Source organism: Lolium perenne, chromosome 5 (assembly GCF_019359855.2).
Source record: "Lolium perenne isolate Kyuss_39 chromosome 5, Kyuss_2.0, whole genome shotgun sequence".
Lineage (NCBI taxonomy): Eukaryota > Viridiplantae > Streptophyta > Magnoliopsida > Poales > Poaceae > Lolium > Lolium perenne.
This window is the reverse complement of record NC_067248.2, coordinates 262510094-262582182: the sequence shown is the minus strand read 5'-3', so window position 1 is coordinate 262582182 and position 72089 is coordinate 262510094. Positions and strand designations below refer to the sequence as shown.

Here is a 72089-nt window from a genome sequence, read left to right as displayed (position 1 = left end):
TCATCTCTCGGGCACGCGAACAGCGTTCCCGATGGGAGTAGCCCCCGAGGCTACAGCCAAGGACTTGTGCTTGGTTGTAGGCTCCCACAATTTCTATATTGCCATACGCGAAATTTTACTTTTGTCGAAATAGCCCCCGAGCATTTGGGTAAAAACTTGTATTTGATCAAAGGCTCCCGAAGTATTTAATAACTTCTCATGTCGCCAATCTTCTTTTATTTTTCTTGTCGACATGCTTCCCTTAGTCAAATTTACTTCCTCTCTGTTAATAGTCGTGATTTTTCTGCCTTGTGGGTCCATTGTTTCCACCACGTTGACACGTCGTGCAAGTGGGGGACACACGTCCTCCGCTTTTCCTGGCGCACGTACGGTAACGCCTGTTTTATTCCATCTCAATAAAAATACCTTTTTGCCCTTTTATCTAGAAGATCTTTTTGCACCACACGATTTCTCTATCCAACGGTGCATTGCTTCGCCCGATCCCTATATAAACCTTTCTTCAACCTCCGTTCAGTCCATCGCTTGCGCCGCCCATCTGTTCCTCTTTGCAAAAACTTCCCCTGCGCCCAACGTTGCTTTTCCAGTGCCATTGATGCCACCGCGCACGCGACTTACTCGCCACAGTACTCCAGAGTCCAAGATGGCCGCTGAAGACCTTGAGTGGGAGAGATCTAAAATCTCCAACCAAGACGTCAACCTGCTGAAGAGGCTAGGCCTGATGAAGAAAGAGGACGCCATCCACTTTCCCAGCGAAGAAAGCTACCCAAACCCTCCAATGGAGTACCGGGTTAGTTTCGTTGATCACCTCATCCGCGGCCTTTCTACCCCAATTCACGATTTCCTCCGCGGCCTTCTTTTTATTTATGGGATTCAGCTGCACCAGTTGACCCCCAATTCCATCCTCCATGTCTCTATTTTTATCACTCTTTGCGAGTGCTTTCTTGGAGTCCCTCCTAACTGGGCTCTGTGGAAACGCATTTTCTGCCTCCGCCGCAATGGCTCTCACAACGCCTCCTATAACATAGGCGGCGTTGTTATCTGTGTTCGATCTGACGTTGATTACTTCGACGTCAAATTTCCTGATTCTGTCCAAGGGTGGCGCAAAAGGTGGCTCTATATACACGAAGAAAGTGCCAATTCTGTTGAGCACAACATAGCCCCTTTTGACGGAAGTGCGAAAATTCAGCGCCGCCGCTCCTGGGATGCTGAAGCTTTCGAAGAAGAGAAAACGTCGACAGAAGCACTTATGTCTCGTATTCATCAGCTTCAAAATACTCGAGGCAAAGAACTGTCTGGTGTTCAAATCACCGCCTACTTCCTTAGGATTAGAGTGCAGCCTCTTCAGGCCCGCAAAAATCCCCTTTGGACATATGCTGGTGCAAATGACGCCAACAGGCTCTCCAATGATCTTTCTGTAAAGGACTTGGAGAAGCTGATTCGAAGAATTTCCTCGCTGAACAAGAAGGATCGTATTCCCTCCTCTTGCCGCATGGAACCATACAGCTCCGCCAATCCTCTCCCCGAGGTATTTTGTCTTCTCGAATTTTTAGCTTGTTCCGTACTTTCCCTGCATCTCATTGTATTGATATTTCTCTAATTTTTCTTTTGTCGCTATTTTCCTGTAGAACCATCCTACTATGGCTTCCCTTCCTCCTCTTCCTGAGGATGGAGAAGTCGAAGAAAGGGCCATTGTCGTGGATGACAATCAGGAAGCTCCATCCTTTGTGAACGAACCCGTGGATTCACGAAGATCTGCGGGTAATTCCGAAGGTACTTCATCGGCACAATCGCCTCCTCCCGCTGTCTCCCCGAAAAGCAAAAGGAAAAGGAATGATGTCGAAGATTCCGGCACTTCCAAAGCCGAAGAAGTTGATCCTTCACATCAGAAGGCAGCTTACGATCCTTATCTTGGATCCCTCGTTAGCTCGTAAATCCTTGTTACTTTTCTTGTTATTTCTATACTCGAAATGTGTATCTTGTCTTGCTTTTTATGCTGTTGATGTTTAACCATCAGTGATGATGAGGAAGAAGTACCGACTGTTGGCGTGGCTCCTCGAACAAGCACGTCACATACTGTACTTGCCTCAGACACGCTAGTTGAAGGAGAAGAAACCTCGCCTCCTCAACTAAACGTCATCACCGCAACTCCGCCAGCAAGCCCCCTTGCTCCTTCACCAAAAAGGTCAAGGATTGAAACAATTCTTGAACCTGCTCCTCAACCGGGCAGCTCGTCGACCCTGCTCTTGGATGATGTAAGTTTGTCGATATCTATATTTCCTCTGTTTTGATTTTTCACGCCTTCACTCGTTTTTCATACCGATATTTCTCTTTCTTTGTTCTTCTTTGACAGCCCATGATCAAAGAGCTTATTCGCATCGGATCCCAATTTATTGGGTACCGTGAGTATGCCAACAGAGCTGAAGGTAATACCTTTTTTGCTGTCTTTGTTTTTGACTTCTTGCTCCTGTCCTTTGTCGCATCCTTTTTTACCTTTCTTTTTTCTTTTTTACTTCGACAGAGAAACTTGCAGAGGCCAACAAACGTGCCGACACACTTGTTCAGCAACTGAAGCAAAGTGAAGCGGCACGCAAGAAAGCCGAACTTGTTGTTAGTGAGGCCAAAGCAGAGGCTGATGAAGCCAAAACGAAGATTGCTCGTGTCGAGGATCTGCAGAAAAGACTTGAGGATGCTGAATCTGCTTTAAACGAGCACAAGGCTGCACAGGCTGATCATGAGCAGGGGATCCTCAAGCGTCTGAAATCACAAAGTCGACGCACTCAAAGTAATATTATTGATTTCTTCTATTTTTGTGCTACTCGCTGTTTCTTGTTTTTGACCAACATTTTGTTTCATGCGGCAGACCAAACAAACCAAGAGTTTGACTTGGAAAATCCTGACAATGATCCTCTTCTTGACGCACTTTCTTATCTGGAGCTTCATGGAGCCGAAATTCTTGAAGGCGTGGTGAATGCTAGTGCGGGACTGTCGGCGCTGTTCCCCTACTTCTTCCCGAAGAAAGAGGAGCCCCCGACTTTCCTTACCCTTGCCAAGAGCTTCAATTCATCGGAGGACCTTGGACTGAAGATGCGCCAGGAAAACATGAAAATTGCTGTCGAGAGTACTGTTGCCTTGGTCGCTGACAGCCAACAATCTGTTGATTGGATGAAAGTTGGCGACACCAATCAGATAGAACAGTCAAGATGGAGGTCGTTGATTAAGGCAGCCAAGCCCAACACGAAGAAAATCCTGGCCTATCTTGGGATCAAACCAGCTTCGACTCCTAGTTCATCGAGGCCGGAGGTCTAGTTGCATGCCTCTTTGTTTTTTCATTCTCTGCTTCTTTTGCCCTTGTCGCCAAATTTAGCTGTGGCGACAATCACCATGGTAGTTCTATAGGAGAAACTTCTTTTGTAATGCCTATGTAAATGTTTCTAAAAAGTAATGAAATTTCCTCTGGCTCTATCATTGATCCTGGCGCTTTCTTTTCCAGTTAATATTTGACAACTATTCGACCAATCCTTGCACTGCCGATGCCTCTCCCGCTTCTTCCTTCTCGAAGAAAATGCCAATCGCTGATAACCCTCTCGAAGGTTCTTCAGACAAACATTCGTCAGAAGAATTGCAAGAACTGCGACAGCAACTTCAATCCATGAAGAAACAAGCGCTTGTGCTGATGGAAAAATCTCGTAAGTCATCTGAAGTCGAAAAAATTGCACTTCAACAAGCTCATGAAGCCGTGGCTGCTAGGGAAATCGCTGCTTCCGAGGCTGAAAAGGCGACTACTCGAGAAAATTTCATGCTCGAGTTAATGAATGAAGCCAGTGCAGATATGTCGGGTATGCTTGTTTCATCCTCTGATATCTTCCGTCTTCATGCTACGTCTCTTAAAGTTTTCTGCTCCGTTGTTTTAATAGGTTCCTTTACTGATGCTGTTGCCGAAGAAGAGAGGGTAAATACTAGGACGAACCTCCTTGTTAACCTTTCCCTTGACCATGGTTCTCTGTTTTGGGCTACCCCCGAGAGGACCCGCCAGGTTGTAAGATTTCAGGATCGCACCTCTCAAACCCGCGACTTCCTTGTCTTCTGTACCAGGACTCTGTCTATGGTTTATAACTCCATGTTTCCTGGTGGCTGGCGCCAGATTTGCTCTTATCATGATTCAGATCTGCCACTCAAATCTTGACTTGACTCAAGTTGTTGCGAAAGTTCATGAGAAAGTAAGGCGCCGAAGAATTGGTGTTGACCGAATTAACACAAAGGTTTCGCCTATAGCCGAAGAAATGATTGAAGACCTTCTTCGGATGGATGCCGACTTTTTTGCAGATGGTCATTATGCTGATTTTCTTGGCGCTGCTCCTGAAGAAAACAGAATTACCCTTGATAACATATTGAATCATGACTGATTATTTTCCTTTGGTAAATAACTTTTCTTTGTAACCCATGATTGTGATTATATTGTGAAGCAATCATCAGATTTCTATATTTGTATAGCCCCCGAGTGTTTCGGTAGCTGTTTTCTGTATTTGTGTGTCGCGAGGTTTTGAACCAAGGCGTTTTGTTGCCGAGACTCAGCCTCCGGGCTTTTTGTTGAGTACTATTTTGTATCTTTATTGACTCGCGAGGTATTTTGATACCAAGGCGAAGTTTTTTCTTTTTTCGAGGAACTATATTGAAATTCGTCGGGTCGGAGACTTTTGAACGTGTCGATGAAGAAAAGTTATATTGACGCTATCTTTATTATATTGCAGCACCACGAGTCCGCCTCATTAAAAACCTTTCCCGGCCCCACTCGGTGCCCCGAAAAAGGAAAAGAGTGCGTCTGAAAACTCGTGGGCGTTTCAGTACATTGAAGTTTTACAAGGACTATATTTCGACTCTAGGCGTAGAACCGCCTGAGTTGCGCCACGTTCCAAGGGTTTTGCTCCTCCACCCCTGTCTTCTTGTCCTTTATCCTGTATGCTCCTCCTCCGATTACTTCCGTGACAATGTAAGGGCCAAGCCATGGTGGCTCGAGTTTTTCATGACTTTTTTGCGTGAGCCGAAGAACTAGGTCTCCCATCTGAAAAGATCTTGGCCGTAAACGTCGACTGTGGTAATTCTTCAAGTCCTGTTGGTATTTGGTTACCCTTGATAGTACTTCGTCTCGAGCTTCATCGAGTGTGTCGACGTCGTCTTCCAATGCTATCTTGGAAGTTTCTTCATTATACTCTGTGACTCTGGGGGAGTCGTGCTCTATTTCTATTGGTAGTACTGCCTCTGCTCCATGGACCAGGAAAAACGGGGTCTCCTATGTCGCCGTATTTGGTGTTGTTCGGATGCTCCACAACACACTTGGTAGTTCTTCTGGCCAGGTATGTCGAGCTTTTTCCAGTGGTCCTAACAGGCGTTTCTTGATGCCATTGCAGATGATGCCATTGGCTTTCTCGACTTGCCCATTGGTTTGAGGATGTGCAACTGACGCAAAGTGCAATTTGATACCCACTTCTTTGCAATAATCTTTGAATTCGTGGGATGTGAAGTTACTGCCATTGTCTGTGACGATGATGTGGGGCACTCCAAATCTAAAAACGAGGCCTTTTATGAATTTTACTGCGGATGCTCCGTCTGGTGAATTTATCGGCTTCGCTTCTATCCACTTTGTAAATTTGTCGACAGCTACTAGCATGTACTCCTTTCCTCCTGGCCAGGATTTGTGTAACTTGCCCACCATATCAAGTCCCCATTGGGCAAAAGGCCACGACAATGGTATTGGTGTTAGTTCTGCTGCTGGAGAGTGAGGTTTTGCGGCGAACCTTTGACACGCGTCGCACGTTCTTACTATTTCCTTGGCGTCCTCGATTGCTGTCAACCAGTAGAATCCTGCCCGAAAAACCTTGGCTGCAATAGCTCGACTACTTGTGTGGTGGCCACATATTCCTTCGTGTACATCCTTCAGAATTATTCTTCCTTCTTCGGGTGTGACACACCTTTGCAGGACGCCTGAAATACTTCGTTTGTACAATTCTCCTTTGACCACCGTGAAAGCTTTGGAGCGTCGAATTACTCGCCTTGCCTCAACTGGATCGTCGGGTATTTCTTTCCTGAGGATGTATGATATGTACGTCTGCATCCATGGTATCTGTATCATCATGACCAGGTCCTGATCTTCTTCTTCTTCTTGCTCTTACTTGGTAGCCCCCGAGGGTTTCTTCTCCTTCTTTTTTGATTTTGTCGATTTAGTAGATCTCTCTGTTATCTCTTCCCAAAATACACCCGGCGGAACTGCAAGGCATTGCGACCCGATGTTTGCAAGAACGTCAGCTTCGTCGTTGCTCAATCTACTAATATGATTTACTTCGCATCCATCGAACAACTTCTCGAGCTCGTTGTACACTTCCTTGTATGCCATCATGCTATCATTGACTGCGTCACATTGGTTCATAACTTGCTGAGCCACCAATTGTGAATCGCCGAAAATTTTTAGTCGAGTTGCACCGCAAGCTTTCGCCATCTTCATCCCGTGTATGAGAGCTTCATATTCTGCTTCGTTATTGGATGCGTTAGGGAACGTCATCCGAAGGACGTATTTTAACTTGTCGCCTTCAGGTGATATAAGTACTACTCCTGCGCCAGCTCCTTCCAGTCTCTTGGACCCATCAAAGTTCATAGTCCATGTTCTCGACAAGTCTGGGTGTCCTGTGTTTTGCAGCTCCATCCACTCTGCGATGAAGTCTGGCAGAACTTGCGACTTGATTGCTTTTCTTTTTTCATACGTGATGTCCCGAGGGGAAAGTTCGATTCCCCAAAGGGAGACACGACCCGTAGCTTCTGGATTGTTTAGTATATTTGACAAGGGAGCTTCATTGACCACTATGATCGGGTGTGCCAAAAAATAGTGGCGCAATTTTCGTGCCGTTGTGAACACTCCATATGCTAGCTTTTGGTACTGAGGGTACCTTTGTTTTGAGGGTGATAAAACTTCGCTAACGAAATATACTGGCCTCTGTACTCCATGGATTTTTCCTTCTTCTTCTCTTTCAACGACTAGCACCGTACTAACCACTTGAGGGGTGGCTGCAATATACAGCAGGAGAGGTTCCTTTTCCTTCGGCGCCACCAAAATTGGTGGTGTCGAAATTGTGCGCTTCAAATCCTCGAAAGCTCTGTCGGCCTCTTTGTTCCACTGGAATTTATCTCCTTGTTTTATCAGAGCGTAAAATGGTAACGCTTTTTCTCCCAGCCTGGCGACGAATCTGCTCAAAGCTGCGACTCGCCCAGTTAGCTGCTGTATCTCTTTCAACTTTGTTGGCTTTCTCATTGTTACTATAGCTTGTATTTTGTCGGGATTTGCTTCAATCCCTCTTGCTGAAACTAAGAACCCCAGAAGTTCTCCTGCTGGGATGCCAAAAGAACACTTCGTCGGGTTCAGCTTGAGGCAGAATTTGTCGAGGTTGTCAAAAGTTTCCTTGAGATCCTCGATCAGCGTCGCCCCCTTTTTTGATGTTATGACGACATCATCGATGTATACTTGCACGTTTTTCCCAATCTGTGTCGCCAAACACTTCTGCATCATCCTCTGATATGTTGCTCCCGCATTTTTTAGACCAAAGGGCATTGTTCTGTAGCAAAACACGCCGTATGGTGTAATAAACGCGGTCTTTACTTCATCTTCTTCTTTCAATCTGATCTGGTTATAACTAGAATATGCGTCCAGGAAGGAAAGACGTTCGCATCCAGCCGTGGAGTCGATAATTTGATCGATCCTCGGGAGGGGAAAGTGATCCTTTGGACAATGTTTATTGAGACACGTAAAGTCGACGCACATGCGAAGGACTGTCGTGTGTTTCTTCGGCACCATCACTGGGTTAGCTACCCATGTGGCTTCTGTGGATATCTCTTTGATAAAACCAGCATCCTTGAGTCGATTTATTTCTGATAACATAGATTTGCGGTTTGGTTCCGAAAAACGCCGCAAGGGTTGTTTGATTGGTCTCGCGAGAGGATCTAAGTTGAGGTGGTGCTCGGCAAGTTCCCTGGGTACTCCTGGCATGTCAGCTGGACACCATGCGAAGATTTTCCAGTGCTCACGGAGGAACTTGACGAGCGCGCTTTCCTATGCGATATCCATATTTGTTGCGATGGATGTCGTCTTTTTCGGGTCTGTCGGGTGAATCTGCACCTCCTTAGAATTTTTCTCGGTATTGAAAGTTGATTCTTTATTTGGCCTTCCAACATCTGGCAGCACATCGTAGTCAGTCACACTTTTTGACGCTAAATACTCAGCTTGCATCCCGAAAGTTTCTGATAGTCGATGAAAATCCTTGTCGCACTTATCGGCTAGGGCGAAGCTTCCTTTGACTGTGATTGGTCCCTTTGGTCCAGGCAATCTCCACAACAGGTATGTATAATGTGGCACCGCCATAAATCTAGCATATGCTGGTCGTCCCAACAAAGCGTGGTACTGCGACGGAAAATCCACGACTTCAAATTCCAGCCTCTCGATTCTATAATTCTCTCGAGTTCCAAACTGAACGTCGAGATTGATCTTCCCCAATGGATAATTTGGCTTCTCCGGTGTGATACCGTGGAACCTTGTGTCTGTTGGCTTCAAGTTCGCTAAGGATATGTTCATCTTCCTCAATGTGTCTGCATACATGAGGTTTAAGCTGCTGCCGCCGTCTATGAACACTCGAGAGACATCAAATCCCGCAATAACTGCTGGCAGAATAAGTGCTGACTGCCCTGGTCGAGGAACTTGTTGCGGATGATCTGCTATGGTGAAACCAATATCTTGCCCTGACCAATTAAGATACTCTGAGCTTGGTGGAGGCATTTTTTCTGCCATAAACACCTGTCGTGAAATTACTTTTTGAGCTCTATTTGACGGCCTTGCCTTCTGAATCATCGACACCGCTCCGTGAGAGTTGGGATCAACATAAGGTGGTGGTGGTGGTGCTGCCGCTATTCTGAGCTGATGTCGATTGTCTTCTGTAATCGCGGGAGGAGGTGGTAAGTGAATCTCGCTCCTGGGTTCTCGAGGATTTCTCTGTGCTGCCCGAGCGTTAGCGTGCTCTGCATACCTGAACATTGCTCGGAAATTGCGACAGTCTTCGCAGGGTGTCCCGACTGTCTTTTACCGTTGCTTTGTCGATGAAAAAGTGCATCCGGCACGGCCCATTCATCATGTCTTCGGGGACATGAAAGGCCTTGGGAACCTAGGCCCGCTATTTTGCCTCGTTGTTGCGAGAATCATCTCTGTTATCACCTCGCTGTTCACCGCTTGCTTCTGATAATCGTCTCTGTTGTTTCCTCCTGTGTTTGTCCGAAATCCTGCCGAAATTTGCCCTGGAGCGTCATAGTTCGGGTACTGCCGAGGAAATCGTCGCCTCGATTGATAGTTTCGACTACGGTCCTCCTCTGGGGACCTGTGCCGTTTGTTGTGGACGGCGTCTTCTCCATCTGCCCATTTGTTTGCTATCTCCATTAACGCGGATACTGTCTTTGGATTGGTCCTTCCCAAGTCCTCGCGAAAATCTCCTCGCCTGACTCCTGCGACAAACGCATCTATTGCTCTTTCGTCAGATATATTTTCTGCCGAGTTTTTAATGATATTCCACCTTTGGATGTACTTTCTCATTGGCTCATCTGGCTTTTGTCGACATGCTCTCAATCCCTCTAACGACGCAGGTTTTTTGCACGTGGATCTGAAGTTCTTGACGAACACGTCCTCGAAATTTTCCCAGCTGTTGATAGATCCTGGAGTGAGTTTCTTTATCCAAGATCGTGCGGCTCCACTCAAATGCACTTGGATGCTTTGCATGGCTGTTGCCCTGGTTCCTCCTGTGAGCTTCACTGTCTCGAGATAATCAACTAGCCAATCCTCTGGATCTTGAAGGCCGTCGAACTTTTTGAAGTTATCGGGTAACTTGAATCCTGAGGGGACTCGAGTTTTTCGGACTCTCCTCGTGAAGCATGGCAAGCCGCACATATCTTCGTCGTTAAGCTCCGGAGATTGCCGATGATCCCTTCTGCTTTGCCGCGCTCTATCGACCCTTGCTTGTGCTGCCGTGTCTCTTGCTCCGCTTGGTCCTTCAGGTGCTGCCGCCGTTGCTGCTGCAGGTCGTGGACTATTTTGCCTTGCCGCTCCCTTGGGAGGCGTTGATACGAACGCTGTCCCCATAGCTCCAACTCCTGCTATCGCCATATTGTATAGTGTTTCCCTTGGATCACCTGGAGGTGGTTTAGATGCGAGGATAAAAGCTTGTGTCGCCATATACCCAGCTTCTGGTGTCTTAGGGATAATGTTCCCTCTTGTATCTATTGACATAAAGGACATATCGAGGTTTTGAACCAAGTGCTCTCTTTCAGCTTCGGGTATGTGTTGTAACCTTGATCTTCCTCTGTTCCGAGCCTCCCTGTGGCTATCACCCGAAGTTCTAGATTGTCGACTTAGATCTGCCCTTCTCCTGCTGGATGCAGAAGCTGCCTCCTTTCTCCTGTTTAACTCGGCTGTCTGTTTTTCCAATTCTCTGGCAGCTCGTGCTAGCCTATATTGATATGCTTGTAATTCCTCTGGTGTGGCCGTGGTAGCCATTGGTTCTGTACCATTCATAGCTCTCGCGGCTCTGTCCCATGCTGCTTGTGAAAGTTGAACTCTGTCTCGCGGCTCTGGTCCGACGTATTTGTTGCCCAGGCCTTGTCGCAGATTGGAGGGATCGACATATGGATTTCCCAGATCGTCGAAAGCCTCAGATGTTTCCTCTTGATCCTCAATGGCATAAATCTGATGATATTTTGTATTCAGATCTATGTTGGGTTTGGTGACATCGTCGTTGAGATTGATGAAGACCTTGCCCACTGTGATAGATTTGTCGATGAAGTCGTAACTGTCGACATCGCTTGAGCCATCGCTTATATATGAGTCCGCAGATGACTCAAACGACATGTCGTTGAAGATCGTGGCGAGTTTCTCTCTTGTTCTGGTGCTGGCGTAGCGTGTCGACGAAGTTTCTTCTTCTCCTGACTCGGTTGACGACGTGTAGCTTGAAAAATCGGAATCGACCGCCGATGATCCCGACGAAATCGAAATTTCGACACGATACGATCCTTCCTTCTCGACGCGAAAGTGAAACCTTCCGAACGTCATCTCCATGGGCTCCGCCAGATACCCATATGCATCCAAACGGGACGGTGGGTGAGGAACAAAATCGACAAGACCAGCAGCGATCTGTTTACCTCGATCCATTGTGTTGCTTGCGGTTGATGATGTCGAAGATCTTGAACGTGCCATCGAGATCAGATCCTTACGCCTCTAATCCCCACAGTCGGCGCCAATTGACAAGGTATCAACTTGTCAATGCCTATGGATTATAGGCTAGGGTTTAGTTGGAAGTAGAGGGTAAGTAGATCTCGAAGGTTTCAGCCGAAAAGTACTCGACGATTGTGAAAACTAGGGTTTGTAATAATGATTCGATGATCTTTTCGTCCCTCGACTCCCCCTTTATATAGGAGGTGGAGCCGAGGGATTCGTGCTGTACAAGTTACAGAGTCCGGGACGGTTTCTAACTCATCCCGCCAGATTACAAATAACACTTCCTATTACAACTCTAGCTTTCCTTAATATATCTTGGGCTCCCGAATCTTCTTATTCTTCGGGTAGTGGGCCTTCAGTAAACCCCGGGTACTATCTTCGGCAGGCCCATTTGGGATGCCTATGTCATAAGGTAACTTCATTCTCTTTCTAGGGAAGTGTTCCATACCTTTCTTGAGAGGAAATTGATATTTAATATTACCTTCCTTCATATCAATGGTAGCACCAACAGTTCGAAGAAAAGGTCTTTCCAATATAATGGGACAAGATGCATTGCATTCAATATCCAAGACAACAAAATCAATAGGGACAAGGTTATTGTTAACCATAATACGAACATTATCAATCCTTCCCAAAGGTTTCTTTATAGCATTATCAGCAAGATTAACATCCAAATAACAATTTTTCAATGGTGGCAAGTCAAGCATATCATAGATTTTCTTAGGCATAACAGAAATACTTGCACCAAGATCACATAAAGTATTACAATCAAAATCATTGACCCTCATCTTAATGATGGGCTCCCAACCATCTTCTAACTTCCTAGGAATAGAAGTTTCAAGTTTTAGTTTCTCTTCTCTAGCTTTTATGAGAGCATTTGTAATATGTTTTGTAAAGGCCAAATTTATAGCACTAGCATTGGGACTTTTAGCAAGTTTTTGTAAGAACTTTATAACTTCAGAGATGTGACAACCATCAAAATCTAAACCATTATGATCTACAACAATGGGATCATTGTCCCTAATATTTTGAAAAATTTCAGCAGTTTTATCACAAACAATTTCAGCAGTTTTAGCAGTTTCGGGCAGTTTTGCACGCTTTGCACTAGGAGTAGAAACATTGCCAACACCAATTATTTTACCATTAATAGTAGGAGGTTTAGCAACATGTGAATCATTATCATTACTAGTGGTGGTAATAGTCCAAACTTTAGCTACATTATTCTTTTTAGCAAGTTTTTCGTTTTCTTCTCTTTCCCACCTAGCATGCAATTCAGCCATCAATCTAATATTTTCATTAATTCGAACTTGGATGGCGTTTGCTGTAGTAACAATTTTATTATCAATATCCTTATTAGACATAATTTTCAATTTTAAAAGATCAACATCAGAGGCAAGTCTATCAACCTTAGAAGCAAGAATATCAATTTTATCAAGCTTTTCTTCAACAGATTTGTTAAAAGCAGTTTGTGTACTAATAAATTCTTTAAGCATGGCTTCAAGACCAGGGGGTGCATTCCTATTATTGTTGTAAGAATTCCCATAAGAATTACCATAACCATTACTATTATTAGAAGGATATGGTCTATAGTTGTTACCAGAATTATTCCTATAAGCATTGTTGTTGAAATTATTATTTTTAATGAAATTCACATCAACATGTTCTTCTTGGGCAGACAATGAAGCTAAAGGAACATTATTAGGATCAACATTAGATCTACCATTCACAAGCATAGACATAATAGCATCAATCTTATCACTCAAGGAGGAGGTTTCTTCAACAGAATTTACCTTCTTACCTTGTGGAGCCCTTTCAGTGTGCCATTCAGAGTAATTTATCATCATATCATAAAGAAGCTTTGTTGCCGCCCCCAAAGTGATGGACATAAAGGTACCCCCAGCAGCTGAATCCAATAGGTTCCGCGAAGAAAAATTCAGTCCTGCATAGAAGGTTTGGATGATCATCCAAGTAGTTAGTCCATGGGTTGGGCAATTCTTTACCAAAGATTTCATTCTTTCCCATGCTTGAGCAACATGTTCATTATCCAATTGCTTAAAATTCATTATGCTACTTCTCAAAGATATAATTTTAGCAGGAGGATAATATCTACCAATGAAAGCATCTTTACATTTAGTCCATGAATCAATACTATTCTTAGGCAAAGATAGCAACCAATTTTTAGCTCTTCCTCTTAAGGAGAAAGGAAACAATTTCAATTTTATAATGTCACCATCTACATCCTTATACTTTTTCATTTCACAAAGTTCAATAAAATTATTAAGATGGGCTGCAGCATCATCAGAACTAACACCAAAAAATTGCTCTCTCATAACAAGATTTAGTAAAGCAGGTTTAATTTCAAAGAATTCTGCTGCAGTAGCAGGTGGAGCAATAGGTGTGCTTAGGAAATCATTATTATTTGTGCTAGTGAAGTCACACAACTTAGTGTTTTCAGGAGTATTCATTTTAACAGTAGTAAATAAAGCAAACTAGATAAGGTAAATGCAAGTAACTTATTTTTTTGTGTTTTTAATATGGAGAACGCAAACAAGATAGTAAATAAAGTAAAGCTAGCAACTAATTTTTTTGTGTTTTGTTTTAGTGCAGCAAACAAAGTAGTAAATAAAATAAAGCAACGCAAGACAAAAACAAAGTAAAGAGATTGGAAGTGGAAGACTCCCCTTGCAGCGTGTCCTGATCTCCCCGGCAACGGCGCCAGAAAAAGAGCTGTTGCCGTGGGAGTTGGCAATTTCCGTGGTGTAGCTTTTCTTCAGTTCCCCGGCAACGGCGCCAGAAAAAGTGCTTGATGCGTGCAGTTAACACACGTCCGTTGGGAACCCCAAGAGGAAGGTGTGATGCGTACAGTAGCAAGTTTTCCCTCAGTAAGAAACCAAGGTTTATCGAACCAGTAGGAGCCAAGAAGCACGTTGAAGGTTGATGGCGGCGAAGTGTAGTGCGGCGCAACACCAGGGATTCCGGCGCCAACGTGAAACCTGCACAACACAATCAAAGTACTTTGCCCCAACGTAACAGTGAGGTTGTCAATCTCACCGGCTTGCTGTAACAAAGGATTAACCGTATAGTGTGGATGATGACGTTTGTTTGCGAAGAACAGTAAAGAACAATTGCAGTAGATTGTATTTCAGATGTAAAGAATGGACCGGGGTCCACAGTTCACTAGTGGTGTCTCTCCCATAAGATAAATAGCATGTTGGGTGAACAAATTACAGTTGGGCAATTGACAAATAAAGAAGGCATAACAATGCACATATATATATCATGATGAGTACTATGAGATTTAATCAGGGCATTACGACAAATACATAGACCGCTATCCAGCATGCATCTATGCCTAAATAGTCCACTTTCAGGTTATCATCCGAACCCCTTCCGGTATTAAGTTGTAAACAACAGACAATTGCATTAAGTATGGTGCATAATGTAATCAACACAAATATCCTTAGACAAAGCATCGATGTTATATCCCTAGTAGCAACAGCACATCCACAACCTTAGAACTTTCTGTCACTGTCCCAGATTCAATGGAGGCATGAACCCACTATCGAGCATAAATACTCCCTCTTGGAGTTACAAGTATCAACTTGGTCAGAGCCTCTACTAGCAACGGAGAGCGTGCAAGAACATAAACAACATATATGATAGATTGATAATCAACTTGACATAGTATTCAATATTCATCGGATCCCAATAAACACAACATGTAGCATTACAAATAGATGATCTTGATCATGATAGGAAGCTCACAAGATCTAACATGATAGCACAATGAGGAGAAGACAACCATATAGCTACTGCTATGGACCCATAGTCCAGGGGTGAACTACTCACACATCGATCCGGAAGCGATCATGGCGATGAAGAGCCCTCCGGGAGATGATTCCCCTCTCCGGCAGGGTGCCGGAGGCGATCTCCTGAATCCCCCGAGATGGGATTGGCGGCGGCGGCGTCTCTGGAAGGTTTTCCGTATCGTGGCTCTCGGTACAGAGGGTTTCGCGATGAAGGCTTTAAGTAGGCGGAAGGACGGAGTCGGAGGAGTCACGGGGGCCCCACACGCTAGGGCCACGTGGGCCCCCTCTAGGCCGCGCCGCCCTAGTGTGGCGGTGCCCCGTGGCCCCACTTCGTTTCTCCCTCGGTCTTCTAGAAGCTTCGTGGAAAAAATAAGCCCCTGGGCGTTGATTTCGTCCAATTCCGAGAATATTTCCTTACTAGGATTTCTGAAACCAAAAACAGCAGAAAACAACAACTGGCTCTTCGGCATCTCGTCAATAGGTTAGTGCCGGAAAATGCATAATAATGACATATAATGTGTATAAAACATGTGAGTATCATCATAAAAGTAGCATGGAACATAAGAAATTATAGATACGTTTGAGACGTATCACCCCACCAGATCTCATATGCACATCAGATGACACATTAGTTCCATTCACTGTTTAATATACCTGCACTTCGGTGGAGACTTGTCAACACCCGGATTTTTAAGTCCAGATGCCTATTATGCCATACATCGCAATCCCAGGAATATTGTTGTTGCGAGACATAATAGTTGAATATCATAGAGTAATCATTTATTACAACACATAATCATCTTACAAAGGTAGATCACATGATCCAATATTACAATAGTAGTTGATCTATTGATCAACGAACATCACAAATAGCGGAAGCGAAGTAGTAGTGGCTATCTAATCCACGGGCCAACGCTTGACGTCAGGAGCAGTCCTAGTTGTCGTAGACGTCCTGCTGTCCATCTTCCTCGTACTGCTGTTCTCCTTCAAAGTCTGGCCATTTGAATAGCCAGGGACAAAGCCATGAGTACTTTTAAAGTACTCGCAAACTAATACTAGTGTAAGCACTATCAATTTTTAGTAAGGGGATACTAAGCTCTAGGTTTATTTGCATAAAGCCAAGTTTATTTCATAAACATTTAGAAAAGACTCTTCATTTGCTAAACTAACTCAAGTGGGAACATTAGTGTCATTCCCACAACTCTGTTGTGATTCAATTCAAAGTCACCATTCACCTTTCAAATTCAAGTCACAAGTCATATGTCACATTTTTGAAAATGGTCTGATGACGGAACAGTATGGCCTTTCCAACCGTCCATAACCGTGGACACGGCTATTCGAATAGTTCTACACTCTGCAGAGGTCGTACACTTGTGCCACAACATTTGCAATAATCCGTCAGGGTTAACTGGCCCTGATTTATCATACTCCGTATGCGGACTACCAACCATAACCTTCACTTACATACTCTAGTATAGGCACCTCTCCCCATGAGCTTGGCCTCCCAGTGAAGACAGACTGTCAGCCTGGGAACTGCACAGGGCTTGGGCCGGACATTCACCTCATTCACGTCATATCACATCACTTCTTTTGTTGTAGAGGCAGCTTTCAGCCTAACCCCGATGATGCTTGTTTAGAGGGAACCCATACTAAAGCACATAAATTTCTAGTTAAGCCCTTACCCATGTTGGGTATTGTGGGGGTACTTTTAAATTGGAATGGTATCGCATCCGAACCCAACCATCAGTTTTTGTAAAATTCACCAAGTCATTCACAAGTCATATTCACCTTCAAAATCTTTCAATAGAATGAATCATCATTCCAAGGTTTTCAAAGTCATTTCATTTCACATGTTCCCATCTAGAGTAGTCAATTTTATTTGTTTAGCACTAGCAACTAGTCATGAGGGGTGCTAACTAGCTTGTCTTGCTCTAGGCTAACTTTGATGCTCTTGTTCTACTCTATATCTAAACCCAGTGAATCATGAATCAAAAAGTAAGCTTTGATAAACCAAAGTCAAAAACTTGTAAGGTAAAAACTTGGGATAGGATCATTAAGCATAAATTAAATGGGGATGAGGCCCTGCTCTTGTAGAGCTTTGCCTAAGGGTATCTTGCAAGAATATTAGCTTGCAACATTATAACTTGCATTAGTCTAGCTTGCCTTGATTGGTGAGGTGATCAAAGTTTTCTTCTCCTTCCTCCTGGTAGAATACCTCTTCCTCTTGGTAGTCTCCGGTACTAGCGTCTATAAATGAATACAAGGTACACAATCACCAAACAATACTTACATGCTAAGGCAAACACACCAAAGATTCACACAAGCCTATGCTAGCATTACATCTTATTTGGCATGGTGATTTACTTGGTTTGTTCTTATTTAAGAGAAAAATAATTTCCTCTCATTATAAGCATTTATTTGATTTGCTATTTAAGTTTTTGGAGAGAATAATTTCCACTCATTAAATCCTATCAAGATTTAATCTCCACAAATAATAATAAGGTATGAAATATAAGTTGACCAAGGTCAACCTTTCATATCTATTATGAGGGAGTAATAATTTAAATGAGGTGCTACACCTCATACATCTTAATACTAGTATGGAAATAATTTAATGTCTCTAAGTAACCAAGCATGAGGCTTATTAGACCAAGGTCAGTACCTCTATTTGAATTACTTAGGATCACAATTTAAATGAGAGAGGAGCTCTCATACTATTTAAATAAGTTTATGTGTATGTGTTAAATGGACTAGAAATGGCTCCATAGCCATTATTTGAATCTCGTCCATGATCATGCAAAACAACTATGCTATATTTTTGCATAAACAATTAGATTATGTTAAATGAGATTTATTAGAGTTGGAATCAACTCAAAATCATTTATAGATAAATTCTAATATTTATTTGAATTTAGAAAAGGCCCTGCCTTGTTATTTTTATCATTTAAATTTAACTACGAATTTGGATATGAGGCCAGTGGCATTGTTTAGATAATTTCATGAGCTTTCCAACGGTATGAAGTTTGCTAGATTTGGTGCAGTAGTTGAAAGTTTTTCAAATTTAAATGAAGCACCAGTATTTGAATTTGGATGAAACTAATTATTTGAAATAAACTTAAGTGGGCTAGGCGGGAAACAGATGGGCCGAAATGTTTTAAACCGCGAAACTGGCCCAGTAACGGCGCGGGCCTGCTGACATGAGGTCCCACGCGTCAGTGGCTTAAACTCACCGAAGCGGTCTCTTGCGACGTTGGCCGTCGGATTAGAGGACGATCGCACGGCTGTGGATCGTCGTTGTCGATGGGGGAGGGGAGCTTGCTGCGCCGGCGAGGTAGGGGGTCGGCGGCGCGACGGAGGTTCCCGCGGGGCTGGCGTGGAGGCTAGGCGACGTTGTCGATGACGAGACGTCGACTGGTACCGGCGGCTGAGCTTGAGGTGGGCTAATTTGATGGCGGTGCGGAGCTACTGTGGCGGTGATCGGCGATGAAATTGGAGCTCTCTGTGGCGTAATCCGCGGGGAGAAGAGGTGGAGGAGGTCGAGGAGAGGTAGGGGAGCAGATGGTGTGAAGGAAGAAGGGGCGGGGGAGCTCTATTTATAGGAGGGTGAGGAGGCCGGCGGGTGCTGTGAAGGGTCGACGACGACGAGGTCGTTCCAGGGAACGAAGGGGCAAACTAGGGGGCGCGCGAGGTAGGCGAGATCATGGCGATGACGACGCGCATGAAGGGGGCAGCAAGGGGAGGACGAGGGCGTGCTGGCATCGTCGAGTGCTTGCAGTACGGGCGCGGCAGGTTTTTGATGATGGCGACGGTGACAGGGCGGCCGCAGGCTAGCGACGTTGTCTATCTTGCAGAGGGTGGCGAGGCGGTGCTCGACGCAGTGCTAGGCTTTGCAGGAGAGGACGAGGGCGACGGGTCGCATGGCGCTCTGGCGCGTCCAGGATGCTGTCTGGGTGCGCTCACCGCGTGCCTGGCACAGTACTGGACATGCATGGGCGCGCCTGGTTCGGCCAATGTCGTGGTCGCACGAGCTCAGGCCGTGTACTGGCAGAGTCCTTATGTTCCAGAGATGCTCTGAGACATGGTGGAGGAGAGAGGGGAGGGTCAGAGAGAAGGTGGCCAAAGGTGGCCGGCATGGCCACGGCATGCCATAGTTTAGGGTTGTTTCTCCACTTTAAACGATGGGGAAAGGACGGGCTCGATGCAGGGGAGGTAGTAGAAGCTAATCATCACGAATTAAAGTGGGTTTAGGCTAAAATCCAACATGTAATAGCCTGCATTGCCAAAGCCAGAAGTTGCCTGCCAAGTGTTCGGCCTTATGGCCGCATGAACCAAATTTGGGAATTTCGAAATTCTTTTTGGTGGAGTTCAAACATATTAATTAAGTGTTATAATGGTGGTGGTGGTATTCCATTTGAAGAAGATTTGCAAATTTCCAAATTGGAGGTGATCTAGGTTTCACTCTCGGGTCCCCTCTTGACACTTCATTTCTGGTCAACCTAGTCAACTTCAGGGATGATGGTCAACACAAAATTTGTTCATCATCACTTGGTCTTGGATGAGGTGGTCATAGTTTGCCAAGTTTGGTTGAGGAATAAAAAGATAAAGAGGGGCAAAGTGGTGAAGAAAATAAAAAGATGACATATGACCATTATCATATGTGTGAAGGTTTTGAGATTTGCTTTGGTTTGATTCTGGTTTCTTTGATGAAATTGTGTTTGTTTGTCATATATAAGTATTCTACAAGCAATAGATCAAGCAATGGTGGCCTTTGGTGAAGATTTGCAAAATTGGCCTTATGTGTATGTGAGTGAAATTGGGATTTTCTCACTATTTGATTTCTCTCCATTTGATTTGACTTTTGTTGACTCTAATGTGATTCTTATTAGTTTAGAAACATTTTCAAACCATTGAAACCATTTCAAATGGTCTTGTTCAAAGATTTGCAAAAATGGCCATAACACATAAGAGGTGATGTGTCATATTTCATTATTCTTGTAAATTGTTGATCTTGCTTTAATTGGACATGGGTTGGGGTCAATTTAGTGTTATATTAGGTTGAGAGATGGTTTCACATCATTTGGTCAAGGTTTAGAGTCATAGAGCAAGAATTGGGTATTATGGCTATGTGTCACATATGCCTCTATGCATATGTTGCATTTGAGTTTTAATTTGACTTGGCTTGACCCAAATGGTGTTGTTGAGTGTTGAAATGGTATATAGGAGTGATCCCACCATTCACTACAAGTCTTAGGGTCAAGATTCCCAAATTCATAAATTTGCATTTTTCTCTCATATGCCTCTATGGCATTTTTAGTTTCTTTTTATTTTATTTGGATTCCACTTGGATTTGGTTTGATCAGTGCTAGGTAAGGTTTATGAGGGTTTTCCAAACCTCTAAACAAAGTATAAAGGCCTAGGGTAAAGATTTACAAAAATAGCCATAGGCACATATACCTTTTTCTTATTTAATTTCCTTTTATTTTATTTTAACTTGGGTGGTGAAAAGAGGGGTGAGGTTTAGGGTTTGAGATCATTTCAAAACTACTATTACAAGCAAACATGGCAATAGCACAAGAATTAAGCAAGATCACTATGTATCATACTTAATTTAATAAAAGTTTTTGTTGGTTCCAAAATTCGGGAACAAGGGAAATTCATTTGTTTTGTTTTGAAATTTTTGGGATGTTACAAGACTGTTAAGTTGAACTTTCACCTAGATAAGGAGCTACGCTTGACTACAACTGAACAATGGACTATGCCTTGAATTGTCAGTCTTTGTGCAACAAGTTTTACTCAATGTCGGCACGGTACTAGGATACCATAGCCTTCCCCTCGGGTGGAGCTTATAAGTCATACTGCCCTTCATGAGCTTACTAGAGATTCACCCAAATATCCCACACTATGACCAGTAGTGTCACTCGTATAGGTGTGTTCTTCAAAGATCGCCCTGTAGGACAGCGTCTTCGCTCATCAAGAGCCGCTCAGAACACATTAAGACATTGTCAACCTGCCTTACAGTAACTATGAGAGAATTGCATCTGCAGCGGAGTGGGAGTATTAAATTTTCTCTCAACTCAGTTGCTCCGGTTTGTTTTCCCAGGTCCTAGTTCACGGGATTTCCGATCACATAGGTTGGGTTAACCCCTCGGAAACTCAGGTAGGTCTCAAACCCATCTCCCTCGATGCAAGGTCTATCATGTTTCTTGATAGTCCTTTTGTGAAAGGATCTGCCAGATTATTAGCACTTTGGATATAATCCAATGCTATCACTCCGGAGTATTTCAGTTTTCTGATAGACTTCAATCTCCTCTTGATATATATGTTTGGAACTTTTCATATTATCCTTAGAACTTTTCACTTTGATAATCACAGTTTGACTATCACAGTTCATAAGGATGGTCGGTATTGGTTTTTCAACCATAGACAAGTCCATCAAGAGCTCACGAAGCCATTCCGCTTCGACAATAGCTGTATCTAATGCTGTGAGTTCTGCTTCCATAGTTGACCTCGTTAAGATGGTCTGCTTGCTAGACTTCCAGGAAACAGCGCCGCCACCAAGAGTGAAAACATATCCACTTGTGGCCTTCATCTTAGCATCTGAAATTCAATTGGAATCACTATACCCTTCAAGTCCTCTTGGATACCCGGTATAATGAATTCCATAACTCATGGTTCCCTTTAGATAGCGCATCACTCTTTCAAGAGCATGCCAATGACCATCTCCCGGGTTGGCCACAAACCGGCTAAGTTTGCATACATCAAACGAGATATCAGGTCTCGTAGCGCAAACTAAATACATGAGTGAACCAATGATTTGAGAGTATCTTAATTGATCTCTAGTTGCCTTTTCATTCTTTCGAAGCAAGACACTAGGATCGTAAGGTGTGAGAGAAGATTGCAATCAGCATAGCCAAATCTACACAACACCTTCTCAACATAATGAGACTGCACAAGTGTAATCCCATTATTCTCATCTCTCAGTAACTTGATGTTTAATATAACATCAGCTTCTCCAAGATCTTTCATCTCGAAACACTGAGATAAGAAGGTTTTTACCTCCTCAATCACTTTGAGACTTGTCCCAAAAATTAGTATGTCATCCACATACAAGCATAGTGTAACGGCCCCGTTTAGTGCCCCTATTAGATTTGTTTGTGCTTTTCTTTTATGCATCATCATGGCATATGCATCATCTCATTCATGTTTGATAAAATAAAAATATTTTATAAACTCTAATTATTTTTTCTCCCTCTCATATGGTTTTTATAATAAACCTCCCCTTTCCTATTAATTTAACAAAACCCTAACACAAAACTATTTTATTTTTGCTATAACTCTTTGTCTCTTATTTTATCTCTCTTTCCATCTCTGTATTCAAATTCAAATCTCTGTTTGAATGGTTTCAAAATCAGTGTGCAAACAGTTTTAAAGTAAAGGAGAAAGAGTTTTGAAAAATAAAAATAAAACCAAACTGTCGAGGGTGCTCCTCGGCAATGCCCTCCGATAGGGGCTTAGGGTTGATGGAATCCTGCAAGCTGACACGAGACATCGGTACACAGACAAGCGGGGAGAGCGATTTACCCAGGTTCGGGGCCCTCGATGAGGTAAAACCCTTACGTCCTGCCTGTCTGTTCTTGATTATGATGATAATAGGTTACAATGGGGTGCCGAATAGTTCGGCTGTGATCTCGTCGAGATGGCTAATTGCTAGGGTAACCTAGCTCTAAGCTTCTGCTGGCTAAGATCGCTAAGATTGATTGTCCCCCTCGATATCCCCTCTCCTAGCCTTTATATAGGTGGCCAGGTCTCGAGAGGTCTAATCGAGTACGAGTAGGTTTACAGCAGATCTATCTCTAAACTTTCCTTGTTCGGCTTCTTCCGTGTCTTGTACTTCAAGTAATCTTCCGCCGCACCGTCCTAGTGGCCCATCTTGCCATCGGGTACCTTCATGGGCCTCTAGCTGGACCGCATAGGGTAGAGCAACATTGGTTACACGAAGGGTAATGCCCACGTCAGTAGCCCCCGAGTGTCTAGCCGAACATAGTTCTGGTAGAGACTGAAGCATGTCTTCTTCCGACGTACTTCTTTTTGATCATTCTTGTTTTTCTTCTTTCTGTATTATTCTCTTCTATCGGGTGCGCGTCAGCGGGTGCGCGTCAGCGCTCCTGATGGGAGTAGCCCCCGAGTCTAGGTACGGATGCTTGCAATCCGTGCGTAGACTCAAGTTGTACCACTCGAACATCTTCTGTCGAAGTTTTTCCTGCAAGTCTTTGTAGGTCATCCGATATTTTCTTTATGCAAGGGATAATGAATAACGTCCCCAACTTTTGTTGGTTAACTGCCGATGGCAAAACAACGTTACCCTACACAGAATCAAGTCCCCGGGCATGATCCTGGAGTGCGAAAAAAGTTTTGTCGGGTGCACGTCCAGCGCTCCCGATAGGAGTAGCCCCCGAGTCTGGGCACGGGCGTTTTCGTCCGGGTGCAGACTTGAGTCAAAATTTTCCTTCGAGTCCTCATTCTGTCGGGTGCGCGTCTAGCGCTCCCGATGGGAGTAGCCCCCGAGTCTAAGTGCAGATGCTTTGCAATCTGTACATAGACTCAAATTGACCATCCGATAGCTTTTTATCTCTTCGTATGCAATCATTCCTCATGACATCATTGATGACGTTTTTCTGACACTTCGATTCTAACCGATAAGACGCGACCCGCCGGCCCTTTTTTCGAGCAATTCCTGCTCCTCTTACACGGTTAACGAGGCACCTCCTTGATTTCTGCAACCATTAACTGAAGAAAAGGCCCACTAGCAGTACGAGGCCTTCCTTAAGTCTCCCAGAGGATAGAAATCCCTAATCTTCTCCTTCATTCATCCCTTCGTTGTTCTTCCTCTTCTCCCCTTTGCAACTGCTTGCGCCGCCACCACTGCTTTCCAGTTTTTCCCAGATCTCGCGATGGTGAAGAAGAAGAACCCTAGCGCCGCCGCCAGCTCCACGAGCGGAGGCGCCGCCGCCAAATCTTCCTCGACTCTTTCGAAGGAGGGCGCCCCAAACGCTCCTCCCCCAGCTCCGGCGCCGCCGGCGCCACCAGGCTCAGTAGCCAGGCCCGGAGATTGGATAGCGTCGATCGTCACCAAGCGTGACGAGAAGAGATCCCGAAGCCTGGGATTGATCTCCTCCGATGAGGGGAATGTGATCTTTCCAGGTGCGATTTCTCGGCCTAATCCCCCTGCTGGCTTTACCGTGATGTTCTTATCTTTCTTATACCGAGGTCTTTCGCTTCCCGCTCATGATTTCCTCCTCCACCTCTTGCGGACTTACGAGATCCAATTATGGCAACTCACTCCCAACTCAATCCTTCACGTTGCTGTGTTTATCAACCTTTGCGAGGCATTTCTGGGCATTGAGCATCATTTTGGGTTGTGGAAAAAGATCTTCTATGTGAAGAGATACAGCAGTAGTAACGGATCTTTTGTCACCGGAGGAGTGGGATTTGTAGCTCGTTCGGATGTCAATTACTTCAATTTCCCAATGAGAGAATCCGTGCAAGGGTGGAGATTGAAGTGGTTTTACGTCAAGGACTCCTTGTCACCCGAATCCCAGCTTCCTCGCTTTGTCGATGTCCTTGAAGCCAAGCCTAAGAATTCCTGGAAGAATATTCTCTCTCCCGACGAAAAAGTGGCAGCCGATGAATTATTTGCCAAATTTCTTCGGATCAAGGAAGCTGACGGCCAAACCATGGTCGGCACAGAGGTGGCGGAAGTGTTCTTGAAACGTCGAGTCCAACCAGTCATGGCCAGAGTTCGCCCGATGTGGTTGTATTCAGGCCCGAAGGATGAGACCAGGATTAACGCTGCCGAACTGTCGGAAAAGGAACTGCTTGATGAAGTCCGTCGCCTCACTTTCTTTAGTCAGGAAGACTCGATCCCACTGATATCTTCGTACGCTCCTTTTGATGCCGAACATCCACCACCAGAGGTAACTTCCCTTTTCAAATTCTTATTATGCTACTCTCACTTAGTTGACATAATTGCTATTGTTCTTATTTATTTTTTCCTTCGACAGACTGTCAGAGCCTTCGGGATTTTGCACGACTCGTCGAACGACATGTCTGAGGGGAGAGGCTCTTCAGAACCTGTTGATTTTCACATTATCGAGCATACAAACCCAACAAGCGATCATGATGACCTAATAGATTCCGAAACCGTTCACACCAATCTCCCTCCCTCAGCCGATGACACTTGCGACACAGAAGGATCGGTGCGTGATGATGACGCTGATCATGATGCCTTTGTTAATGCAGCTGTGGAGGAGACCAGGGGTCCGCCTATGAAGAGATCAATCGGCGGCTTTGCCGACGAAGATGATCTCCTGGATATGTAAGTATCTTCCTCCTTTTTGCTATATTTCTCCCCTTTGTTTCTCGCATTCTTCTCATAACTTTTTTCGATCATGTCCTTCTTGTAGTGACGAAGCTTTCGCTGAGCCTCCGTCTAAGAGGGTCAGATCTGATGCTGTTTCACCGGCCGCCGCGGCTTCCGAAGCTTCGGCTCCTAAAGCAGCTCCTGCGGCGCAGGCGTCGACTGCTTCCTCCCTTTCCAAGGGGAAAGATGTTCCTGCCGCCACCACAACTCCTCCTTCTGTAAGTCCTTTTCGAATATGATGTGAATTCCTTTGGAGTATGCCTTGCCTAATGATTCTTTGTAAAACACATTTATTTTTCCTTAAGGATCTGCGAGGTGTGATATCCTCTTTAGAGGCCTTCGCTTCTCAATTTACCTCTCTAGAGGCGGACAAAGTTCGACTGCAGGAGGAAGTTAAGTCTTCCTCTTCAAAGTTGGACGGCGCCATTAAAAAGGCTGCCATAGCTCGCCAGGAGGTCGACTCCCTAAAAGAGGAGTTAAGCAAGTTGACGGAGAGGCTGAAGGAGGAAGAAGCTCGGGCAACTGAAAAGGATGAACTCCTTCGACAATCTGCTTTGGCTCTACTTGGTAAGCTCTTTCACACATCTCTGTCGATTATTACTCTTATGAATCCATTTCTTCATCAACGATTTTCTCCAATTTGATTTCTTGCAGAAGCCGCCAGTATCCCTGCTACTGCCTTGGACAAAGTTCCGAATAACTCCCCGGTAAATGGTGTGTCGATGGCTCTCGCCTCCCACCAGCTTACCCGGGAGCTTCTTAACAAGGGAAAGGGTGCCCTGGCGCGGATGCATTCGATGATTTTCCCCAAGGTCAAGCAGGAGAAGACTTTGGGGCAGCTGATTGATGCCTTCGCGGTTGACACCAAGGAAGTTATTGAGGTATTCAAGCGTACCTCGCTATGGTGCCCTCCTTGCCTTCCAACTTATGATGGGTTACGGCTTTAAGGCTGACATCGAAGAAATGACTAAGGAGCTGCCGAAAGAAAAAGATGGGCGATTTGTTGACTTAAGCGCCTTTACAGTGTCTGCCCGTACTTGTGCTCGCCAGCTCCTTGAACTAGTTTCGTCAGGAAAGACATCGGCTGGCCCCAGCCTATCGACTCAGACCCAGGCTCCTGGATTGTTGTAACAATTTTATCCTCGGGCTAGTGTGAAACATTATTCTGTTGCAAGAACTTAAGTTTGTAATGAACACTGTGCTGACAATGTTGCCAGCACACCTTTGTCATAATATCTTCACTTGTACTTCTCCTGATAGGAATTACTTGTACTTCTCCCGATGGGAGTTACGTTGGATGCTCAATTTGACCATATCCGTCATCCTTTTTAACGCTGTTTCCTGCAGGTTTTCCCGGTGCCCTCGTTTGTCGACGACTCTTTGGGCGTTCTTCCCGAAGGTGATCGGATCCAGCGGATGAGGGATCGGATCACCCAGATGGAAAAGGATCTGCGCAGCACTTACGCCTTAGCTGCTATTGTCAATAAGAAGAGTGAAATTGCAGCCGACGTGGAGCAGTACGCTCTTACTGAGTGATACGTCTCCGACGTATCGATAATTTCTTATGTTCCATGCCACATTATTGATGTTATCTACATGTTTTATGCACACTTTATGTCATATTCGTGCATTTTCTGGAACTAACCTATTAACAAGATGCCGAAGTGCCGATTCTGTTTTTCTGCTGTTTTTGGTTTCAGAAATCCTAGTAAGGAAATATTCTCGGAATTGGACGAAATCAAAGCCCAGGGGCCTATTTTCTCACGAAGCTTCCAGAAGTCCGAAGGAGAGACGAAGAGGGGCCACGGAGGGGCCACACCCTAGGGCGGCGCGGCCCCCCCCTTGGCCGCGCGGCCCTGTGGTGTGGGGCCCCCGTGCCGCCTCTTGACCTGCCCTTTCGCCTATAAAAAGTCTCCGTGACGAAAACCCCAGTACCGAGAACCACGATACGGAAAACCTTCCAGAGACGCCGCCGCCGCCGATCCCATCTCGGGGGATCCAGGAGATCGCCTCCGGCACCCTGCCGGAGAGGGGAATCATCTCCCGGAGGACTCTACGCCGCCATGGTCGCCTCCGGTGTGATGTGTGAGTAGTCTACCCCTGGACTATGGGTCCATAGCAGTAGCTAGATGGTTGTCTTCTCCCCATTGTGCTATCATTGTCGGATCTTGTGAGCTGCCTAACATGATCAAGATCATCTATCTGTAATTCTATATGTTGCGTTTGTTGGGATCCGATGAATAGAGAATACTTGTTATGTTGATTATCAAAGTTATGCTATGTGTTGTTTATGATCTTGCATGCTTTCCGTTACTAGTAGATGCTCTGGCCAAGTAGATGCTTGTAACTCCAAGAGGGAGTACTTATGCTCGATAGTGGGTTCATGCTGCATTAACACCTGGGACGATGATGAAAGTTCTAAGGTTGTGTTGTGCTGTTGCCACTAGGGATAAAACATTAGTGCTATGTTCAAGGATGTAGTCACTAGTTACATTACGCACCATACTTAATGCAATTGTCTCGTTGCTTTGCAACTTAATACGGAGGGGGTTCGGATGATAACACGAAGGTGGACTTTTTAGGCATAGATGCGCTTGGATGGCGGTCTATGTACTTTGTCGTAATGCCCAATTAAACCTCACTATACTCATCATGATATGTATGTGCATGGTCATGCTCTCTTTATTTGTCAATTGCCCAACTGTAATTTGTTCACCCAACATGCTGTTCGTCTTATGGGAGAGACACCTCTAGTGAACTGTGGACCCCGGTCCAATTCTCTTTACTGAAATACAATCTACTGCAATCTTGTTCTACCGTTTTCTCGCAAACAATCATCTTCCACACAATACGGTTAATCCTTTGTTACAGCAAGCCGGTGAGATTGACAACCTCACTGCTTTCGTTGGGGCAAAGTACTTTGGTTGTGTTGTGCAGGTTCCACGTTGGCGCCGGAATCCCTGGTGTTGCGCCGCACTACATCCCGCCGCCATCAACCTTCAACGTGCTTCTTGGCTCCTCCTGGTTCGATAAACCTTGGTTTCTTTCTGAGGGAAAACTTGCTGCTGTGCGCATCATACCTTCCTCTTGGGGTTGCCCAACGAACGTGTGAAATACACGCCATCAAGCATATTTTCTGGCGCCGTTGCCGGAGAGATCAAGACACGCTGCAAGGGGAGTCTCCACTTCTCAATCTCTTTACTTTGTTTTTGTCTTGCTTAGTTTTATTTACTACTTTGTTTGCTGCACTAAATCAAAATACAAAAAAAATTAGTTGCTAGTTTTACTTTACTTGCTATCTTGTTTGCTATATCAAAAACACAAAAAAATTAGTTTACTTGCATTTACTTTATCTAGTTTGCTTTATTTACTGTTGCTAAAATGGCCAACGCTGAAAACACTAAGTTGTGTGACTTCACAACCACAAATAATAATGATTTCTTATGCACACCTATTGCTCCACCTGCTACTACAGCAGAATTCTTTGAAATTAAACCTGCTTTACTGAATCTTGTTATGCGAGAGCAATTTTCTGGTGTTAGTTCTGATGATGCTGCTGCCCATCTTAATAATTTTGTTGAATTATGTGAAATGCAAAAGTATAAGGATGTAGATGGTGACATTATAAAATTAAAATTGTTCCCTTTCTCCTTAAGAGGAAGAGCTAAAGATTGGTTGCTATCTCTGCCTAAGAATAGTATTGATTCATGGACTAAATGCAAGGATGCTTTTATTGGTAGATATTATCCCCCTGCTAAAATTATATCTTTGAGGAGTAGCATAATGAATTTTAAACAATTAGATACTGAACATGTTGCTCAAGCTTGGGAAAGAATGAAATCTCTGGTTAAAAATTGCCCAACCCATGGACTGACTACTTGGATGATCATCCAAACCTTCTATGCAGGACTAAATTTTTCTTCGCGGAATTTATTGGATTCAGCTGCTGGAGGTACCTTTATGTCCATCACTCTTGGTGAAGCAACAAAGCTTCTTGATAATATGATGATCAACTACTCTGAATGGCACACGGAAAGAGCTCCACAAGGTAAGAAGGTAAATTCTGTCGAAGAAACCTCTTCCTTGAGTGATAAGATTGATGCTATTATGTCTATGCTTGTGAATGATAGGACTAATATTGATCCTAATAATGTTCCATTAGCTTCATTGGTTGCACAAGAAGAACATGTTGATGTAAACTTCATTAAAAATAATAATTTCAACAACAATGCTTACCAGAACAATTCTAGTAACAACTATAGGCCATATCCTTATAATAATGGCAACGGCTATGGTAATTCTTATGGGAATTCTTACAACAATAATAGGAGTTCACCCCCTGGACTTGAAGCCATGCTTAAAGAATTTATTAGTACACAAACTGCTTTTAACAAATCTGTTGAAGAAAAGCTTGGGAAAATTGATATACTTGCTTCTAAAGTCGATAGTCTTGCTGCTGATGTTGATCTTTTGAAATCAAAAGTTTTGCCTAATGAGAATCATCATAATAAAATTACTACTACAGCAAATGCCATTCAAGTTAGAATTAATGAGAATATAAGATTAATGGCTGAACTGCGTGCTAGGTGGGATAGAGAAGAAAATGAAAAACTAGCTAAAGAGAAGAATATAGCTAAAGTTTGGACTATTACCACCACTAGTAATGCTAATGCTACACATGTTGCTGCACCTCCTACTCATACTAATAAAAGAATTGGTATTAGCAATGTTTCCACCTCGAATGCAAAGCGCGAAAAACTGCCTGAAACTGCTAAAACTGCTGAAACTGCCTGTGATAAAGCTGCTGAAATTTTTTTCCAACATTGGGGATGATGATCCCATTGCTTTAGATTATAATGGTTTGAATTTTGATGATTGCCACATCTCTGAAGTTATAAAGTTCTTGCAAAAACTTGCTAAAAGTCCTAATGCTAGTGCTATAAATTTGGCTTTCACGCATCATATTACAAATGCTCTCATAAAAGCTAGAGAAGAGAAATTAGAGCGTGAAGCCTCTATTCCTAAAAAGTTAGAGGATGGTTGGGAGCCCATCATTAAGATGAAGATTAAAGATTTTTATTGTAATGCTTTATGTGATCTTGGTGCAAGTATCTCTGTTATGCCTAAGAAAATTTATAATATGCTTGACTTGCCACCGCTGAAAAATTGTTATTTGGATGTTAATCTTGCTGATCATTCTACAAAGAAACCTTTGGGTAAAGTTGATAATGTTCGCATTACCATTAACAATAACCTGGTTCCCGTTGATTTTGTTGTCTTGGATATTGAATACAATGCATCTTGCCCCATTATATTGGGAAGACCTTTTCTTCGAACTGTTGGTGCTATCATTGATATGAAGGAAGGTAATATAAAATATCAATTTCCTCTCAAGAAAGGTATGGAACACTTCCCTAGAAAGAGAATGAAGGTACCTTTTGATTCTATTATGAGAACAAATTATGATGTTGACACTTCATCTCTTGATAATACTTGATACACACTTTCTGCGCCTAGCTGAAAGGCGTTAAAGAAAAGCGCTTATGGGAGACAACCCATGTTTTTACCTACAGTACTTTGTTTTTATTTTGTGTCTTGGAAGTTGTTTACTACTGTAGCAACCTCTCCTTATCTTAGTTTTGTGTTTTGTTGTGCCAAGTTAAGCCGTTGATAGAAAAGTAAGTACTAGATTTGGATTACTGTGCAGTTCCAGATTTCTTTGCTGTCACGAATCTGGGTCCACCTCCCTGTAGGTAACTCAGAAAATTAAGCCAATTTACATGCATGATCCTCAGATATGTACGCAACTTTCATTCAATTTGAGCATTTTCATTTGAGCAAGTCTGGTGCCATTTTAAAATTCGTCAATACGAACTGTTCTGTTTTGACAGATTCTGCCTTTTATTTCGCATTGCCTCTTTCGCTATGTTGGATGAATTTCTTTGATCCACTAATGTCCAGTAGCATTATGCAATGTCCAGAAGTGTTAAGAATGATTGTGTCACCTCTGAATATGTCAATTTATAATGTGCACTAACCCTCTAATGAGTTGTTTCGAGTTTGGTGTGGAGGAAGTTTTCAAGGATCAAGAGAGGAGTATGATGCAACATGATCAAGGAGAGTGAAAGCTCTAAGCTTGGGGATGCACCCGGTGGTTCACCCCTGCATATATCAAGAAGACTCAAGCGTCTAAGCTTGGGGATGCCCAAGGCATCCCCTTCTTCATCGACAACATTATCAGGTTCCTCCCCTGAAACTATATTTTTATTCCATCACATCTTATGTGCTTTTTTCTTGGAGCGTCGGTTTGTTTTTGTTTTTTGTTTTGTTTGAATAAAATGGATCCTAGCATTCATTGTGTGGGAGAGAGACACGCTCCGCTGTAGCATATGGACAAGTATGTCCTTAGGCTTTACTCATAATATTCATGGCAAAGTTTCTTCTTCGTTAAATTGTTGAATGGTTGGAAACGGGAAATGTTGCATGTGGTAGTGTATAATAAAATACTTGTAGAACATTGAGCTTTGATAACTTGATTCTTTGCAAATGTTTTGAGATATTTAGATGGTAAGGCTTGCTGGATAAATGAGTTAAAATTAGTAGTGGATTGTTGTCTTTAAGCTTGTGCCGTACTACAAACTCTATTTAAATAGTTGAAGGCGTAGTTGGACTTGATAGCTTTCCATGTCTGAGAGTTCATCGTAATAACTAAATTGTGCTGAAGGTCGAGGGAGCTAGCGGGGTACTTGTGCCACCGTGAACGGCCCTCCTTGGAGTAAATTTTAATCATGCTCTTAATGATGAACCTGCTAGTTGTTTGCAATAAGCTTGTGAGTTCTTTTTGACTAATGTTAAGCTACGGTTTTTGGCACTTCCACCATCCAAATTTGCTAGCCTCTTCGGTACTGTGCATTGCCTTTTGCTCACATTGAGAATTGTGCATACTTCGCCGGTACATCCAAACCCATGGGAGAACTTTCTCTTGTTCTCCTACACATAAGCCCATACATCTCCTCAAAACAACCACCATACCTACCTACCATAGCATTTCCATAGCTGTTCCGAGATATATTGCCATGCAACATCCATTTTTACATTACATGCCATGTTGTCATTTATTATTTATATATTGCTTTGCATGATCATATACAGCTGATGTGTGGTTTACCCATGTTACGCTAGATCATTGCACATCCTGCTACACTGGCAGAGGCATACAGTTTCATACATCATGTTTCATTCATTATGAGTTATTTGTACCAAAAAGTGTGTTGTCATATTAGGATGTTGCCCCTAAAAACGGAAAGAGCCGTGGAGGCCATCAAAAAGAAAAGAAAAAGAGAAGAAAGAAAAAAATGAAAAGAAAGAAAAAAAGAAAAAAAAAAGAAAAAAAGAAAAAAAAAAGAGAATAAAGAAAAAGGGGGCAGCATTACTATCTTTTATCCACACTTGTGCTCATGTTTTAGCACCAGCATTATTCATAGTCATCATTTGTGCTCATGTTCAGCACCTACATTCATATGAGAGAGTTTTCATGTTTTACTAGTATAACTATGTGGGGAATTTACACTATAGAACTTGGGTTGTATATTCCAATGATGAGCCTCCTCAAAAGTGCTCTAGGTCTTCGTGAGCAACCAAGTTGGATGCACCCCCACTAGTTCCATTGGAGAGCTTTCATACACATATAGCTCTATGTGCATCCGTTGCATGGCAATCACTACTCCTTGCATAGCTTCGATCATAAGGTTTCCTCTTGTCTAATGGTCATTTACAGCTTTGCAAGCCTTTCTTCCATTTGGCCTTCCAAACCCCCATTAACGTTCTTTATGCCATAACATCCTGGTGCTAATACCAAATGCTTGCGCTCACCGGTTGAGTAGACTTCGAAACAGTTGATTCATGATGTTCATGTTTATGTTTACTTGACTGAATCCTTCTTATGTTGTGAAAATTTACTTGATGCTTGGAATGAAGGATAGAACTTCTATGCTGAATACTTAATACATCTTTAATGAACTTTGTACGGTTGCATGTCTTTAAAGCAATAGTTCATGAAAACTTTTAGCTTGTCTAACTCTTGCATTATCATCTCTTATGTCAATATAGATACTTGCTTTGAATGATTTGATCTCAGCTCATATGCTTTACAAATAGTATGATCAAGATTATGATGGCATGTCACTCGAGAAATTATACGTGTTATCGTTTTACCTCGCCGGACGAGCAGAACTAAGCTTGGGGATGCTGATCCGTCTCCGACGTATCGATAATTTCTTATGTTCCATGCCACATTATTGATGTTATCTACATGTTTTATGCACACTTTATGTCATATTCGTGCATTTTACGGAACTAACCTATTAACAAGATGCCGAAGTGCCGATTCTTTGTTTCTGCTGTTTTTGGTTTCAGAAATCCTAGTAAGGAAATATTCTCGGAATTGGACGAAATCAAAGCCCAGGGGCCTATTTTCTCACGAAGCTTCCAGAAGTCCGAAGGAGAGACGAAGAGGGGCCACGGAGGGGCCACACCCTAGGGCGGTGCGGCCCCCCCTTGGCCGCGCGGCCCTGTGGTGTGGGGCCCCCGTGCCGCCTCTTGACCTGCCCTTTCGCCTATAAAAAGTCTCCGTGACGAAAACCCAGCATCGAGAACCACGATACGGAAAACCTTCCAGAGACGCCGCCGCCGCCGATCCCATCTCGGGGGATCCAGGAGATCGCCTCCGGCACCCTGCCGGAGAGGGGAATCATCTCCCGGAGGACTCTACGCCGCCATGGTCGCCTCCGGTGTGATGTGTGAGTAGTCTACCCCTGGACTATGGGTCCATAGCAGTAGCTAGATGGTTGTCTTCTCCCCATTGTGCTATCATTGTCGGATCTTGTGAGCTGCCTAACATGATCAAGATCATCTATATGTAATTCTATATGTTGCGTTTGTTGGGATCCGATGAATAGAGAATACTTGTTATGTTGATTATCAAAGTTATGCTATGTGTTGTTTATGATCTTGCATGCTTTCCGTTACTAGTAGATGCTCTGGCCAAGTAGATGCTTGTAACTCCAAGAGGGAGTACTTATGCTCGATAGTGGGTTCATGCCTGCATTAACACAGGACGATGTGAGAAAGTTCTAAGGTTGTGTTGTGCTGTTGCCACTAGGGATAAAACATTAGTGCTATGTTCAAGGATGTAGTCACTAGTTACATTACGCACCATACTTAATGCAATTGTCTGTTGCTTTGCAACTTAATACTGGAGGGGGTTCGGATGATAACCTGAAGGTGGACTTTTTAGGCATAGATGCAGTTGGATGGCGGTCTATGTACTTTGTCGTAATGCCCAATTAAATCTCACTATACTCATCATGATATGTATGTGCATGGTCATGCTCTCTTTATTTGTCAATTGCCCAACTGTAATTTGTTCACCCAACATGCTGTTCGTCTTATGGGAGAGACACCTCTAGTGAACTGTGGACCCCGGTCCAATTCTCTTTACTGAAATACAATCTCTGCAATCTTTGTTCTACTGTTTTCTGCAAACAATCATCTTCCACACAATACGGTTAATCCTTTGTTACAGCAAGCCGGTGAGATTGACAACCTCACTGTTTCGTTGGGGCAAAGTACTTTGGTTGTGTTGTGCAGGTTCCACGTTGGCGCCGGAATCCCTGGTGTTGCGCCGCACTACATCCCGCCGCCATCAACCTTCAACGTGCTTCTTGGCTCCTCCTGGTTCGATAAACCTTGGTTTCTTTCTGAGGGAAAACTTGCTGCTGTGCGCATCATACCTTCCTCTTGGGGTTGCCCAACGAACGTGTGAAATACACGCCATCACTGAGCTGCATAAAGCTACCGAGAGTTTGAACTGTAAGTTCCTTGATCCCTGCGCCCTTTTGTCGACAACGCCTTATCTGATCCTTTATTTATTCCTTTGCCAGTCATAGCTCTGAACCGTGCGGAAGAAAACAAATGGATTCACGAGCGTGTGCGTGCATTAACCCAGCTATCATCAGCCGAAGAGATTTTCTGGCGGGAGCACTCGAAGGCTTCTGCTGTCGCGCAATTTCAGGATCGGGTTCAGCAGGTCCACCACTTTTTTGACAAGTGCTACAAGGCTATGAGGGTGGTTTGGAAAACGATGTTCCCTTTGAACGCAGTTCCCCCAACGCTCCTTGCTTTGATGTCTGAGTTTGGTAATGCCAAGAAGATCCGAGACTTGGTGCGTGCGCAAGTTTTTGCAGGGGCCAGGTTTACACTTGCCCTTGTACTTGCCCGTTATCCCTTGGCAGGTTTACTGTCGATTGCCAACGCAACTGGAGACTTGGAGGCACTGTATCCGAAGGTATTGTTGCCTGCCAATATAATTGTTGACAGACTTGAGGAGGATTCAAGGGTACCTGAAGAAAGAGGAACTCCGCAAGGGTAATTTCAGGGATTTAATGTTTGCTTTGTAAATAGATAATTTGGCTACTTCATCCAAGTTTTTGGATTATGTAATGATGCCTTTTCATTCGGTAGATACATGCATATGTACTTTTACCATATTATTGCCGTTGGCAAGTTTTGACCGAGCGAATCTGAGTTGCTCGTTTAAATGTATGTATATTGGTTGGTTAGCAAATCATTTGAGTGATCAGCTCGTGTTGCAGGTTTTGCTAAACCTGTTGTATGCGCAACTTTGCTTTCAACCGATGTATGTTTCGACAGGCACTCCCGAATATTTCGGGTGTAGTGGTTCTGCCGATGAGCCCGTTGTTCTTTGATATTTCCATAGGTGAAATATCGAACGTGGGTTGTGTTTATATGTATTTCCGAACTCTTGCTATTTACGGCACTCGTAGAGGCATCTATAGCAGAGGGAATGGTAAATGTCTTTTAGCACTCGTAGAGGCTTGTTTGGAGCACGATCTTCTGCCTCGTACTATGTTTGCATAGTGATGGCGCTTAGAAGTTTGTAGTTACTGCAATGCTTAACAAAGAATTGAAGCTTAAGTTCTCGTTAATAAGGTAAGCACGAGGCTAGAGGGCAAAAAAAGGAAGGCCCTGTTGAAAAATAGAAGAAAATAAAGGCTGATAAATTGCTTAAGCAAGGAAGGGGTTCTTCTCTTCTTCTAGCTTCTTCACCGCGTTAGTAGTTGCTGCAGCGTTGCTGGTTTCATCAGGGGTTTGGGCAGTGGTTGCCAGCGTCTTGCTGTCTCCTAAGCCTTCTGTGCCATCAACTGCCGACCCTTTTGCTGCCGAGGCTTCTGCTGCCGAAGCTTCTGCTGCCAAAGCTTTAAGGGCGAGAGCAGCTGGCTTCTTCTTGGTTTCCCTGACATCTTTTTCTTCCTTGATTTCTCGTAATGACAGCTTGGGCGGAGGGTCGACGATTTCTTGCTGTGACCCGAACTTTGCAGCAATCCTCTGAAAGTCGCGATCACAATTGTCCGAGCGTGAAAAACTTCCATAGACTATGATGTTTGTCCCGTTGTTCCCAGGCATTTTCAGCTTGAGGTATGCATAATGCGGCACAGCCATGAACTTGGCATACGCTGGTCTCCCGAGTATAGCGTGATACTGTGACTCCCAGTTCACCACTTCAAACTCGATCTTTTCCTTCCTGAAATTGTCGGCTCTACCGAAGATAACATTCAGGTAGACTTTGCCAAGAGAGTAGCCCGGTGCGGTTGGAAGGATCCCATGGAAGCAGGTGTCTGTTTCTTCCAGCATCCTCATGGTGATCCCCATACTTCTGATTGTGTCGACGAATATCAGATTTAGCCCGCTTCCACCATCCATGAAGACTTTACTCATCTTGAACCCCCCAATTTGTGCTTCGACTATCAAGGCCGCATGTCCTGGTTTTGGTATGGTCATCGGGTGATCTGCTCGACTGAACGTAATGTTCTGAGAAGACCACTCGACATACTCGGGGATGTTTGCCATGATGCTTTCTGCCAAGTTGATCTCTCGGGTGAGCTTCTTCATCTCCCTTTTCGAAACACCTGTCCTATGGATCATGCTCATCTGCCCACGTGGTGGTGGGAACGCCTCGTTGGGTTGATGAGGTTGAGCCTGCTGGACTTGATGCTGCGGTGGAGGTGGGGGTGGCGGTGGTAGCTGTTGCTGGCCTGACTGCTAGATGAGTTTGTGCATGTCAAGGAACTGCCGACAGTCCCTGAGCAGGTGACTCGACTTCGTTTTGCCGTCCTTGGAATCGACATACGAATGCAGGTAACAGGGGGCATTGATCTGCTCAGCGTAGGGTAATTGAGGAGTCCTCTGCTGTCGTGGTTTATAGTTGCCACGGTTCCCAGAGTTGTTCCGATTACCGTCCTGTCGATCATCTCGATCGTCCTGTCGATCGGAATACCCTGCGGCTACCAGATTGTTATCGTCATAGTTGCGGTTCTTCCTTCTTTTGTGACGATCCCTTCGGCCACCCGAGTCGTGCTTCGGCTGGTCATCGTCTTCGTCGTCACTGCGCTGCCGTGGCCTTCGTACATTGTCCTCACCATCAGCCCAACTGTTGGCGATTTCCATTAACTTGGTTATGGTTTTTGGCTTTTTGCGCCCGAGTTCTTCTATGTAGCTCTCCCGCTGAACGCCATCGCTGAAAGCGTCGATTGCTCTGTCGACAGATACGTCTTCGGCAGCGTTCAGGAGTTTTGTGAATCTCCCGATGTATGAACGCATCGACTCCTTCTGCTTCTATCGGCAGTTCCGCAACTCTTCGATCCCAACGGGCCTCTTGTATGTTGCTTGGAAATTGGCAACGAAGGCATCTACTAGGTCGTCCCATGATTTAACGGAACCTTTCGGCAGCCCCCTTAGCCAGGCTCGCGCTGAATCCTTCAAGTAGAGCTGTAAGCATTGCATTGCTGCTATCTGGTTTCCTTTGTGCAGGATCACAGTCTGCAGGTAGTCGTCTATCCAGGATCTTGGTTCCTGCTGCCCATCGTACTTGGCAGCGTCGGTAGGGGTAGGCTCGAACTTTTTGGGCGGCATCTTCTCACGGATTTTGTAACTTAGACAGTCGGCTCCCCTGAGCTCGCCGTCGTACTCCTGATCTTCATCCGAAGAATCGCTATCGTTGTCCTTTCTAGCAGCGCGCCGTCGCCTTGCTTTGTCGATCTTGCTCTGGGTGATTTCGTCCCGAGCATCTCTCGCATGATGTTTTGAACCACTGCCTTGCACCGTGGTCTTTTCCTTTTGCGGGACTAGGTTGTTCCCCAATATCGCGAGACTCTCCAGGGCACCTCGATGAGCTTGAGCCATGGATCCTTCGGGGCGCTGGTTGATGAGGTATGCGGCGAGGTTGGCCGTTACTCCTGCAACGGTTTTCGGCCGTGGCATGCCCGCGGTATCCGTAGTCATAAAGGATTTAGTCAGATTCGACGTTATCTCTCTGGCGTCATCTTCCGAAAGCCTGGATAGTCTCGACCGGTGCTTGCCTGCTCCCTGAGTGTTTCGGGAGGCACTCCCTTGCGAGCCCCTTCGCCGCTCACTGGATCGATCTGCCGCAAATAGGCGTCTCTCGAGGGTGGCTTGCTCTTTCGTCAGGTGCTCCTGGTTTTTCTCTAATATAGAGCGATAAGCATTGAGGGTTCCAACCGAAGTTCCTGCGGGGAGCGGTGTGTTGTTGAGTACTGCTGCCCTGGCTGCTGCCCACTCCTCATCCGCGATGGTGTAGTCACTGTCGCGGTTGCTGGCGCTGTTTTCAAAACTTGCCCTTCTACTGGAACGGGGAGTATGGTCCTCGTCTCCTCTGCGCCTTGTGCTTCCCGTGTTATTGGCGACATAAACCTGATGGTGTGCCGTTCTTCGGGTGGTTCCCTGGATGATGATGTCGATACTGTCCTCTCCCGATGAATACTGGGCGTTGCAGATGAACGGCGTGTCGCTCGATCCTAGCCCGTGCCTGGTGTCGAAGTTCAGGCAGTAGTACGAAGTTAATTCCGAAGATGTGGGATCGTCAGACCCTACCGACATGGAGGACACCGAGCGGGGAGCCGAGGGCACGGGTGAGCACGTCGATCCTGTCAGACCAGCCGATAGGTCTAGTGACGATGACGCGCTTGAACTCGTCGATCCGGAAGTGGGCGATTCCAGCAATCGAAGGATTCCTTCTGCGTTGACGTTGTAGTGGACGCTGCCGAAGGTCATCTCCATGTTTCCTTGTAGATCTGAAAAGTTCGAGCGGGAGGAATCGCTGTGCGGAGTGAACTCGTAGGAGCCGAATTGAATCGGGCTTCCCAGGATCAGTGATGATGGTGTCGACGAAGTTGCTGATGAAGTTGTCGGCGAAGCCACCGGTGTCATGATTGGATCTGCCGATGCCCTGCCTTGTGCCGACAGGCTTCCCACAGACGGCGCCAATTGTCGAGGGTGCTCCTCGGCAATGCCCTCCGATAGGGGCTTAGGGTTGATGGAATCCTGCAAGCTGACACGAGACATCGGTACACAGACAAGCGGGGAGAGAGATTTACCCAGGTTCGGGGCCCTCGATGAGGTAAAACCCTTACGTCCTGCCTGTCTGTTCTTGATTATGATGATAATAGGTTACAATGGGGTGCCGAATAGTTCGGTTGTGATCTCGTCGAGATGGCTAATTGCTAGGGTAACCTAGCTCTAAGCTTCTGCTGGCTAAGATCGCTAAGATTGATTGTCCCCCTCGATAGCCCCTCTCCTAGCCTTTATATAGGTGGCCAGGTCTCGAGAGGTCTAATCGAGTACGAGTAGGTTTACAGCAGATCTATCTCTAAACTTTCCTTGTTCGACTTCTTCCGTGTCTTGTACTTCAAGTAATCTTCCGCCGCACCGTCCTAGTGGCCCATCTTGCCATCGGGTACCTTCATGGGCCTCTAGCTGGACCGCATAGGGTAGAGCAACATTGGTTACACGAAGGGTAATGCCCACGTCACAAACCCTATCTATCCAGGCCCCCTCTCTCTGGCCTTTTCCTCTCTCTCAGCCCAACCCAACTTGGCAGCTTCCTCTCTCCTTTCTCTCCACGAACGACCAGCCCAGCAGCACCCCTTTGGCCGCGTTTCCCCTCTCTCCCACGTGGGGCGGCCACCATTCCTTCCTCCCTTCTAGCCCAAACCAGCCCGTACCTCTTCACGCGAGGAGAGCTCGATCCTTGTCCTCTTCCTGGACACGCGAATGGCGTGACCCCTTCCTTCGCTGTCCTCCACCAACACGCCAAGCTCCACCTCCCCCGCATGATCCTCCCTCCCTCGCTTTATCCTGGACCACACCTCCTCTCTTTTCCTTCTTGACCACGCCTCTCTCTCCCTCCTTTCTTTCTTCTTCTGCAAGCCGAAACGAATCTGGTGAGAAACCCCATCATACCATGGCTGTCGCTCGCTGTCCTGGTCCTTGGCCCATCGTCTCCGGCCACCCCGCGCCGTTCCGCGGGCACCGGTGGGTGCGCCTCGACCTCCTCTTGCCCCTGGATGAAGGAATCGAGCCCGGGTGCTCCCAGACACCGCCACATCGCGATTCCCTTCTCGGACTCCGGCGGTCGATTTCCTCGATTCCGGCCACTATGGACTCCCTCCTCCCATTCTGAGTCCACCTCGAGCTTCAGGGTAATCCCGCGCACACCCTCGACATCCTCTTCTTTTTTTTTTGCTTCTTGTTTTTCTTCGTCGCCTCCGCAGGTCTTTGTCGCCGGCGAGTTTTCCGGCGGCTCCCTGACACCAAGACCACCACCACCAGACTCCCATGCGTCTCACACGCGCCCATCCCCGCCTCCTGGAGCCCACGGAGTCACCCACACGCGCGATGCCCTGCGTGGTCACCGCGGTCCCCGCGCCGCGCCCGACATCAAACACCCTGCGTGTACGCACGGAAGCTCCGCCACGGTGGCATCCGACGTGGCCAGCGGGTCCACACCTCAGCGACATGGGCTAGACCCAGCTAGGTGAGAAAAGATCCCACCTTCCAGATCTGACGCTTTTGCATCTAGCCCCTGCCCGTTTTGTTTACTAACTCGGTGCCCCTGCCCCTGTTAACCTTTGCGAAAACCCTCTGGAACTTCTGCTAATGAACCCGGGGTCCTTCCCCCTTTCTGTATTTTGTTTTCGGGTCCTTTCCCAATTAAATAAAACTTGTTTATCTAATTTTAGATAACTAAACACTAATCTATTAATAACTTCTAATTGGTAACTCAAAATTAAAAGTGCTCTATATGAAAATTGATCAGAAAAATGTGCTGAACATGAATATGCCGTCCATTCATCTGTTTTCATCTCGCATCATGTCACTCATGGATAGTCGTGTATGTTCACCTCACATATACGCGGAGTATTTCGGACACCGACTAAGTTTCCGCGCTTCGTTTAATCTTGAAGTAGCGCACCCTTGCCATGTTATGACATGCTAATCAACACTTAAGTTGTCGGTAGAAATGCAACTCCAACCTAATTTGCTTGTCCGGGGTTCTGACTTCGATTAATATGGATAAGTTGCATTGCACCATCGTTGCCATGTCATGCATATCATCTTCATCATGCTGGATCTTCCTTATCCGTAGTAGTAAGACTTGCATACATTGTGTGTTCCAGCATTTGCTTCTTCCCGGATAGGATCACGAAGTGGTGCTATGAGATATGACAAGTCCTCCGGATGTTCCTCGGCAAGCTTTAACAGGCAAGCATTTCCTATACTCATGTCTCTGCAGGAGTCGCTCACCTATTTTATTTTGCCTTCTCCCTCATGCTAGCCTTGAGTTGCGTTCTTGTCACGTGTCCTATCCACTTGTTGCCTCAAGCAGCCCATATTGCCACTACCACCTCCTACAACTATTGTTCGGTTATCATGTCTGCCTTGCGAGTCGTAGTGCATGCTAGTGCTATTTTATCTTGTTACCGTTGTCGTTATCTTATCGGGTTATCTGTTGGGGAAACATGACACATGGATTATGGATACATTTGTTGCAGATACACATGCTTTACTTAATTGTTAACAACTAAAATTGTAAGCAGAGGCATCTGTGAGCCCGTTTGCGAAAGCATCGGAACTTTGACTCGCTAATGTCCCCTAGGACCCGAGTTCTTGTTATCTGTTTCGAGATTGAGCGCTCTACCCGTACGTGGGGACGATTATCGGGACCCCCCCACACCCATTACCTTTTCTCAAGTCAGTTGAAAAGGGGGCCACAACCTTGGTTTTATTTGCCTATGCCATGTATGCCATGCTTTACTTACTGTTGCCTTCGGGTGTTTATTTCCTGTTGCCTTCGGTGTTTATATTCTGTACTGTACCCCGCGGGACGTTTAGCGAAGCGTGTGGTTCGCACGCCTAGCCACCGTCGCAAACCCTGAGTCCGCTTCGGAGTACGGCCGGACTTCATTACGGGTAGCTTAGTCGGGTGGCCCCCTAGACTTTCTTGTTGAACTGGGAACGGTCTTGTTGTGAGACATCCACCTGTCGTAAGCGGGTCGAGCATGCGTATGGTTACATTTGGGCAACCCCTGCAGGGTGTACATCTTATCGATAAGCCGTGTCCGCGTTTTTGGACGACTTGGAGATGTTTAACTCGATCATAGAACAATTTACACCTTTATGTTGCTGTTAATAACTTGCTAACAACTTGCGTAGTAATACATCATTACTACAATGGTTACCTAATAAAACTTCTCCACCGTGTGAGTACCTTTGTAAGTACTTCCTTGCGAGGGGGGAACACATCGGTTGTGTTATGTTTGCAGAGTATAGAACTGCTAGTTTTATGCGCTCTCTCACCTTCTCTGATTAGATGAATGTTGTAGAGTGTCTCTATAGGTTTTTAGTGCTTGCGCGCTACCGCTTAACCCCACCATATTGCCTATGACGTTCCTCTTGCGTCCTCTAAGTCCCCTGCGTGCCTCAAGTACAAAGGACGACTGGTTATTGCTTTTTCTTTGGGACATAACCGGGCAGGTATGAAGTTATGTTCGATGAAGACGACGTTAGCAAGGTTACCCTTCCGGCTTGGCCTGGGCACGGTTATGGACGCCATCGTTTATCTTCAGGACTCTTAGTCCAATTTGTATCTTGTTCGTACTCGGACGTATTTGATCTTCTGTATGATTTGGATCTTTGTATTGTATATTTGTATCTTGACTCATTGGAGTCGTTGTTGTAATATATGTTTCTTGTGGGATCTATTGTAATCTTGTTGTAATGTTACCGCTTGTGTTAATTCCTCTAGCATCACGTGTGTAATTCGTCGCGCACGTCGTGTCGGAGGGCGTCCCAGAATCGATATTGTGCGGTTTTCAGCGGGATCACTGGAATCCTCATGGTACCGGTTCCGGGGCGTCAGACATAGGACAACTCCCTCACCCCCACCATGGCGGTAGTACACACATTTGTCGGCTTCATTAACAACAAAGCCCACAGATGTTAGAGTTCTTTCAAACTTCTCATGCCATTGTTTGGGTGCTTGTTTGAGACCATACAAAGATTTCTTTAATTTACACACCTTTCTTTATTGACCTTCTAGTACGAAACCATCAGGCTGTTCCATGTAAATTTCCTCGTCCAACTCTCCATTTAGGAAAGTCTTCTTAACGTCCATTTGATGAACGAGAAGACCGTGTGATGCAACTAATGACAGTAGTACTTCTTCGATGGTTTAGAGCATCTCCATCGGCAGCCCCCAAATAGGCACCGGCAGGGGTGCCGACACCTCCGTTTGGGGGACGCCGGCACAGCATCCTTTATTTGGGGACGCTGCTCCCAGACCGGCGCCCCCAAACCGGCGGTCCCGATAGATTTTGAAAATCAAATTCAAATGTTGAAAACGATATTCATACGAAGTTCAAACGAAATTTGTACAAATTTAACGCGAATTCAAATTAAAAAACTAAAAATAAACATCTAGCGGCGCGGGGAGTCGAAGGCGCTGAAGTCCAGTTCGTCGCCGCTGGAGGTCCCGAAGGACCAGCTGTCGGCGTCGTCAGCCTCTTCCTCGTTGGCCTTCTCCTCCTTTGGCGCCGGCAGCTCCGATGGTCCGGTGAGGTCGACGTAGTTGGCGCCGTGGTCCCTAGCGGACCATACCGCCGCCTGCCGCGGGTCGATCGCGGTGTGACGATAATCTTCGTCGACGGAGCGGCCGAGGATGAAGTTGACAGCGGGGAACTCCTCCTCGTCGCCATCACCACGGAGGGCCGCCTACGCCTCGGCCTCCTTCTCCCACCATTTCTTCTCGCCGGCGGAAGTGGTGGCGAGGCGTCCTCCTCCTTGACGCGGGAGTGGCGCCCGACCCCGTCGTCTGATGAGCCGGAGCACAGGACGCGCGCCTCGCGTCGTCGCGGATGACGACGCCTCCGGAAGGAGGCGCGGGCGCGGCCGAGCGTGTGCGCGCAACGACAGACGATCCGGTGCGTGAGGTTCCGGACGCCGCGGTCCGTTCCGGCGCCCTCTGCGTGGTAGGCGGCGGCGCCATGTTCGCCGCCTGCGGGAAGTATATCGGCTCCCGTTGCCCGCGGACGCGTGGCCGGAAGCCGTACTCGCGGAGCGTGTCGTCGACGGAGCGGCCGTACCACCAGGCACGGCGGCCGACGTTGTTGAAGTGGCCGCCCGAGGGGTTGTCCGTCCGCGCGATCTCAACGGCGCGCACGTGTTCGAAGCGCCCTACCCAGGTCGGGCTTTCGACGGCGTTCTCCGGCAGGCTACTCTCCTCCGGCGTCATCTTGGCCCGCCGTTTCCTGGCGAGGGCCCGCGTCTGTGGTCCTGGCAGTGGCGATTATGGCACGGCGAAGCCGCCGTTGGAGACGTGCCAGCCATGTGGCAACTTGTACTGGACTGGCACGGGGATGCGATGCCAGTACAGCACGCCGGCCTCGTCGAACGTCAGCTGCGTGGAGCGGAGCATGCCGGCGCCGCTACCGTCGGCCTGGTCGTTGTGCGCCATCGCGTGGGCAGGGTGTGTGGTTGGTGGTTCTCGCGGAGGTTGAGGACGGCGGCGGCTAGGGTTGGACGGCGGGGAAAGAGGGAAATGCGCGCCGGTGGGTTTTTAAGGGAGGCGGCGGACGCGCATTTAAGGCGCGTGGGTAAGGTAGGTGGACGCCGCGTGGCTAGGCGCTGCCCTCGCCATTTTGGTTTCCGCGCGGGAGGTCATTAACGCTGATGACCAACCTTCCCGCGTCGTTTTCGATACGAACCGCCGCGTCCCCTCGCTGACAAGGCGCCCCGTCCGCGAAAACCCGATTCGCGCCCTTGACGAAGGGGCCGGCACGGGGTTGCCGGCGATTCTATTGGGCTCCAAAATCGGCCGGCGCCGTTTGAGGCGCGCCGGTGCGAGCCCATTTTCACTCCCGACCCCCAAATTGCTATCGGGGCCGCTATCGGGGCCGCCGGTGAATATGCTCTTACACTGTTTTGATATTCGGGGTCTATGGAAGCACGAGCCTTTTATATCAGCTGGTGGAGCTGAAGGCTGCAGATAGATTTTTTTAGGTCAACAAGGCTGCAGATAGATAACATGAGCTTGTGACGAATGCGATGCATTGGCACTAGCGCTAGCTGCCTAGCTCGTCCAAACTGCTAGCTGCTAGTCTCAACTCTGAAGCGGGATTCAGGGAATGCCAGGCATGCATACCGTGGAACATCGGCGTCCAGCCCGGCAGCGGCAGCGCGCGTTTGAGTTCGTGTCCGACTCACACGATCGACTGAGTCAGCGCAACGGAGTAGGATCCGACTTCGTGTGCGACTCAACGCAACAAAGGACAGCGATCGTCGATACGGATCGACCACGAAACGGGCGCCTTACATAGCGCTCGTGATCGATCCAGACACGTACGGATCATTAGATTTTGGGCAGCTAAAACGGATCTAGCGAGATGTCGCCGACGCGGACGACCGCCGGCAACGGAGAAGACAGCGGCAGCACCAGATCGTCGGCGGCGCAGTGGTCCGACATCCCCGACGATCTCCTGGACAACATCCGCCTCAGGCTCGACACGTGGCGCGACCACGCCAGCCTCGCATCCGTCTGCATGCAGTGGCACGCTGCCCTGCTGCGGACGGCGCCGCCCGTCATCCCGCTGCTGCTCCTGTCCCCGCAGAGCCGGTCCAGCAGGACAATGCGCCGGTGTATCCGCGGCCCGGCCTATTGCTATGTCATCCCCATCACGGACAAGGCGATCAACAAGTGTCTCGTCGGCTCGCACGACGACGGTTGGGTCGCCGCGTTCGACTTTAAGAAACACGAGCTCACGGTCATGAATCTTTGCTCCGGTGCCGAGGTGGGGGCATGCGGCGGTCGATTGGAGAGTCCTATCTCTCATGTCGTTTTCTCGGACCGCCCCACCTCTATTAGCGGATGCATCCTCGCCACCATTACCAACGGGTCGCGCAGCATTGCCATGTGCAAGGTTGGTTGTCGCCAAGGGTGGACCTTACATGACTGGAAGAACAAGATGTTCACACACATCGCCTTCTGCAACGGTGATCTCTACGGGCTTACATACCCCGACGAGGAGTTGATCAAGTTTAAGATCGGCATGGAGGAAGACGGCTCGCCCATGTTCGAATCAACTCACCAGCTGGCCATCGAAAGTCCCCACCGTCCCACCACGGAGGACGATCCGAACGAGTACGAGTGCTATATCCTCGAGCTAAATGGTAAACTATCCATGGCGACAAGGGACCGGTGGTTGTCCAAGCATGAGCCCTTCTTCAAGATTTTCGAGCTTGTTGACGCCGATGATGCCGGCGATGCTCTCCCACACAAGTGGATGGAAGTGACGAGTTTTGGTAACTATGCCTTGTTCTTGGGGCCGACGAGGTCTAAGGCTGTTCCCGTGCCAGTGGGGGCTGAGCGCCACGGTTTCGAGAGAAACCATATATACTACTCTAAAGCTACTCGCTCCGGAGAAACCATCTTGCCTGGCGACGAAGTGTACTCATGGAGATGTGACAACAACCGCCTTATGTATTGTAGAGAAGATCAAAGTATCGGCGATGGCCTAGAGAGGACAGGATACTTCATAGCTGGCTGGGGAAATGCTGCTATGTGGATACACCCTCCGGACTTGTATCCAAAGGAACTAGTCACACTCAACATGCCGGGAGACATGATACCAGCTACTTGTTGCTATAGCTTCGATTGAGCAATTGTGGCTTCCTAGTTGTTTCCTTGTTGAAGGCATCGTTTGGAGATTGGACCTACTCTAGAGTGAAAAGCTCAGGATCTAACCATGATGGTTGCACCGGACGACGACGATGGTCATCGCTTTGGAACCTTTTTCAGATTGTAGGTTGTCGTCGCCACTAGTGGTGCTCTTGCTGCTATGAATCTCCGATTGCTTCGGTGGGGTCATTTTTTCTTCTTCCTATTTAGTTCTTTCGGTTGTGTAGTGTATCCTTAATGTCTAGACTTGATTTAGACTTTGTTATTGCAGAGGTTGGATGTAATTGATATCATCTTGGTGTTGATATATTTTCCATTTATCGAAAATAGCTTCGATTGAGCCCTATTTTATTTATTTTCAACAAGTACGCAAGGAACATGCGGGGAGTTTTCTGAAGGCGCGTGCTTGCCGTCGGTCGGCCGACGCGGGTCAGAAAATCGGTTGCTGTTCTGGCCGTTAGATTACGATCGTGTGATTAACAATCAATCCATCTATCCTCACGTGGTGTGCTTGCTTTACTACTGCTGCCTTGTGTCAGGTGGCTTGCTTTACTACACCTGCCTTGTGTCAGGTCGCTTTTCCCTGCCGCTGCATTAACTTTCTCGCTGTTGTACTGCGCGGGTGCAAGTATACTGTATTTTGGACATTAAAGTAGTGCCCACCGTGTGCTGCTGTTGGAGTTTTAGAACATGAGTAAACTACTTAAAAATGATTCCAACAAAAAAACAACGGCTTGGGCACTGATAATTATTTGTATCAAAAAATACAATAAAGTATCAATATATTTACAACAATAATTGACATCAGAACTTACAAAATTTATTGGGTGTTTACAACAATAGTCAACCACAATTTTTTTTAAATACAACACTATAAAAATCCCTAAGGCAAAAAAAAATCTTTACAACAAAATACCAATATATTTACAACAATAATTAACATCAAAATCAACAAAAAAAATAGATGTTTACAACAGTAGTTCGTACCAATTTTATAATTCTAACACTAAAAAATCACACGTCAAAAATACCTTTACAACAAATCACCAATATACTTACAACAATAACTAAGAACAAAACTAACAAAAATAATACATGTTTACAATAATAGTTGGCACCAATTTTATAATTCCAACACTAAAAACTTAGATGCCAAAAATATCTTTACAACAAATCACCAATATATTAACAATAATAATATGCAAACAAACCAACAAATTTTTGGGGTGTTTACAACAATAGTCAATAACATTTACAATTTCCCTTGTAAAAGTTTTCACAACAAATCAGATAGTGATTTACAACAATATTCCATAACTATTTTTGTGTGATATCTATTTGCGAATAGATTCATAAGCTATCTTCAACAAATTTCATGGCAAAAAATGGCCTCAATCGTGACCCTATAATCACCGATTTGGCACGACGACCACAAATTCAATTTGTCGGAGTGCCGACGGAACTACATCCGGTGACCTCAGGCCTATTTCTACTGGTCACTCGTGTATTTGCAGCAAAAGACAGACGAGACACCAGTTTGCCAAAGTAATATATATATAATATCAAAAAAATATAATCAAATTTTGCCACTAAAATTCGGAATAATCTTTGACATTTTTGTATAGCACCACAAAAAAAATTATCGATAGGTAGCTGGTGTCACAATGTTATTTGAGTCCTAGAAGGCTCTCGCTCCACATTTCTTTTGCAGCTCGTAGGCTAGTAGTACATTAGCTAACCATCGAGTACTAGTGCTAGCAGTACATGAGTAGTAAAAGAGCAGCAGCAGTGGTCCGACACACGGGAAAAGGAAACGGTGAGCTAGCTACGCTGGGACCACAGGGAAATGAACCGCACGCGAGTGAATTCGGGAGCAACCGATCTTGCGACGCGCGATCGGTCGGCCGATCATAAGCGTTTTCCTTTTCTGAAAGGGACACATAAGTAGTCTCCTGAGTTGTTGTGTGTGTACACTGTTGAAACACGTAGAAAAACGCACGCCCCTTCTTGCTCCCGAAATAGAGGAAGACCCAAGACGAAACCAAATCACGAGGGCGGGCACGATCGGACGCGAGCCTACCTACCGTGCCATACCAATCAATCTCTGCAACACAAGAAAACAAGACGAAGGCTGTTTTCAGCAGGGAGTCGTCGCCGTCTTGGCGTCTTCCGACTCCAGGCTCCACACCACATCGCATGGCCCGGCGGCCGGCAGAGGACATGGAGAAGCACGGCGGCGACGGCGGCGGCAATGGGCTCCGGCACCACGCCATCCGAATCCCGCTCACAGCTCCAGCCCCAGGTCCGGTACAATTCTTTCCCCCTCTTCGGTCTTACTTCTTCCTCCCAGAGCGGAATTCAATTCTTGGTTCTCTGCTCCGTCCAGTCCTAGGGCTAGATTATCCAATTCTCCTCACCGCTAATCATCGTTTCCCTCGAAAGACAATCTAGAGTTGCCGTGGGCATGGATGCTGACTAATTTTGTGTCAGATTGCCGAGAACTACTGACTCATCAGACTACTAGGTTATCTGCAGAAGAGTATGTACACTGAGGAGCAGAAAGCTTTTGCTTTTACTAGTAAATAAAATACTCCAATAATTTATACTAAGGAATAAATTGTCATGATGGAGTACTATATTATTTTCCAAGAAGTTGAGCACGACCTAATGAATTTCAGCCGCACAGCTCTTGGTTCCGTTTGTCCACTGAACCTTGTTCTGTCTTCAAATCAAGCATTGTGCTACTAACTTTGCTGTCCTCAGTATAGCGCTTATACTTCACTGAATCTTGTTGCAATTTTTTTTTTTGAAACCGGTAATCTTGTTGCAAATTTAGAGTTCAGTTGCAGCGATACAGCCATGTTATTTTGTTGTTGTTATAGGCAGCATGTCTGAATTTCTGAATTTGGAGTTACAGCATATCTGAATTTTGTTCTCCTGCTCCACTTGGTTGCTCGTCAGAAGTTGCAGCGATGGAAGAGGAATGGGAGGAGCCCAACGTCTCACTGCGCCAGAAAGCATCGAAGATCATATCCGCCTCCACGGCGGCGTACCGCAGCAAGCCCGGATCCTTCTGGGCGCTCCTCGTCCTCAGCGCCGGCGCGATGCTCACCGCGTTCCCGGCGTCGAGTCTGCTGTCGCGGCTGTACTACAACGGCGGCGGGCAGAGCAAGTGGATCCTGTCGTGGTCCGCCGTCGCCGGCTGGCCCATCCCGGCGCTGCTCCTGCTTCCCTGCTACCTCCTCCTCGACGGGGCGTCGCCGACGTGGCCGCCGCCGCCCAGGCTGTGCCTCTGGTACGCGCTGCTCGGCCTCCTCAGCGCAGCCGACAACCTCATGTACGCCTGGGCCTACGCGTACCTGCCGGCCTCCACCGCCTCCTTGGTCGCCGCATCGTCCCTCGCCTTCTCGGCGGTGTTTGGACGCCTGATCGTGAAGGCGAAGAACAGGATGGGGCTCTCGACGGTGAACGCCATCGTCGTGATCACCGCCGGCGTGGTGATCGTGGCGCTGGACTCGGGCTCCGACAGGTACCCGGGCGTGACCAGCAAGCAGTACGCGCTGGGCTTCGTGCTGGACGTGGCCGGCTCCGCACTCCACGGCCTCATCTTCGCGCTCTCGGAGCTCGCCTTCGTCACGCACCTCGCTGCTGCCGCTGGCAATAATGATGGCGGCGCTTCGTCGTCCCGGTTCCACGTGGTTCTGGAGCAGCAGGTGGCGGTGTCTCTGTCCGCGTTCGCGTTCACGTCGGCCGGGCTCGCTGCCTTCGGGGAGGGATTCGGAGCGTTGCGGTGGGAGGCGGCGGTGTTCAGCGCCGGAGGGGGAGGCAAGGCAGGGTACGCGATGGTGTTGGGGTGGTCGGCGGCGACATTCCAGCTGGGAGTGCTGGGGGCGACGGGAGTTGTGTACCTTGGGTCGACGGTGCTGGCGGGCGTGCTGAACGCGGTGAGGGTGCCGGTGACGAGCGTGGCGGCGGTGATCTGGTTCCATGACCCGATGAGCGGGTTCAAGATCCTGTCTCTGGTCATCACGGTGTGGGGGTTCGGGTCCTACGTCGTTGGCCACTCCGGCGGCGCCAAGAAAACGTCCAGAGATCGATCTCGAAGCGGGAGCCAAACCATGAGCTGATCTTTTTTTTTTTGAGAAAGTAACTGCGTGTTCAAAGTCAACAGTACAAGAACAACACACACACGCAGAACACCCTAGAAAGACCTAGGAAGGACAGGTGTCCAAGAACTTTGCAGAAAAGTCCTCGCAGAAAAGAGAAAAAATAGAAAACACCCTGGAGCTTGGGGATGTTCCCCGGCCGATGCGCCACAACCGCCACGGTTTCGCTCTTTGGGGCGGACCTCTTTTTCGGCTCGTAAAGCCTCAGCGCGATGGAGCTCCTTTGGATCTTCGGCTGTTCCTGCGGCCTGCGTTCCGGCGTTGGCGGAGAGCAGCGGCGGGCGATCTGGAAGTTGGTTGCAGGAACCATGAGCTGATCTTACTAAAAAGTGTATTGTTGTGACAGTGTAACAGTTATTCAGTTGCGAGTGGATGGACATGATGGGAGTAATTAGGTTCCAAATTGGAAGGTCCATTTGGTTAACTGACTGATTGATCGGTTTGTACTTGTCTAGCACCGAACATGCTGCTTTTTTTTTTAATCGTAAGCATCAGTTCTTTCTCTACTCAGATAAGAGAAAGTAAATCCAAGAGGGTGTTTGGAGGGAGAAAAAAACTTATATTAAGCACTTTTGTGCGGAATAATCAGAAAGTGGTCTTGCCGGAGTGGTTATCGGGCATGACTAGAAATCATGTGGGCTTTGCCCGCGCAGGTTCGAATCCTGCCGACCACGATTTTTTCCTTGCTACTATGCTTTAAACGGCTGTCACCCTGAATTTTTATTTCAACTTCCCATTGTGGAACAAATAAGAGCAGCATGGAATTGTGCATCCCCGAGTGGTATGTTTTTCTCCACGAACCCTCAAATGCTTTTTGTAATTTTGAAATGTATATGTGCCCGACCATTTGCATACATTGCTATGTCTTTTAAACATGCAACAGCCCAATCACTTGGAAAATTATTAATACTACTTTACCTTTGTTCATAAATAGACGTCTCTGAGATTTCTCTGAATCTGGTTGTATCTAAATAACGTCTATTTATAGACGGAGGGAGTACTATAAAACACAATATTTACTATTAAGGTGAAACTTGTGAATGCCCGATAATATCGTAGATAAAAAAAAACAGAAGGATGGCATCGTGCATCCTCTCCCGCTCACCCGTTCCACGCCAAGAAAAAAAAAGCACGAGTTTCTCCTCAAATTTTGGACCTCTTGTTTATGGCTCTTAGGTCACATCGTTGACATATCGTGCCACCACAGACCCTATTGCCATCTTCTTCCACCACGGCGATTTCCTGACCACACCGGCACCATACGTTCTTCGTAGCCTTCCTCGTCGCTACGACCACTACCGTCATCGTATACGTTGACTGCTGCCTCGCCCCAGAGCAGCACAACGAGGAGATCTAAGGATGTACTCCTCGAGGAGCATATCTATTGCAGATGGGGTGGGGGGAATATACATGTACAAATCTTCAGCAGCAAGCTCTCATCGCTCACGTCACCAAGAAAATGGGAAAACTCGTTGTTCAAGACCACCATACTGGCATGAGCGAATGAAACTAGAACGTCACACATCTCCGGCTTTCTTAGTGGCATTGATGGTTGGAGGGGGGGGGGAGGGGGGGGGGCAGCTAACCTGGTTCTTGAAGATGGCAAAAGAACTAAAAGAACATGTACCGAATCAGGGATGAAGAAGAATGGGGAGGGGAAGCGCTGGTGCCGGCTGTAACCCTCCCTATGAAGAAAGGAACATGGAGAAGGATGGCTCGTGAAGTTGAAGAGGAAACCACACTGACAACCCATGATCTGATCCTAGGGGCTCCGCGTCCTCATCAAGAATACCATAAGAAGAAGATGAAAGTTTTCAACATGCAAATAAAAAACCCGTCCTAGGGGTTTGTTGTGCATCATGAGCATCACGATTTTCTAAGAAAATTGAATGAAGGAAATATTTGAAAACCCTAATGTTTGTGCAAATCACTCTGATTTCAAACGCTCAAAATGTTCTAAAAGTTTCCAACCAAAATACATGGCCATAAATGTATTATGAAGGCCATGGATATTTTTGAAAGTTCAAAGTTTGAAACTTCAAATGTTTTCAAAATAGCAAAAGGAATTTGAAAAAAAAGAGGAGAAAATTGATACGTTGCAAACGTATCTATAATTTTTGATGCTCCATACTTGTTTTACACTAATTTCTATATGTTTTGTTTACACTTCGCGACATTTTTATACATTTTCTGGAACTAACCTATTAACAAGATGTCACAGTTCCTGTGTTCTGCTATTTTTGTATTTCAGAAAAGTTGTACAAAAGCCAAACCTCCTATTTTCCTGGCATGAAGACGGAGTCCAAAGTAGAGACGGAGGGGGCACCGAGGCGGCCACACCATGCCTAGGCGCGGGCCCCCTCCTGGCCGCGCCTAGGGGTGGTGTGGGCCCCTCAGGCACCCACCGACCTCGCCCTTTCGCCTATAAAATTGCCTCCCGGCACGAAAACCCTAAATCAATCAGCCTCCATCCACGAAAAGTTCTGTAGCTCCGCCGCCATCGAAGACAATTTTCGGGGGACAAATGTCTCTGCTCCGGCACCCTGCCGGGACGGGTAATTGCCCCCGGAGCACCGCTGGCGAGGTACCTGTGGCGGGCCAGCGCACGCGACTAGTAGCAAAAATGACACGCGACTGGTAGGCTTTTTCCTACTAGTGCAGGGATCCCGCTGGGTGCACCGCTGCCATCGTTGTTGTCGGCCTTGCCGGTGTACTTTATTGTTTTATTTGGTAAGAGTTGCAAGTAGAAAATCTGTCAGAATGATTTGTAGCTCCATTTGACATACAAACTGAAATATCTGGTACACACCATTTGGAAAATTAAACTACAACCACCAGGAGTCTAATACTTACAAAGTGATATGGAAAGTGTAACAGCAACCCACACCACCCTTGGAAATGAAACATGACCTCAATTATTGGTGTTTTCGTTCCAATGTTTCTGTATTTTGCATCTCGTCTGCTTCGATTTACTTTTTGTGCATATGTGATCTACACCCTCCGTTCCTTTATGTGAGGTGTATAGTTTTTTCGAAAAAAGCTCCAAAATATAAGGTTAATTGTGTTGAACCACTCATTTGGAGATTTTTTTACGGATTCGGCTACATTTTCTTAGCTCATGCAAACTTCTCTATTTTCTCATGTCAATAATTCAGAGATAATCTTGCCCAAAACTCGTGTAACTTATCCTCAGTGTCTTAATTTCCGTGCCAAAAACTATACACTCTATATCTAGGAATGGTGGGAGTATTACTTGCATGTTATATAAAATTAAGTTTCTTATTGGATTTTATTGTCATCAGCCACTAGGTGCATGCCACTTCTTTACATATCATGATGAGTGCAAAATCCCCCTTAAGTGAAACAAACAAATAATTTGTCACTTCTGATTATAGGCTTGAAATATGCTACTACAAAATTAGTTTCCGCACGCTCAATTCTAGACAGATTTACGATACATTTTCCCGAATCCACGATAATGAATTTAAATGGGAAAGGGTAATTGTTTTCCCACTGATGCATGCATTCAGCCCCCCAAAAAGGAGGTTGATAAGATATCAATCAAGTCAGAAATAAAAGAGTTCCTAAAAGTTGGAGAATGCAAAACATATAATGACGAGTCGACTCCAAGTGAAGATGCCACATGAAGAGGGACAAAGGGATGAGAAAAAAATGTAGATCCTAGCGAGAAGCGGTTGGACGACGAGACATCTTACGAGTTATAGTCTAAAATATGATGAATCTCTTTATTAAAACCACCAAAGAAACGTGCAAGCTTAAGCAAATCACGTTGATAATGTGGAGGAACAAAACGAGTACGCATAGCAAGTTTTAAACCAACCCAACTAGTAGAAATATTAGCATGATGTACTCTACAATGCTCAGACCACCAAATAGAAGCAAAATATGTGAACTCACAAGTAGCAGCACTAACACGCAAGTGATCAGGATATTTTAAACATGCAAAGCGTTGTTCTACTTCCAATTCCCATGTAAGATACGCATCGGGATTATATCTACCCTCAAATGACGGAATATTCAATTTAAGTTTTGCAACATGATCATCATCACGTACCAGCCGCGGAGGTGGGCGAGCGTTGCGGTTGAGTTGACGTGGACGACCAGGTGGAGGTTGTTCGACCTCCTCACCGTCCAGCACGTTCTCATCTACCCGCTCGTCCTCGTCCCCTCCATAATCAGCGTATCCTTCATCAGAAGGCGTGTCACGTGCGGCTGCTGCGGCAGGAGCGGTACCCGCAGCCACCTCCTCACGAGGAACGCGGCGTGCGCGTCGTCGCACGTTGTCGCGAGGCTGCGGTAACCGAGCCAACACCTCCTGGAACTTGGCGTCGAGCTTGGAGTTGAAAGCCGCCTCGAGGCCATCCATCTTGTCTAGCGCGTCGGTGAGTTTGGCGTCCACGTCAGCAAGGTGCGCATCGACATCGCGTGCATGCCCGCCCAAAAGGTGGGTGAAGTGAGCATTCAACTCCTCACTCGTCATCTTGGCCGGGTCAACAACGGGCGGTGTAGGTCCTGTCATGATTAATATGCAAAAAGCACAAATGTTTATGCGTACAAACTACGAAATATGGTGGTTCACGCACAATTCGTCAAGCAAAATACAAAGCTCTTACAAGTTCTTACCAAAACAGGAGGAAGGTGATACGGCAACCAACAAGGATCAGCGTCCCTAAAGATTACCAAAATGATTACCAGGTGTCGACACAGTGCACGTGAAGACAATATGTAGAGCTGTAGGAAGGCTAATATGGTAGCAAAACAGCAATTGTCAAAACAGCAATGCAATATTGAAAGTATGCTCAACAACGGTAATGTGCTCGTACTAGGCTATACTGTACTAGAGACGCGAGCATAGAACACTAACGAGGTCACGGCGCGGCACACAAGCAACTAGCAGCGATGAGCTGGCGATGATGTGGAGAACGGAGATGCGAAAAATCACTATGCTGGCAAATGTCTCAAACTGATCCCCGAGGTCTAAACCAGTATAGCCTCAGAAAAAAATTTGTCGAAATTTCGGAATTGCTCCGGAAAGTGCGCAGGCGCCAAAAAAATGACGCTATAACGGCCAGTGGCAAAAAGTGATCGCCAAGGTCAAAACCAGTGTAGCCAGAAAAAATTTCGGACGCGTTTCCAGACTTTTTTGCTCTCCATAATTCTTTACCGGCGACCGAAACTTATCTCACGGAAATTTTTTCCTACAACACGGATGAAATTAGAAGGCAACAACTAAGGAGGAAAAACAATAAAACCTAATTCTACTCGAACTCTGTCGCGGCAGAGAAATAGCAACAATCTGTGTCGCGGTACGAAACGGGGTGTATGGTAGATGCAGATGTATATGGCAGGTGTATATGGCGATGGCGGAAGTATATGGCAGGTGTATCTGGCGATGGCGGAAGTATATGGCAGGTGTATATGGCAGGTTTATATGGCGATGACGGCGGTGATCTGCGTATGGTGCGAGCGGCGGCGGCGGCGTAACTAATATGAATAGAACTCGAAACTCTAAAGAAACTAGATGCTAAGACCAGCAACTCGACACGAAGATGCAGACACAAATTCAACTATGCAAAACTGAAAAGACAATGCAAAGACGTAGCAGGGGGTTTATGGGATGATGATCTAAGACCCTAACATTATTTTGGGATTTCTATTTTCGTGCCCTCGGTTCGTTAGTTGTACTCAGTTTTCCCCAGCCCCTTAGTTTTTCCTTAGTTTCCCCCAAGCCTATGTCTGAAACCCGCAGAAGGAGCTCAGACGGAAGGAATCCGTTTATTTGGACGTTCTGTGCTGACGTGTTGCGCCGCGTCGTCTGTGGGGCCGCGTCGTGTGGGGCCGCGTCGTGTGAGGCTGGTAGAAAGGAACCGCGTGGGACATGACGAGAAGCGTTTGGTTGCACGTGAGCAGGAGCTGGGTTTTGTCTCTCTCGGCCCAAATTGGCATTTTTAAGAGCACCTTTTCCCCTCTTTCTCTCTATGTCTTTTTCACCAAATTAGTATCAAATCTAGAGAAGCTTCTATTTCTGTCTTTCTTCAATATGGCAGCAAATCTAGTAGCAAATCTCTGGGGTTATTCATGCCTTTTGGCCCTCGTTTTTTGCCCAATATGGCAGCAAATCTAGTAGCAAATCTAGAAGCTAGTATATGATAAATTGACAGCAGCATAATCACAAAACTAAGTATAATACATAAACTGCATACAGCAGCCAAAAGCATGCAACAACGTTGTTAATGTTCACGACAAACTAAGCTGAAAAATATACAAGACGCACGCAATGTATGGATGATGCGTGTAGTTGACACGTCCGTTGGGAACCCCAAGAGGAAGGTGTGATGCGCACAGCGGCAAGTTTCCCTCAGTAAGAAACCAAGGTTTAATCGAACCAGTAGGAGTCAAGAAGCACGTTGAAGGTTGATGGCGGCGGGATGTAGTGCGGCGCAACACCAGAGATTCCGGCGCCAACGTGGAACCTACACAACACAACCAAAGTACTTTGCCCCAACGAAACAGTGAGGTTGTCAATCTCACCGGCTTGCTGTAACAAAGGATTAGATGTATAGTGTGGATGATGATTGTTTGCAAGAACAGTAAAGAACAATAGCAGCAGATTGTATTTCAGATGTAAAGAATGGACCGGGGTCCACAGTTCACTAGAGGTGTCTCTCCCATAAGATAGCATGTTGGGTGAACAAATTACAGTCGGGCAATTGACAAATAGAGAGGGCATAACAATGCACATACATGATATGATGAATATTGTGAGATTTAATTGGGCATTACGACAAAGTACATAGACCGCTATCCAGCATGCATCTATGCCTAAAAAGTCCACCTTCAGGTTATCATCCGAACCCCTTCCAGTATTAAGTTGTAAAACAACAGACAATTGCATTAAGTATGGTGCGTAATGTAATCAATAACTACATCCTCGGACATAGCATCAATGTTTTATCCCTAGTGGCAACAGCACATCCACAACCTTAGAACTTTCTGTCCTTTGTCCTGCATTTAATGGAGGCGTGAACCCACTATCGAGCATAAATACTCCCTCTTGGAGTTAAGAGCAAAAACTTGGCCAGAGCCTCTACTAATAACGGAGAGCATGCAAGATCATAAACAACACATAGGTAATAGATTGATAATCAAAATAACATAGTATTCTCTATCCATCGGATCTCGACAAACACAACATATAGAATTACAGATAGATGATCTTGATCATGTTAGGCAGCTCACAAGATCCGACAATGAAGCACATGAGGAGAAGACAACCATCTAGCTACTGCTATGGACCCATAGTCCAGGGGTGAACTACTCACTCATCACTCCGGAGGCGACCATGGCGGTGAAGAGTCCTCCGGGAGATGAATCCCCTCTCCGGCAGGGTGCCGGAGGAGATCTCCAGAATCCCCCGAGATGGGATTGGCGGCGGCGGCGTCTCAGTAAGGTTTTCCGTATCGTGGCTCTCGGTACTGGGGGTTTCGCGACGAAGGCTATTTGTAGGCGGAAGGGCAGGTAAAGGGGCGTCACGAGGGGCCCACACCACAGGCCGGCGCGGCCAGGGCCTGGGCCGCGCCGCCCTGGTGTGTCGCCACCTCGTGGCCCCACTTCGAATCTCCCTCGGTCTTCTGGAAGCTTCGTGGCAAAATAGGACCCTGGGCGTTGATTTCGTCCAATTCCGAGAATATTTCTTTACTAGGATTTCTGAAACCAAAAACAGCAAAAAACAGCAACTGGCTCTTCGGCATCTTGTTAATAGGTTAGTGCCGGAAAATGCATAAGTACGACATATAATGTGTATAAAACATGTAGATATCATCAATAATGTGGCATGGAACATAAGAAATTATCGATACGTCGGAGACGTATCAGCATCCCCAAGCTTAGTTCCTGCTCGTCCCGAGCAGGTAAACGATAACACAGATAATTTCTGGAGTGACATGCCATCATAACCTTGATCATACTATTGTAAACATATGTAATGAATGCAGCGATCAAAACAATGGTAATGACATGAGTAAACAACTGAATCATAAAGCAAAGACTTTTCATGAATAGTACTTAAAGACAAGCATCAATAAGTCTTGCATAAGAGTTAACTCATAAAGCAATAAATCAAAGTAAAGGTATTGAAGCAACACAAAGGAAGATTAAGTTTCAGCGGTTGCTTTCAACTTGTAACATGTATATCTCATGGATAATTGTCAACATAGAGTAATATAACAAGTGCAATATGCAAGTATGTAGGAATCAATGCACAGTTCACACAAGTGTTTGCTTCTTGAGGTGGAGAGAAATAGGTGAACTGACTCAACATTAAAAGTAAAAGAAAGGTCCTTCAAAGAGGAAAGCATCGATTGCTATATTTGTGCTAGAGCTTTTGTTTTGAAAACATGAAACAATTTTGTCAACGGTAGTAATAAAGCATATGTATCATGTAAATTATATCTTACAAGTTGCAAGCCTCATGCATAGTATACTAATAGTGCCCGCACCTTGTCCTAATTAGCTTGGACTACCGGATCATCGCAATACACATGTTTTAACCAAGTGTCACAATGGGGGTACCTCCATGCCGCCTGTACAAAGGCTAAGGAGAAAGCTCGCATTTTGGATTTCTCGCTTTTGATTATTCTCAACTTAGACATCCATACCGGGACAACATGGACAACAGATAATGGACTCCTCTTTAATGCATAAGCATGTAGCAACAGTTAATGTTCTCATATGAGATTGAGGATATATGTCCAAAACTGAAACTTCCACCATGATTCATGGCTTTAGTTAGCGGCCCAATGTTCTTCTCTAACAATATGCATGCTCCAACCATTAAGGTGGTAGATCTCTCTTACTTCAGACAAGACGGACATGCATAGCAACTCACATGATATTCAACAAAGAGTAGTTGATGGCGTCCCCAGAAACATGGTTATCGCACAACAAGCAACTTAATAAGAGATAAAGTGCATAAGTACATATTCAATACCACAATAGTTTTTAAGCTATTTATCCCATGAGCTATATATTGCAAAGGCGAATGATGGAAATTTTAAAGGTAGAACTCAAGCAATTTACTTTGGAATGGCGGAGAAATACCATGTAGTAGGTAGGTATGGTGGACACAAATGGCATAGTGGTTGGCTCAAGGATTTTGGATGCATGAGAAGTATTCCCTCTCGATACAAGGTTTAGGCTAGCAAGGTTATTTGAAACAAACACAAGGATGAACCGGTGCAGCAAAACTCACATAAAAGACATATTGTAAACATTATAAGACTCTACACCGTCTTCCTTGTTGTTCAAAACTCAATACTAGAAATTATCTAGACTTTAGAGAGACCAAATATGCAAACCAAATTTAGCAAGCTCTAGGTGTTTCTTCATTAATGGGTGCAAAGTATATGATGCAAGATCTTAAACATGAGCACAACAATTTCCAAGTATCAAATTATTCAAGACATTTTAGAATTACTACATGTAGCATTTCCCGATTCCAACCATATAACAATTTAACGAAGAAGATTCAACCTTCGCCATGAATACTATGAGTAAAGCCTAAGGACATACTTGTCCATATGCAACAGCGGAGCGTGTCTCTCTCCCACACAATGAATGCTAGGATCCATTTTATTCAAACAAAACAAAAACAAATCGACGCTCCAAGCAAAGCACATAAGATGTGACGAAATAAAAATATAGTTTCAGGGGAGGAACCTGATAATGTTGTCGATGAAGAAGGGGATGCCTTGGGCATCCCCAAGCTTAGACGCTTGAGTCTTCTTAGAATATGCAGGGGTGAACCACCGGGGCATCCCCAAGCTTAGAGCTTTCACTCTCCTTGATCATATTGCATCATTCTCCTCTCTTGATCCTTGAAAACTTCCTCCACACCAAACTCGAAACAACTCATTAGAGGGTTAGTGTACAATAAAAATTAACATGTTCAGAGGTGACACAATCATTCTTAACACTTCTGGACATTGCATAAAGCTACTGGACATTAATGGATCAAAGAAATTCATCCAACATAGCAAAAGAGGCAATGCGAAATAAAAGGCAGAATCTATCAAAACAGAATAGTCCGTAAAGATGGATTTTATTGAGGCACCAGACTTGCTCAAATGAAAATGCCCAAATTGAATTAAAGTTGCGTACATATCTGAGGATCACGCACGTAAATTGGCATAATTTTCTGAGCTACCTACAGAGAGGCAGGTCGGAATTCGTGACAGCAAAGAAATCTGTTACTGCGCAGTAATCCAAATCTAGTATTCACTTTACTATCAAAGACTTTACTTGGCACAACTATGCACAAAACTAAGATAAGGAGAGGTTGCTACAGTAGTAAACAACTTCCAAGACTCAAATTCAAAACAAAAATACTGTAGTAAAAACATGGGTTGTCTCCCATAAGCGCTTTTCTTTAACGCCTTTCAGCTAGGCGTAGAAAGTGTATATCAAGTGTTATCAAGAGATGAGGCATCGGCATTACCTTGGGCTTTACGCTTACCTTTCTTGTTCTTTTTCTTGCTCTTGGGTTTAGGGAATATATGTCTACCCCCGGGTGTGGAGGTGAATTTTAGGGTACCTTCTCCCGTATCTATGACTGCTCCCAATAGTTTCAGCAGGGATCTTCCGAGTGTGATTTGTCCTGTTCCTGCACATTCAATAACAAGATAATCAATGGATATTGTTCTCCCAAGAATGGTTGTATGCACACCCGCAGCTATTCCTTTAGGAATTATAACAGAGTTATCAATAAGAGTTATTCCTTCTCCCCCTTCAGCGAATTCCCAAAGTTTCAAAGATTTATGAATACTCTTAGGCATTAGGCAAAATTCAGTCATAATATCACAATTAGCATGAAGAGTTTGGTCACCTATAACAATTTTAATAGTAGGATCCCATAATGAAGGTTCAGAGTTCACTAAAACTTGATCAAGACGGTTACGAACATATCCATAATTTTCATTCAAGCGAGATGCACTTGTCTCAAGAGTGTTTAATCTATTATAAATGCTGATAAGGGCTAAATCAAAGTTATTAGCTGAATCATGTGATGCAACCAACTTCTTTATGGCATTAAAAGCTTGATCCCCATTGCAATGAAGGAAATCTCCTCCCACTATAGCATCCAAGGCATATCTATAGCGAATCATAAGACCAAAATAAAAATTACTAAGGAGCAAGCTTAGAGTCATTTGAGGTTCAGTTTTACGATAAGAAGTAAAAATTCTAGACCAAGCATCTTTAAAACTCTCCTCATCCCCTTGTTTAAAAGTGAAGACTAATTCCTTAGGTGAAGAAGTAACAAGTGCAGAACTAGACATGGTAACAAAAGTAAAATGCAAGTAACTAATTTTTTTTGTGTTTTTGATATAGAGTGCAAGACGGTAAATAAAGTAAAGCTAGCAACTAATTTTTTTGTGTTTTGATATAATGCAGCAAACAAATAAGTAAATAAAATAAAGCAAGACAAAAACAAAGTAAAGAGATTGGATTGTGGAGACTCCCCTTGCAGCGTGTCTTGATCTCCCCGGCAACAGCGCCAGAAATTTGCTTGATGCGTGTAGTTGACACGTCCGTTGGGAACCCCAAGAGGAAGGTGTGATGCGCACAGCGGCAAGTTTCCCTTAGTAAGAAACCAAGGTTTAATCGAACCAGTAGGAGTCAAGAAGCACGTTGAAGGTTGATGGCGGCGGGATGTAGTGCGGCACAACACCAGAGATTCCGGCGCCAACGTGGAACCTGCACAACACAACCAAAGTACTTTGCCCCAACGAAACAGTGAGGTTGTCAATCTCACCGGCTTGCTGTAACAAAGGATTAGATGTATAGTGTGGATGATGATTGTTTGCAAGAACAGTAAAGAACAATAGCAGCAGATTGTATTTCAGATGTAAAGAATGGACCGGGGTCCACAGTTCACTAGAGGTGTCTCTCCCATAAGATAGCATGTTGGGTGAACAAATTACAGTCGGGCAATTGACAAATAGAGAGGGCATAACAATGCACATACATGATATGATGAATATTGTGAGATTTAATTGGGCATTACGACAAAGTACATAGACCGCTATCCAGCATGCATCTATGCCTAAAAAGTCCACCTTCAGGTTATCATCCGAACCCCTTCCAATATTAAGTTGTAAAACAACAGACAATTGCATTAAGTATGGTGCGTAATGTAATCAATAACTACATCCTCGAACATAGCATCAATGTTTTATCCCTAGTGGCAACAGCACATCCACAACCTTAGAACTTTCTGTCACTGTCCCAGATTTAATGGAGGCATGAACCCACTATCGAGCATAAATACTCCCTCTTGGAGTTAAGAGCAAAAACTTGGCTAGAGCCTCTACTAATAACGGAGAGCATGCAAGATCATAAACAACACATAGGTAATAGATTGATAATCAAAATAACATAGTATTCTCTATCCATCGGATCCCGACAAACACAACATATAGAATTACAGATAGATGATCTTGATCATGTTAGGCAGCTCACAAGATCCGACAATGAAGCACATGAGGAGAAGACAACCATCTAGCTACTGCTATGGACCCATAGTCCAGGGGTGAACTACTCACTCATCACTCCGGAGGCGACCATGGCGGTGAAGAGTCCTCCGGGAGATGAATCCCCTCTCCGGCAGGGTGCCGGAGGAGATCTCCAGAATCCGCCGAGATGGGATTGGCGGCGGCGGCGTCTCAGTAAGGTTTTCCGTATCGTTGCTCTCGGTACTGGGGGTTTCGCGACGAAGGCTATTTGTAGGCGGAAGGGCAGGTAAAGGGGCGTCACGAGGGGCCCACACCACAGGCCGGCGCGGCCAGGGCCTGGGCTGCGCCGCCCTGGTGTGTCGCCACCTCGTGGCCCCACTTCGACTCTCCCTCGGTCTTCTGGAAGCTTCGTGGCAAAATAGGACCCTGGGCGTTGATTTCGTCCAATTCCGAGAATATTTCTTTACTAGGATTTCTGAAACCAAAAACAGCAGAAAACAGCAACTGGCTCTTCGGCATCTTGTTAATAGGTTAGTGTCGGAAAATGCATAAATATGACATATAATGTGTATAAAACATGTAGATATCATCAATAATGTGGCATGGAACATAAGAAATTATCGATACGTCGGAGACGTATCAATGGACAACAAGAAGATTAGGATGAATGAATTTGTTCTTCATTCCTCCTCATATATTTCTTCGTCGCTCCATTCGTGCATTTCCCCAAGGAAATATTCATTGAACTCCTTCCGTCTGCAGTGTGCGGCCAATACATCCTCCAAACGGTATGGCCTGTGTTCATTACTCATACCATAGCTTCCTATTCTATCCACACGTACTGGCCACTCATCCCAGGCCTTTGTATCATGAGAGTACTCTCTAATATAACCCAAATCCGCGTAGTAGATGCTGCCAGGTCGAAGTGTCGGGTACACTCTGGTGTCGACGGAGATACACCGGATATAATTCACGAAGAAGGCATTACTGCCAATGTTACTGACCGGATGGAGAGAGCGGCTCTAAGTGTCCACACGGTACACCAATGGTTTGCCCGCCAAAGCCTCGCTGACCAACAACACAAGCAGCAGATCACCATCCGACTTCACAAGGTAGAACTTCTGACGTCCAAGTTCTGGAAATGAAATTAGTGTCTCCATCTTGACAGTGCTCGCGCGCTGCCGCAACTGTACATTGGTGCACACTATTCTTCCGATCTCAAAATTGTCACCAGCTACTGCATACAGTTCACCATTGAACGGGGTAATGCAACGCAGACAATGGTTCTTGATCGAAAATCTTCCTTCTCCCCAATCTTTATTTATATCCTTAGTTGGAGTGCTCTCATCGACCCAACCAATTTCCGATGGGTAATGTGCGGCAACGAAGACCATAGTCGGGGATTTGATAACAGCGACTGATTTCAGAAAAACAGATGGCATCTGCGCCTGAAACATAGTGTTCGATTTCTTTGTGAGTGGGTTCAGCAGCCGTATCTTGTGCGGCGGGTTCTTCTGGGCAAGCACGATGACACCACGGCAAAAGCCGACGAAGTAGTATCTAAAATATATTGATGAAGATAACATTCAGCACTAAGATGTGTTTAAGATTGAAAATAAAAAGGTAGATATGGAGGAATTTGAACCTTGTATGAACTTCCGATAGATCTATGGTGACGTAGCGTGATGTGCCGAGTTGGAGGAAGGTGAACTCAGCGACGCGTGGAAGGGCGTGGTGTAGCATGATCCATTCGTCCAGGTGCACGTCGGGCTCAGGCAAACCTAAGCGCCAATTTCTACAAACTTGCCTCATAGCAGAGTAGGTGTCGGCGTACTCCTCGTTCGCCAGTAAGCATTGGCCGATCTTGTGAAGTGGTCCATCAGCCGAGAGAGAGGCACAGTTCACGGAGGCGCCGCGCTTGGATGCGCCGCCCTCGGAGGCGACGCGCTCGGCGGCGACGGGCTCGGCGGCGACGGGCTCGGAGGCGATGGGCGCGGAGGCGACGGGCTCGAAGGCGACGGGCTCGGAGGCGACGGCCGCCGGCGCATTCTTCTTCTCCATCGCCGGCAGGGTAGCGTGCGTACGACGGTTGGGGTTTTTCGATTTGGAGAAGTTGATGGGACGTGAGAGGGGTGGTTTCGTGCGTGAGCGAGAATGAGACGACTGTGTGCAGAGGGAGGGAGGGGCTTACGCGTCCTAAATGCGACCCGCGTCCTACGCGTCCACTATTTGCACGTCTGCACCGCGACACGCATCAACAATGGCACGTCTTCCACTTCTGCACCGCAACACGCGTCCTCGGGTCTAACCCTGGAAATTTAGATATACTCAGGTATACCCCCGAGTCATATACTAGCATTTTTTGTGTGCTCAGTTTTCTCCTTGAGTGCTAATACTGGCTAGTGTAATATACTCAGTTTTACCCTCAAGTGGCTGGTTGATACGTCTCCGACGTATCGATAATTTCTTATGTTACATGCCACATTATTGATGATATCTACATGTTTTATGCACACTTTATGCCATATTCGTGCATTTTCTGGAACTAACCTATTAACAAGATGCCGAAGAGCCAGTTGCTGTTTTCTGCTGTTTTTGGTTTCAGAAATCCTAGTAACGAAATATTCTCGGAATCGGACGAAATCAACGCCCAGGGTCCTATTTTGCCACGAAGCTTCCAGAAGACCGAAGAGGAGTCGAAGTGGGGCCACGAGGCGCCGCCACACTAGGGCGGCGCGGCCCAGGCCCTGGCCGCGCCGACCTAGGGTGTGGGGCCCTCGTGTGGCCCCCTGACCTGCCCTTCCGCCTACTTAAAGCCTCCGTCGCGAAACCCCCAGTACCGAGAGCCACGATACGGAAAACCTTACTGAGACGCTGCCGCCGCCAATCCCATCTCGGGGCATTCTGGAGATCTCCTCCGGCACCCTGCCGGAGAGGGGATTCATCTCCCGGAGGACTCTTCACCGCCATGGTCGCCTCCGGAGTGATGAGTGAGTAGTTCACCCCTGGACTATGGGTCCATAGCAGTAGCTAGATGGTTGTCTTCTCCTCATTGTGCTTCATTGTTGGATCTTGTGAGCTGCCTAACATGATCAAGATCATCTATCTGTAATGCTATATGTTGTGTTTGTCGGGATCCGATGGATAGAGAATACCGTGTTATGTTAATTATCAAGTTATTACCTATGTGTTGTTTATGATCTTGCATGCTCTCCGTTATTAGTAGAGGCTCTGGCCAAGTTGATGCTAGTAACTCCAAGAGGGAGTATTTATGCTCGATAGTGGGTTCATGTCTCCGTGAATCTGGGGGAGTGACAGAAACCCCTAAGGTTATGGATGTGCTGTTGCCACTAGGGATAAAACATTGATGCTATGTCCGAGGATGTAGTTATTGATTACATTACGCGCAATACTTAATGCAATTGTCTGTTGTTAGCAACTTAATACTGGAGGGGGTTCGGATGATAACCTGAAGGTGGACTTTTTAGGCATAGATGCAGCTGGATGGCGGTCTATGTACTTTGTCGTAATGCCCAATTAAATCTCACTATATTTATCATGACATGTATGTGCATTGTTATGCCCTCTCTATTTGTCAATTGCCCGACTGTAATTTGTTCACCCAACATGCTTTTATCTTATGGGAGAGACACCTCTAGTGAACTGTGGACCCCGGTCCATTCTTTTATACTGAAATACAAATCTGCTGCAATACTTGTTTTACTGTTTTCTTGCAAACAATCATCTTCCACACAATACGGTTAACCCTTTGTTACAGCAAGCCGGTGAGATTGACAACCTCACTGTTTCGTTGGGGCAAAGTACTTTGGTTGTGTTGTGCAGGTTCCACGTTGGCGCCGGAATCTCTGGTGTTGCGCCGCACTGTAGGATAACGTTGCATAGAAAACAAAAAATTTCCTACCGCGAACACGCAATCCAAGCCAAGATGCAATCTAGAAGACGGTAGCAACGAGGGGTTATCGAGTCTCACCCTTGAAGAGATTCCAAAGCCTACAAGAGGAGGCTCTTGTTGCTGCGGTAGACGATCACTTGCCGCTTGCAAAAGCGCGTAGAAGATCTTGATCACGATCGGTTCCGGCGCCATGAACGGGCAGCACCTCCGTACTCGGTCACACATTCGGTTGTTGATGAAGACGACGTCCACCTCCCGTTCCAGCGGGCAGCGGAAGTAGTAGCTCCTCTTGAATCCGACAGCACGACGGCGTGGTGTCGGTGGCGGTGGAGAAGTCCGGCGGAGCTTCGCTAAGCTACGCGGGCTATATGGAGGAGAGGGGGGCGGCTAGGGTTTGGGAGGGGGTGGCCGGCCACTTCAAGGGGGGCGGCCAGCTTGTGGTCTTGGGGTGGCCGGCCCCCTCCCTTGGCCCCTCATTATATAGGTGGATCCCCAAGTGTTGGTGTCCAAGTCTTCGAATAAGACCCGAACCAAAAACCTTCCATAAGAGGGGGAAACCTAGCCCAACTAGGACTCCCACCAAAGGTGGGAGTTCCACCTCCCATGTGGGGGGGTGGCCGGCCCCCTAAGGGGGAGTCCACTTGGGACTCCTCCCCCACTAGGGTTGGCCGGCCATGGAGGTGGAGTCCCATGTGGACTCCACCTTCCTTGGTGGTTTCTTCCGGACTTTTCTAGAACCTTCTAGAACCTTCCATAGAACCTTCCGCGACATTTTAATTCACATAAAATGACATCCTATATATGAATCTTATTCTCCGGACCATTCCGGAACTCCTCGTGATGTCCGGGATCTCATCCGGGACTCCGAACAAATATTCGAACTCCATTCCATATTCAAGTACTACCATTTCAACATCCAACTTTAAGTGTGTCACCCTACGGTTCGTGAACTATGCGGACATGGTTGAGTACTCACTCCGACCAATAACCAATAGCGGGATCTGGAGATCCATAATGGCTCCCACATATTCAACGATGACTTTAGTGATCGAATGAACCATACACATATAATACCAATTCCCTTTGTCTCGCGATATTTTACTTGTCCGAGGTTTGATCTTTGGTATCACTCTATACCTTGTTCAACCTCGTCTCCTGACAAGTACTCTTTACTCGTACCGTGGTATGTGGTCTCTTATGAACTCATTCATATGCTTGCAAGACATTAGACGACATTCCACCGAGAGGGCCCAGAGTATATCTATCCGTCATCGGGATGGACAAATCCCACTGTTGATCCATATGCCTCAACTCATACTTTCCGGATACTTAATCCCACCTTTATAGCCACCCATTTACGCAGTGGTGTTTGATGTAATCAAAGTACCTTTCCAGTATAAGTGATTTACATGATCTCATGGTCATAAGGACTAGGTAATTATGTATCGAAAGCTTATAGCAAATAACTTAATGACGAGATCTTATGCTACGCTTAATTGGGTGTGTCCATTACATCATTCATATAATGACATAACCTTGTTATTAATAACATCCAATGTTCATGATTATGAAACTAATCATCCATTAATCAACAAGCTAGTTTAAGAGGCATACTAGGGACTTCTTGTTTGTCTACATATCACACATGTACTAATGTTTCGGTTAATACAATTCTAGCATGATATATAAACATTTATCATAAACATAAAGATATAAATAATAACCACTTTATTATTGCCTCTAGGGCATATCTCCTTCACGCACTACATCCCGCCGCCATCAACCTTCAACGTGCTTCTTGACTCCTACTGGTTCGATTAAACCTTGGTTTCTTACTGAGGGAAACTTGCCGCTGTGCGCATCACACCTTCCTCTTGGGGTTCCCAACGGACGTGTCGGCTACACGCATCAAGCAAATTTCTGGCGCCGTTGCCGGGGAACTGAAGAAAAGTTACACCACAAAGATTTCTAACTCCCACGTCAACCGCCAGCAAGCAAATTTCTGGCGCCGTTGCCGGGGAGATCAAGACACGCTGCAAGGGGAGTCTCCACTTCCCAATCTCTTTACTTTGTTTTTGTCTTGCTTTATTTTATTTACTACTTTGTTTGCTGCATTATATCAAAACACAAAAAAATTAGTTGCTAGCTTTACTTTATTTACTGTCTTGCACTCTATATCAAAAACACAAAAAAATTAGTTACTTGCATTTACTTTATCTAGTTTGTTTTATTTACTACTGCTAAAATGGCCACCCCTGAAAATACTAAGTTGTGCGACTTCACAACCACAAATAATAATGATTTCTTATGCACACCTATTGCTCCACCTGCTACTACAGCAGAATTCTTTGAAATTAAACCTGCTTTACTGAATCTTGTTATGCGAGAGCAATTTTCTGGTGTTAGTTCTGATGATGCTGCTGCCCATCTCAATAATTTTGTTGAACTATGTGAAATGCAAAAGTATAAAATGTAGATGTGATATTATTAAATTGAAATTGTTTCCTTTCTCATTAAGAGGAAGAGCTAAAGATTGGTTGCTATCTCTGCCTAAGAATAGTATTGATTCCTGGACTAAATGCAAGGATGCTTTTATTGGTAGATATTATCCCCCTGCTAAAATTATATCTTTGAGGAGTAGCATAATGAAATTTAAACAATTGTATAATGAACATGTTGCTCAAGCTTGGGAAAGAATGAAATCTTTGGTTAAAAATTGCCCAACCCATGGACTGACTACTTGGATGATCATCCAAACCTTCTATGCAGGACTAAATTTTTCTTCGCGGAATTTATTGGATTCAGCTGCTGGAGGTACCTTTATGTCCATCACCTTGGGGGCGGCTACAAAGCTTCTTGATAATATGATGGTTAATTACTCTGAATGGCACACGGAAAGAGCTCCACAAGGTAAGAAGGTAAATTCTGTTGAAGAATCCTCTTCCTTGAATGATAAGATTGATGCTATTATGTCTATGCTTGTGAATGATAGGACTAATGTTGATCCTAATAATGTTCCGTTAGCTTCATTGGTTGCCCAAGAAGAACATGTTGATGTAAATTTCATTAAAAATAATAATTTCAACAACAATGCTTATCGGAACAATTCTAGTAATAACTATAGGCCATATCCTTATAATAATGGTAACGGTTATGCTAATTCTTATGGGAATTCTTACAACAATAATAGGAATACACCCCCTGGACTTGAAGCTATGCTTAAAGAATTTATTAGTACACAAATTGCCTTTAACAAATCTGTTGAGGAAAAGCTCAATAAAATTGATATTCTTGCTTCTAAGGTTGATAGTCTTGCCTCTGATGTTGATCTTTTGAAATCGAAAGTTATGCCTAATAGGGATATTGAAAATAAAATTGTTACTACAGCAAATGCCATCCAAGTTAGAATTAATGAGAATATAAGATTAATGGCTGAACTGCGTGCTAGGTGGGATAGAGAAGAAAATGAAAAACTAGCTAAAGAGAAAAATGTAGCTAAAGTTTGGACTATTACCACCACAAGTAATGTTGATTCCTCACATGTTGCTGCACCTCCTACTATCAATGGTAAAATAATTGGGGTTGGCAATGTTTCTACTCCTAGTGCAAAGCGCGCAAAATTACCTGAAACTGCTAAAACTGCCGAAACTGCCTGTGATAAAACTGCTGAAATTTTTTCCAACCTTGGGGATGATAATCCCATTGCTTTAAATTGTAATGATTTAGATTTTGATGATTGCCACATCTCTGAAGTTATAAAGTTCTTACAAAAACTTGCTAAGAGTCCCAATGCTAGCGCTGTAAACTTGGCTTTCACAAAACATATTACAAATGCTCTCATAAAAGCTAGAGA

The 72089-nt window shown here is 45.6% G+C and overlaps 2 protein-coding genes and 1 non-coding gene across 5 annotated transcripts; all 3 read left to right on the top strand.

Moving 5' to 3' along the window:
- Positions 1-46335: 46335 nt before the first annotated feature.
- On the top strand, positions 46336-47607 carry LOC127304403 (uncharacterized). Its single transcript, XM_051335092.1, has one exon. The coding sequence runs from the start codon at positions 46336-46338 to the stop codon at positions 47605-47607; it is 1272 nt and encodes a 423-aa protein (XP_051191052.1).
- Positions 47608-49658: 2051 nt separating this feature from the next.
- Positions 49659-52196, top strand: LOC127302922 (probable purine permease 5). Of its 3 annotated transcripts, none has more exons than XM_051333652.2 (2): positions 49659-49929; positions 50598-52196. In XM_051333652.2, the coding sequence occupies exons 1-2, from the start codon at positions 49824-49826 to the stop codon at positions 51752-51754; spliced, it is 1263 nt and encodes a 420-aa protein (XP_051189612.1). In that variant the 5' UTR covers positions 49659-49823; the 3' UTR covers positions 51755-52196. The 3 variants fall into 3 exon arrangements, with proteins under 3 accessions (XP_051189612.1, XP_051189611.1, XP_051189610.1); XM_051333651.2 differs by having other exon boundaries at positions 50592-52196; XM_051333650.2 differs by having other exon boundaries at positions 49661-49929; positions 50589-52196.
- A 189-nt stretch (positions 52197-52385) lies between these two features.
- On the top strand, positions 52386-52467 carry TRNAS-AGA (transfer RNA serine (anticodon AGA)). The gene has a single exon. It is a non-coding gene; the product is annotated as a tRNA-Ser (tRNA).
- The last annotated feature ends 19622 nt before the right edge of the window (positions 52468-72089 follow it).

Coding starts and splice junctions, on each gene's coding strand:
- LOC127302922 (XM_051333650.2), top strand. CDS start 49,824: ATGGCCCGGCGGCCGGCAGAGGACATGGAGAAGCACGGCGGCGACGGC. Junction 49,930..50,588: donor GCTCACAGCTCCAGCCCCAG/GTCCGGTACAAT, acceptor GTTGCTCGTCAG/AAGTTGCAGCGATGGAAGAG.
- LOC127304403 (XM_051335092.1), top strand. CDS start 46,336: ATGTCGCCGACGCGGACGACCGCCGGCAACGGAGAAGACAGCGGCAGC.